Source organism: Eublepharis macularius, chromosome 11, assembly GCF_028583425.1.
Source record: "Eublepharis macularius isolate TG4126 chromosome 11, MPM_Emac_v1.0, whole genome shotgun sequence".
Taxonomy (NCBI): Eukaryota; Metazoa; Chordata; class Lepidosauria; order Squamata; family Eublepharidae; genus Eublepharis; species Eublepharis macularius.
Genome location: NC_072800.1, coordinates 95,719,948 through 95,782,889, shown reverse-complemented (window position 1 = coordinate 95,782,889; position 62,942 = coordinate 95,719,948). Strand labels below are relative to the sequence as shown.

The following is a 62,942-nucleotide window of genomic DNA, read 5'->3' as shown; positions in this document are numbered from 1 at the left end:
CCAAGAGGTAGCAAGGAGCCCCATATATTTCTCAACAGAAAAGATTAGAACTGACCCCAGATATCCACAAAACTGAAGGTAACCATTCTCGCTCTGTAGGTAGCTGGTCTCCAAAAGCAACACTTTGAGTCCATTCCATGAGAAATCATTTAAACCAGTGTGAGGCACATCACTTGATGCCTGTTCTGTCTCTAAATTCAACAACAACATTTAATTTATATACCGCCCTTCAGGACAACTTAATGCCTACTCAGAGCGGTTTACAAAGTATGTCATTATTATCCCCACAACAATCACCCTGTGAGGGGGTGGGGCTGAGAGAGCTCTGAGAGAGCTGTGACTAGCCCAAGGCCACCCAGCGGGCTTCAAGTGGAGGAGTGGGGAATCAAACCCGGTTCTCCAGATTGGAGTCCCACGCTCTTAACCACTACACCAAACTGGCTCTCAGGATACAATGATCTACTGTATCAAAAACTGTAAAGGTTCAGGAAGAGTAACAAAGGATCCTGGCCTTTGTCTGCATTCAGAGAGGTCATCCACTAAAGCCACCAGAGCCCTCTCTGTCCCAAAGCACAGCTTGAACTCAGCCTGAAAAGGGTCCAGAACACAAGAGTTATCCAAGAAAAGCTGCAGACCTGGTGCTGGTCTGCTGTGTGTGTTATGCGTCATCATGTTGGTTCTAAGTTTTAGTGATCCAAATTTTATTTATTTATAGTCTGCCTTTCTCACTGAGATCCATGGCAGATTACACAGTGCAAGTGAAAATACAATATAATTAATGGCTAGGACATTCACTGAGAAAATTACCCAACAGAAAGAGAGCATACGGTATGGAAGCAGAAAAATGGGGGGGGGGAGCACAAAGCCAACCACAGAGATGAAATCTTTCTGAAACAAAGCATAACTAAATTATGTGGCATATGAATGAACAACCTCCAAAACATCCTTTTGTTAACAGCCTGGAAGTTGTGGTTTGCAGGTGAGTGCTAAGTGGGGGAGTAGAGCGGGGATGTGGCACGGCGACAAAAACACACGGACACAGTGCTGGAGGTAAAGAAGGCCACAACTTTATTGAGATTACAGCTCAGGGAGTGAAGGCGTGCAATGGGTGCAGATCCGAGCATTGGCTGACCCGCCAGCCAAGCCAATGACACACATGCCCCCTTAGACCCCTGCTGAGGGGGGGGACCAGGGGATGACAGCCAATGGGATGCCACAGGGGTATATGCCCCTGTGTGAAACATCCCCTGCCTCCTGGGAGTGAGGCGACTGACAGCCCCTGACTGGCCATGCACCGGCCATTCCTCACGCCCCAGACCCCTTATGGGGATCCCCATAATAGGGAAACTGAGCCTGAGGGCCCTGCTTCCCCCCAAACGGATCGGTGCCCAATGCCAATCCACCACAAGAGCCACAAAATGGCTCACCGCCAACACTCCAGAGCTGCAAAACCAACCAAGCAGGGCCCTCAATGTCCTGAACATCTTCTCCACACATTGACACTGAAAGATCTCTGTCTTTCGGTGCTACACCTCTGAACATCACCAGATCCTGTCACCCTCCATCACTGCGAATGGGTCAAAACGATCCCTAAAAAGAGCAGATGGTGTATTGAGCATTCCTTCTGCCTGGAACCCAGATCAGAGCGTATTCCGGCAGCAAGGGACTTTGCGCAGCTAATTGTTCCTGAGACAGCAAAGGTCCTGATTTAGGAGTCAAGCAATGTTAAGATGTCCGGAGCAGTTGGGGTTGCTGATTCAATGGTTGCAAAGAAATAACATTTATTTGCCGCCAGCAGCACTGCTTCATGGGACTTCCAATGGTCAATGAACAAGCAGAAGGCATAATCTATCCTTAGCCCCCAACAAAAGAAGCATACCGTCAATGCCACCTACAGTTTGTACCAGGAGTCTGCAGAGCTTGAAGGACTCCGGGGGGATAACGACAGCACCCCCCCCCACCCACCCAGCCACCTGTGTGAGGCTGGTGGAGGACTGCATAACCAGGCAGAGTTAGTCGGGACAGACACACTACATCATTTTCTTCTACCCGAGTCTCTGTTATGCAAGCCAGACCAATTGCCTCTTTCTGTAGCATTCTGGAGAGTCATGCAGGGCTCATGTGCCCCACTGATCTGGTATAGAAAAAAGGTGAGGGAAAGAGGGGCCGTGCAGCCTCACCTCTCCGGATGCTACAGCAATTAGAGAGGCAGAGAGAATCCTTGCCAGATACTGGGCATCTTTGAAAAATCTCAACCCCCCCACCCCCGTCTCTCCCATGCGGGCTGCAATAGCCCATTCATCAAATGTCCTGCTGAGAGCCACAGGCCAGGAGCCCACAGCCCTTGTGTCCTTGCCCTTCATAGGCAGCAGTATTTGCAAATCTGAAGTCTTGTGCATGCTAAGCGGACACTAATGAATAAACAGCTACCCTGAAGAGAGTTTGAAAGAATTCTTAATCAGCCTGAGAACCAGAATAAATTATTGTATGAAGAAGAAGATTGGTTTACAAATTGAAATGGGGAAAGGATCTGTTAAATAATATCTCTGAGCAATAAAGGTATAACTTACATAGAGATATTAAGAGAGGCTCACGTAATACGAATGTGAAGGAAAATTTTGCAGAAAATCTTGTACAGGCTGAATCAGACACTAGAAAGGATTGCAAAGATTGGCAAGACAGACTCCGAAGGCTTTTGGAGATGCCAAAATAAATGAGGAGACTTCTTGCGTCTTTGATGGCTTTACCCATTAAGAATATCTTGGTTGTAGCATGTAAGGCTTAGCTGAGTATTGGAAAAATGCTAGTCTTCCTCACACTAGTGTGTGGTTATGTAAAGTATGGACTAGTATGATTATGCATAAAATAACAGTAATTGGGCAGTTGTAGGACAGGACAAAATGGTACAAGAAAATATTATTAAAATGTGGTGGTTAGTTAAGCTCCAGCTCTCCTGACTTTCCACAAACGATACAACAATGAATGATTCGAGAGGGCTTTTTTACTCATAGGAACATAAGAGAAGCCATGTTGGATCAGGCCAGTGGCCCCTACAGTCCAACACTCTGTGTCACACGGTGGCCAAAAAACCAGGTGTCCTCAGGAGGTCTGCCAGTGGGGAAGGGACACTAGAAGCCCTCCCACTAATTGCCCCCCAAACACCAAGAATACAAAGCATCACTGCCCTAGGCAGAGAGTTCCAGCTATACCTTGTATGGCTAATAGCCACTGATGGACCTCTGCTCTGTATGTTTATCCAATCCCCTCTTGAAGCTGTATATGCTTGAAGCTGCTACCACCTCCTGTGGCAGTGAATTCCATGTGTTAATCACTCTTTGGGTAAAGATGTACTTCCTTTTATCTGTTCTAACATGACTGCTCAGCAATTTCATTGAGTGCCCACGAGTTCTTGTATTGTGAGAAAGGGAGAAAAATACTTTCTCTACCTTCTCTATCCCATGCATAATCTTGTAAACCTCTCATGTCACCCCTCAGTCGTGTTTCTCCAAGCTAAAGAGCCCCAAGCACTTTAACCTTTCTTGGTAAGTTTAACCTTTCTTCTATACTCAGATAGGAGAGCGGTATATTAAAGAAGCCGTCTCAAAGAATTGCTTCAGCAGGCTCAGGGAGTGACTATAGACATTACTACTGCTACTTTAAGTACTTTAAGGCTTTGATCTTACAGGTTAGTGCCTATAAGGTTTAATCTGTCAGTCTTAGAATTGCTTGTGCTCTGCTTCAGTGTTTCTTGAACTCTGTATTGGATTTCTATTGGTTTAAATCTTTGCAAACTTGCATGTATATTTTTATTGAAATGTCTACTGGCCCACACTGTGTAATCTGCCTCAAGACTCAGCGAGAAAGGTGGACTATGACTGACTGACTGACTGACTGACTGACTGACTGACTGAGTGAATGAATGAATGAATGAATGAATGAATGAATGAATGAATGAATGAATGAATGAATGAATGGGCACCAGACAGGCAGCAGCAGGATGACACACAAATTTTACTATCTAAACTCTCAGGGGCATCTGGGCAGGGAGTTCAGAAAAACGATTGTCCTGTATACCCTTTTCCCTCCAATCCACTAGCTCAATGTACCAATGAGGAGGATACCCAATCTAGGACTTTGACATGGCAAGGCATAATTTGAAAAAAGAGTCACTACATAAGCTTTGGAATTGTTCAGTAATAAGCCGAAAGTGCTATGTGTACAAAAATGTCACACCTGCCATCACTGGTTCACCAAAACCAGATGCACTCCAAGACAACAGTTTTTAAAAAGAGGGCTTGTCTTAAGTACATAAGCCATAGTACCTCTACTTACAAAAAGTAAGACTTTTTAGAATTTCTCAGAACATGTCTGAAGTGCCTTTATTTTATTACTAAATAACCATATCCGATTTTCAGACAACAAGCTTAAAGGGCAGACAGAGAAGATTGGGGCACAGCATAGTTCCTATCAAGAGCAACACAGTTCCTCTCTCGGAGTTGTTAGTCTTGTGAAATAATGAAAAGTGCAGGGGGGGGGTCTCAGAGCATGAACAGAATACATTGACTTCATCCATTGTCACCTGCCGTGTTTGGGGGGAGGCATGTTTCCGTGGCAGAGGGGGGATTTTAGGAGTGTTGAGTTTCCCTTTATGACTATGGACTATGTTACAGAAGTCTCAAACTGAGATAAGGTTAGCTCAATGGAGAGGGACGTGAAAAGCAGCTAATTAATGAAAGCTAGTTTGGAGGTGGGGGAATGAAAGCCAAACATCTCGGCTCCAGGCCCCAGCTTAACCCTGGCCAGCCCGAAACAGCCCTGCTGAGGATCGGAGAAAGACGTCTGGCCTGGGCGGCCCTGGGGTCCGGCACGTTGGAATCTGCTCTAGCAGGGGGACTTGCTGGGCGGCCACAGGGCAGTTGCTCTTCCTCAGCCTCATCCACTTCGGCAGGGGGGCGGGGGTGGTGTTATTGAGAGGATAAAATGCTGGGTGCTTCTTTGGATCCCCACAGGGGAGAAAAGCAGAGTATAAAATATCTGAATAGATAAAATTCTTGACATGAATCAATGGCCAAATTTCCCTGAACAAGCTACAGGCTGCCCCTAATGAGGACCGGGCGCGGGGGGGGGGCAGAAGCCTGGACTCAGATCAGCAGGGTGTTAAGCAAAATCCGAGGCCCGCAACATTCTCTAAAGCGGTGGTTCCCCTCCTTCCACACCCTACCAACCACCCTATCAAGGCACTTGGGTCCCACCATCATACGAAGAAACAAAGAAATCCCCTTTTTCTGAGAGTGACATTTATACCTTTAGAGGCATTCTGTTATATTTATCATTTATGGTAAGTTTTAAGGAGATAAAAACTGCAGTGGTGTTGTTGGGAGTACCTTTTATTGCTATGGCTTTAAAACAATGCAACAAAAATAAATATTTCATTAGTAGCTGAAAATGGTAATAATGCCAACCCTTGAGTATACTTTTTGCTGTTAAAACTGTGCAATGCATAGGGGAAGGGCAGACGCACAAGTGATAATCTGTGGCAGGCAGGACCACCTGGAAGTGGAACATTAAAGACACTGCTGGTGGGCAAGAGACATGGGGTAGCAATTGGGATAAACAGTGTCCAAGGATACCACTAGCATTCTGGAAGGTCACAGATAGGAAGTCACCCATAGGAAGTAGGGTTGGCAGGATACGGCCATGTCATGCTTGCGGGTGGACGTGGGGATTGGGGGAGAGCGATTTTATAGTATATCAGCATTAATCTAGATAGGGCACAGAGGTCAAATAATTACTATAAAATCACTCTCCCCCAATCCCCACGTCCACCTCCAAGCATGACATGCCGTAGCCTGCCAACTCTACTTCCTATGGGTGACATACATACATATATATCACCAGTTGAGAACCCCTGAACGAAAGGAGAGGCTACTGGCATTCAATGGCTATCAAGTCTTGCTTCCTCTCAGCACTATCTTACAGCCTGAGATGATGCCGGGCCAGATTCTGCCCAGGGCCCCAGACGTGCAGCTGCTGTCATTGTGGTTCCCAGAGAGAGAGAGGAGGAGTAAAGGGTTTGTGTGACTGATTTAGAAAGTCTTTTGAGCTCAAAACCTTGCCACCCCTTTGGGTCCTAGCCCCTGATTTTGGGGCAGTGGCTGCTCTCTCATTACTGATGGGATTCAGGCGCTCGACTGCAATTCATCCCACAGACTAGGTGACTACTCCCACCAAGCCCCACCAAAACACGACTTCCTTGCCAAATGGCCAAGCAGGGAGGGGGGGATTGGGGGGAATCTATTGGTACACCTGTTGGTCCCTGCACACTTCCATGACAGCGAGGGCCTCCTGGACCGGCACCAGAAGGCATCTCCTTTATGGCGAGGCACCAAATCACATGAAGAGTGAAACAGACAGGATGGATCCTTCGAGTTTGGTGGTGAGTGCCCTCAGGTCATAGCTGGCTTATGGTGACCCCTGGTGGGGTTTTCATGGCAAGAGATTAACAGAGGTGATTTGCCATTGCCTGCCTCTGCCACGCTGGTCTTCCTTGGAGGTCTCCCATCCAATTACTAACCAAGGTCTTCTAGTTTAAGCCCCAATTAACATGCTGTTCCTCCAAACAATTCCCAGAGGGAATTCCCAGTCTACATGGTGGAGTGGTGCTAGTTCTCATTACTGAGTGCCAATTTGTCTGCCTTTAATACATTTTGTGCTATTTGTATATGAAGCAAAGAGTTCTAGCCCTCCGGGACCACCCTCAGCAGGAAATGACAGAATTGGGAAAAAGAGGCCAAAACCAGTCTTTGGAGGCATCCTCGCTAGATGTTGTTGGTTTTGAGGCTGTGGCGGTCATGGGCGCCACTCCTTGCGGTTGGCCAAGGTGAAGCCTGGCAGCAATTTTGCCAGTGGTCCAGTAGCCCAAAAAGGTGCAACGGATACAAAGGAACAAAGTATTTATTGTTTAAAAGCTTTCCTACAAATCACGCCGCACTGGACAACAAAGACATGGCCCTTGAGCCTCCCTCCCTTTCTTGCCTCCTGCCCCTTCCACACAGGCTCAAGAGAGGCTTGGCCCAGTGGCCTACAGAAGGACATGGGATAAAACGGACACACAAACCTGGAGACGACAGAGTCATTGCAAACGGAGAACAACTTCTAAGGGAATGACTCAGCCCCTCCCAAACTCCAGCCTGTTGCAGGGAGGCCATTTGCTGGAGAAACCTACCTGTGCCCTCACACAGAACTGGCAGCACATCTAGCGTACTGAAGACATTCACACATGTGGATGGATGCTTGCGTGGTTGACAGAGCTACTTGTTGATAGGGAGGCGAGAGGAAGGGACTAACGTTCCTCTCGTCACCCCTCCCAGCCACACTCCCGTCACCTTTGCCAGGCCTCTTGGCTGTCTGCCTCTGCAGCAGTCCTGGGGAAATCTCCTGCCGCAGCAGATCATAGAGCCTCTTTGTGTTTCTTGCCCATGCAAGGGGATGCTGGTGGTCTGCGTGCTGCTCTCTGTGCACCTTGGGGAAGAGCTGTGGCTCACCGGAAGAACACCCGCTTGGCACACAGAAGGCCCCCCGTTCCACCCCTGGCAGCCGCATCTCCAGCTAAAAGGATAAGGGAATCGGTGGCATGAAAGACCTCTGCCTCAGACGCCAGAGAGCTACTGCTAGTCGGAGAGGCAACTCTGACCCTGGTGGACCAAGGCTCTTCACGTCGTCGCCTTGCCTTCCAGGAAGACCAGAAGACTTGCTTTGGCAAGAGGGGGAGAAGGAAGACGGGGTGGCAGGCCACCGCTCCCCACTCAGCCTCAGGGCCAAGCTATGCGTAAATAAGCAGACCCTCACCTGAAGGAAGAACAGCTTTTAGTGGGCAGATGTTTGGAGAATAGGGAGCAGCCCAACTCCTTCCTAGCTTGCTACTTTCCCACTGCAGTTTCCCTTCCCAGCTAACTGACTCTCCACACATTCAAGACTCATGTTTGTCCCCAGCAATCTTTTGGGAGGCTACCACTGCACAACCAATCACAGCAGAGACACTTTGCTTGAGGGTGGAAGTCTCCTCCTCTCCTCCAAGCTTTGCAAAAAAGTGCAGATGTAGCAAAGATTAGTGTGCATGTATTAGCTACAACCTTTGTTTTCTTACATGTGCAGCTTCAGAAATACAGAGCCAAAACACACGTTAAGAAATACCTAGGTTCAGCACGTGCTCTCTTACCTCAAGGTTTGCCGGGATCTGTAGGCATCCTGGAAGCTTAAAGTTTAGCATTTACAGAGCAGCAGGGAGGGAAATACAGGCGCCTGTATTTCCCTTCCCCTTCCTGCTGCTCTGTAAATGCTAAACTTTAAGCTTCCAGGACGCCTACAGATCCCGGCAAACCTTGAGGTAAGAGAACACGTGCTGAACCTAGGTATTTCTTAACGTGTGTTTTGGCTCACAGTGGGGTCCCGTCTAGACTCCTGCTTGGTCTGCATATCTATTTATCTGCATCTACTAGATGACTGCATTATCCTGAGGCCACCATTCACAGGAGGAGCGCGTTAAGTGGGGCTTGCTGCAGCATAACCTCTCTGTGCTATTCATTGCCTCTAATGAACCCGTGTTGGCAAACTGGAGGAACTGCTGCAGAGAGATCTGGCACTGGGCATGATTTTGGACAGGCCAGTATCCAGGTACGTGCTCGGCCATTTTTCTGGGAATCTAAAGAGCACCCCACATTCTGCCATTTACGCTTTGCTACACTTACACACACACACACACACACAATGGGCTGTACTGCAGCCAACCAGCAACTCTGAGAGATAAGACTGCGCTACGAGAGCCAATAGCACTTCAAGGACCGACTGCTCCTCTACAGCCTTTAATTCCGCATTCTCTTTCATCGATGCCCTGTCCAGGGAACATATTGGCAGCCCTCAAACACCTTTTCAAACTCCAACTTTCATCACATGGTTGCTCCCTGGTGGTATTTTCTCTCCAACTGTTTACAGGCAGAACCGACGGGCTGGGCAATGGCACAGTGGAAGAGCATCCGCCTGGCATGCAGAAGATCCCAGGTTCGATGCACGGCATCTCCAGGTAAAAGGAGCAGCAAATTCTTAATCAACAACATGGTGAACGCAGACTGAATTTCCACACAAGCGCCATCCTCTGCTTTGGGGATGAGAGGTGACAAAATAAACTCAGACCTTGAGTTGGATCCCACAGAAAAATTCACAGAAGCCCACGAAGGGACGAAGGGTCTTTCCCTGATTCCTGCCCATTCTCGCAATACTCCACCCTGTGGTACTGTTTGCTCACAAGGCCCTCCTGATACTCAGACAGGAGCCTCAGGACGAAGGGCCCCCTGGCGAAAGATCCACTCGGCCAACTCCTTCTGTGGGGTCCTCCCCTGGGTCCCACCCACTGCGCTGCTATTATTCCAGCCCTTCCTCAGGCTGTGAAGAGGAAGGCCATTATTGCTTCCCCTGCATCCTTCAGGAAGGGGCAGCCCCTCTGCCAGCCTCAGCGTGCCCCTGCCGAGCCTGGACCAGTAGCAAGAGGCGTCTTCAGTGATGCGGCAGGGGGGCGGGTGGGTGGGGGGTGGATGTCCGAACGTATTCCCTCCACTGGGCCATTCCTCTCCCCTCTGCACCATCAGCATGGTCTTCTGCAGGGAGGCAACCTAACATCTATCCAGTCCTCCCTCCTTCTGTCATTATCCCCCCACCCCCCTATTGGCAAACCTTCAACGGGCCGCCTGCAGTCCTCGGATCATGGCCTGAGGAAGACAAAGAGGGGCTGGCCTGCTGAACGGCACGCTTGCCAATGACCGGGCACCCAATGGATGTGGAAGCAGAGGTCAGGCAGCCCATGCATGTTCCCTCCCTTCCATGCTGAAAGCAACACCCAAGCGCTGAGGAGTGAAAGGTGGCGGGGGGGGGGGGAGTACCGCATTCCAGGGAGGCTTTTCCTTAAGGGAGGGCTGGGCCAATGTTCTGCTCATGTCCAGGCTGCAAAACAGCCCCCATAACCACCAACAGGCCTGCATTTCTTACTCCCTCCCCCGCCCTCCTGGCCCACTACAAATGGCACTAGGGCAGAGGTGGGGCCCATAGCTAGTGCCAGGCCAGGCGCCTGCCCTTCGTTTTGCTACGACTTCGTCCCAGCTGCCGGGGGGGGGGGGGGGAGCTCCACCATGAGAAGCTCGGCATTTCCTCTCCTGATGCTCAAACCGCTCAAATCCCCTTTGGCTCAACTTAACTGCAAGGCAAGAGAGGAGCAGCCGTGCTCCACAGCATGGCTCAGCTCACAGCAGAGAGACTTGTGGTCGGGGGAGGCTGATTTGGCTGTCCTGTGAGCAGACCGCAAGGACCCGGAGCTTAGCATCCCAGAAGGCTCATCGGCAGACCCAATCGAGGGCTCCGTCAGCCCCAAGTCAGCCGGAATGGAGGGGCACAGCAGGAGAGAGGGGCAATGGGAAGTATTCCAAATGCCGCTCCGTTTTCAATCCTCTCTCCTGGCCTGGGCGGAAAGGCTGATCCTGCAGCACAGCAAGGAGCAGCTCAGGGGTACAGTCCAGCTGGGGGGCTTCTTGCTAAGCACGCAGGCTACACATTTTGGCAGCCAGAAAAACTCCCTGGCATTCTCAGCCCAAACTGGGTTCTCTGTGGCACCGGGCAGAGCACTGTGGTACTCAACAACTGTCCCTCAAAGCTCCTACCTCTTGCTGGCCAGGGGGTGAACGAGGGCTAGCCTCTTTCAACACAGCTTTGAGGGGGAAGGCACCGGAAGTCCTGCCTCCATGCCGGGCCGGGCCTTGGAAAGAGAAGCGGGCCGCACTGCGGCCGGGATGTGACCAAGGGGCAGCCCCGCCCAGAAGACTGGGAGACCAGGGCACACATTCCAAGCGCCACCCGTCCTGTCAGCTGTGCCACACTGAGCGTGCTACTGTATTCCCCCCACCCCCCCACCCCCAATTCCAGGTCTCTGCAGCCCTCACAGACCCAGTTGCCCGTGTCCTGGTCACGCGATTCCTAGTGCCCCACCGAGCATTCAGGGAAGGCAGAGTGGGACCCACCCACAGGAACCTGTCTTAGTACCATTCCCTTCCCCAGAATGACATGAAGACAAAAGGGGCGTTGTGTGTGCGTGCGTGTGCGTGTGCGTGTGCGTATGCACGCAGGCCTTGTTCTCCTAATGAAGTGAGTGAAATGCGAGTAGAAACCCCCGTTGCCTCCTGGCCTGGAATGGTCTGAGGAGAAGTACGCTCCGGAGAGGAAAACCACCCTAGAGCCGCTGAGACTCGAGCGGCCAGTGGCGCCCCCCTGGCCAGTCATGAAGCAGGTCCATTTTCTAGGCAACAGGGATCCAAGGAGCACTGATGTGTCCCCCAGGAGATCCTGCTCCAAGCGGCTTATGTGTTGCGCACCCCAAGCGACTGTTCCAGCTCTTGCCGTCGTTGCTGGATCTGAAAAATAGAGAGAGCAGCAGCCGTGCTTACTTGGAGATGGGTGGGGGGAGGCACGGCAGCCAGCTGGCCCACACTGCCCTGCCTCTGGCGCCTTACCTTACAATAGAAGTATCTGCTTACAGCCTCTTGGGACCAGGGCTCATGGTAGAAATCCGCTCGCCGCTCTTCCTCGGGATTCCCAACAACGTCCGTCATTACCTGCAATGCAGCGGGAAGTCAGCACATAGGCGACAAAGCCAGGAATCATAGAATCCCAAGGCTAGAAGGGACCTCCAGGGCCACCGAGTCCAACCCCCTGAAAAATTCAGGACATTCCCAAATACCCCCTCCCCCCCCCACACACACAGTGACCCTAACTCCATGCCCAGAAGATGGCAAAACGCCATCAGGATCCCTAGCCAAACTGGCCTGGGGAAAATTGCTACCTGACCCCAAGGTTGCGACTGGCCTTACCCTGGGCATTCAAGAAGGGGCCACATGAACTAGGCACTGATGCAACCCCCTTCCTGCCCTCTCTCTCATGATCTGCCCAGATTCACAAAGTCAGCATTGCTGTCAGATGGCCATTTAGCCTCTGCTTAAAAACCTTCAAAGAAGGAGAGCCCACCACCTCCCGAGGAAGCCTGTCCCACCGAGGGAATACTCTGTCAGGAAGCTGTTCCTAACGTTTAGCCAAAAACACTTTTGATTTAGTTTCAACCCGTTGGTTCTGGTCCGACCTTCTCGGGCAGCGGAAAACAACTCCACGCCATCCAGCCCTTCAAGTACTTGAAGATGGTTATCGTATCACCTCTCAGTCGTCTCCTCTCCAAGCTAAACATACTGAGCTACTTCAACCTTTCCTCACAGGACTTAGTCTCCAGACCCCTCACCATCTTCGTTGCCCTCCTCTGGACATGTTCCAGCTTTATATCCTTCTTAAATTGTGGTGCCCAAAACTGAACACAACACTCTAGGTGAGGTCTAACCAGAGCAGAGTAGAGCGATACCATCACTTCTCGTGATCTGGACACCATGCTTCTGTTGATGCAGCCCAAAACCGCATTGGCCTTTCTAGCTACTATATCACACTGCTGACTCACGGTCATAGATCCAGAGGAGTTAGCCGTGTTAGTCTGTGGTAGCAAAATCAAAAAGAGTCCAGTAGCACCTTTAAGATGAACCAATTTTATTGTAGCATAAGCTTTCGAGAATCACGTTCTCTTCGTCAGATGCATGGAGGGCAGAAGGAAACTGGTCATGGTCAGTGTATGGTCTACTAAGACCCCTAGATCCCACCTCATTCATGCCAGCAACAACTGTATTCTGGTCAATTACAAACCTGAATTTCCAGGGGCTACAATACCATTGTGTAGTGATTGGTTTTCAATAATATTAAACCATGAATGGATAGCAATGGTCACTTTTCCTATTTCTCCCCCTTCACACAGCAAGGCCACAATTCACAAAGTGTGTCTACGAAGGACGTGCACAGGCACTTGGGCGCCTAAGTCCCCACAGCTGCTACAAGTGGTGTCCAAAGCTGCCGCCTCTCTGCTCTGAGCACCCAAACCACAGACCAGAGGTAGTATGAGGGGGAAACCAGTCCTGACCGAGTGCCTGATGTCAGCTGGGATACGCTACCTGGTAACATGACTGCTGAGAATTTAGTTAACCATGCAGCCTTCTCCCTTACATTAGCCCTAAAAGCCAAAGAAAATGTTACCTTCAGGTCTCTACTCTGAGATCGGAGAAGATCTTGGATATATCCTTTCGGGTCTTTGGAGAAGCTCAACATGAAATCTCGCTGTATCTTTAGCTGGTTGATGGATTCGATTGTCTCATGAATCTGCCCAAGAAAACAGAATGTAAGTAATTTGTACCAAAGCCCCAAATTAACCTCTTTGATTGCTACATGACCCACTTGGCACAGAGCTGAGGTGCCACCAAGCCACCAGTAGTACCTTGTGGGAAAAGGAGAACCCAAAATACCAGGTCAGGCCCGAAGTGAATCCGGCACGGCTGCGGAGACTTGCTCGATCCCCCTAGAAGCAGACCCCTCAAAAGGGATGGCTGCTGGCTTAGACAGTTTCAAAAGCAGGTCAAGCAAGTTATGAGGATAGCTCTCTTCCTGGCCATTTGAACTTGAGGGGGAGGGGGAGGGCTGCTGCCAGTGGGCTCTGCTTGCAGATTTCCTGGTGGGATCTGATTGGCCACTGCTGGAAGGAAGGTGCTGGGCAAATGGACCAGCGGTCTGATCCAGCAGGGCAACAGGCTTATCCTTATGTCTCGGAGTCAATGGGGCCAGACCCTCTTTCGGGCCTACTTCACAGACACGGCTGCGCTTGCAGAGGCAACACCAAGAGCCCACGTCAGGCTCCCCGCCGCCCTGCCCCAGAGCACCTTGTTGTCCAGGGCTGTGATCTCCTGCTGATTTGCTGTTGAGAGAAGGAAGCTGCTCATCTGCCCTTTCAGGGGATCTTCAACCTCCACGTCAATGTCATAGCAAGCCGTCTTCTTCTGGTCACTGGGGTCTACGCTGTGTGAGGAGGGGGCGAGACACACAGCTTTCAAGCCACAAGCCACAGCAAGCACGTGGCTCTAAGAAGGGTGGTCCCAGATCTAAGTCGCAACCAGGAAACCACCTTTGGAGGGCTGGAACGAGAATGCCTCTTTCTGCCCCGTCCACCTTGGAGCTGCCTGGCCTGACTTAATCCCTCTTGGACAAAGGACCCGCTGGTGAGGGCCAGACCCACATTTTGTCATGGAAGCTAAGAGCCATGAATAGGGTGGCACTTTTCTGACTGGCAGCCTCTTGCGTCAAGACAGAGCTTTGTCTGGGACTAGACTGGTATGCTGGTTAGTCTACAGAGGAGGCTGAATTAGGTCAGAATCCTCATTCTGAACTTCCTTCTCCCCACTTTGGAACAGGATGATATCTGTAGACTCCAAGACCAGTCGGCAGGTATTAAGGATTTCTCCACTATCTTGGTACTGCAGGAACTTTGTACATGCTCTGAGGAACCTGCTACAATCTAGGTAAAGTGGAACTTAGCTTAGTTAGACCAACTCTGTTGCTTTTATTTGAGAGACGGTGTGCTGTGTGATGGTATGCTTTCTCTTTCATTATATTTTGCCTCCTTCCCTACTCTTTTTGAATCCAACTACCATTTCCCCCTTTTTCCTATAATAAATCTCCTCTTTAAAAAGACTTTTTTGGCTTCGATAGTACAATTACAATATATTTCTCTGAATCTCTTCCCTTCGTGCCAAACTGCACAGGCATCCTCCAGAGTTTTCACCGTGACTCTTCTGGCGCTGCACTAGAAGAGCTCCTTCTCAGCAGGTCTCAGGAGTGGTGGCAGTCAGTTGCCACCGTGCATGAAGACTCACTGTGAGTTTGGCATCTCTGAGAGCAAAAGGGCAGTCCTAGGGCCCCCAGAAGCGACAGACCATGGACCGATGAACCAGTCCGTGAACAGGAGCGGGTCTGTGAAAAGTTCACAGGGTTCAAGGGTTTCCAGGGAGCCCTTGGTGTAAGGGATGTTCCCAGCAAGGGAAGTCGCCCTCCTCCCCTTCTTAACTGTGACAGTTCGTTACCTGATGAAGGGAGCTTTGCCTGCAAAAAGCTTATAGCCGGCAAAATTATGTTGCTCTTTAAGGTGCCATTGGACTCATCTTTTGACCTACATCTGGTGGCTTTGGACTCAACATTGTTTGGCAAGATCAAGTGGAAAAAATCCAAAACCTCAGGACTCAACAGTGTTTCAGAACCTCCACTCCCTGGCCCCCAGATCAGAACATATTCAAAGAAACATGCAAAACAGTCACAATTCGAAGCCAAGTTACTAGTCGTTTGAATCTCCTCCCTTAATAAGAGTCCAAGCCACCCCCAATAATTCTGCTGGCCATGAGTCAGTTGACGCGGTGGTCCCATCGAAGCCAGACCCTTCACTGCTGTCACTGTGGCCTCTCAGGCCTTCCAAGGAGCTCGACAGCAGCAGCTCCATTGGATTCATCCAGAGAGGAGCACCACAGTCACTCTTGACCCCATCCCTCTCTGAGGTGGCCCAAGGGGCCGGGGCCTAAGCAGATGGCACTGACAACCAGCCAGCTTGGCTAGGGAGGCCTGCTGGAGCGGTCAGACGAGGCCACTCCTCTTTCTAGGCACTTCTGGCTAGACCTCTCTGCACACTGAACTGCTGTGGGCCTGCAGCCCTGAGCCTTCGGACTCCTGCATGACCCTCAAAGAACAGTGGGCCTCTTTGATGAGGGGTAAGAATGGGACACGCAGTTTGGCAGGGGGTGGGCCTCAGCTGAGAAAGGAGGGAAGCTGTATCTGGCGGAGGCCAAGGAGCAGCGGCGGGGGCCTCGTCCACTTCTTCTGGCTCCCAGCTGCTGCCAAGCTGGGAGCTACAGGAAGACGGAGGCTTCCCCCCCCCCCGGGGGTTATGGGGGGCGTCAGACAGGGGCACGCCTGAGAGAAGAGCTTGCCGGGGTCATTCTCAGAAGCCCCGACAGAGGCCGGAGCTGCAGAGTGGAGAGGCTTACCTGATGACGTGGTTGATGACAATGGGGTCTGGTGGCAGAAGTAGGTTAGTGAGTCTTTGTGGGATCTCAGAAAACTTGAGCCGTGGGCAGTCAAAGATCTGAAATGAGAAACAGCCCAGCATCAGGGGGCAGCAGACAGCGGGACGAAGATACCTGAAGCACTTGCTGCCTGTTGCTCGGCCCCCTGGCGGCCTCCAGTCTCCCTACCATCCTTTTTCTTGGAGACTAAAGACAAAAAAATCAGCAAGGAAAGCAAACCCCCACACTCCCCAGGGCTAGGAAAAGGGAGTGAGAGAGGAAGCAAGCAAATATTCCTTTGGGGAGAAACTGCATGTGACCTGTTTACTTTTGCATGTCCTTTGAATTCCCAGGGACCAAAGAGGCAGCTGACATTAGAAGGTAAGAAACAGAAGGCAAACAAGGTCTATGCGGTGATGCGGCTCCCAGTGCTGGATCAGGGGTTAGGACAATAGTGGCTGGAACTGGCTCTGAGATACAGCCCCTCCCACACGGGTGGGCTCTTCCACTGATGGCCCCGATTCCGACGAAGCGCCCAGGAGCACCCTGACCTTCACTGCCACCCACAGCTTGGCCTAAAGCCTCCAGAGACCCAAGCAAGGTTGCAGCCAGCGGTCAGTCCCAAGCACAGGGCAGCCGGAAATGCAGCAGCCGGCAGCCGGCCCTTTGGCAGGTCCACCATTACAGATCTGGGTGAAGGGGGAGCAGTTCACCTGCTGGAAATACTTGTCACAGTTGATGTATTCCTTGTCGTGGGAGTCCTGTAGCTTGTTTGTCTTGATGTACTGCCACAGTGCCTGGATAATGGCGGAGCGTGTCTGCGTGTGGATCCCCAGCAGGCGGGCCAAGCGGGGGTCAAGTTTGAATTGTGGGGGCTGGAGGAGAACAAGAAAGAGACCCGATGCTGTCAGGATTGGATCTAGCTTGTGCCAGCACACACACACACACACACACACCCAGGCGAGCAATCCAATTAGGCGCTTCCGCAATCAAGCCCAGCCTGATAAAACAGCAATTCTCCCCCCACCATTTCGCTTTAAGCGGGAGCCCAGCCGGGCGTGCCTTGCAGGGTTGCCACAAACTCCAAGCCTATCTGTGCTCCGCTTCATACTGAGACAACTCGCCCCCTGCATCCCGACCTGCCCCACTGGCCACAGCCTGGTACCTGCTCTAGCATACTTGGCTTCTCCCCAGTTTAATTTTCGGTGAGCTGGATTTTTGTGGAAGCATCTGTTCCACCAGAAAAAGAGCCCTTCACGTTGGAGGAAGCCTTTTAGGCTTGAGTGGAGTGATGCGCTTCCCTGGTGGGGGACGTGCAGGGCTTTTTCTCTGGGAAAAGAGGTTGTGGAACTCAGTGGGTTGCCAGCACAGGGGGCAACTTGTGGCGAGAGGTAGTGCCCCTGGTACCACATGTGCGCGCGCAAAGTGCACGCATGCTCCCAGGACCACACAATGACATCACTTTGGGTCAGCTGGAACAAAGGGGGAGTTTTTAAAAGTTTAAATCGCCCTCAGCGAAAATGGTCACATGGCTGGTGGCCCCGCCCCCTGATCTCCAGACAGAGGGGAGTTTAGATTGCCCAACGCGCCGCATGGCACGGAGGGCAATCTAAACTCCCCTCTGTCTGGAGATCAGGGGGCGGGGCCACCAGCCATGTGACCATTTTCAAGAGGTGCCAGAACTCCGTTCCACCGCGTTCCAGCTGAAAAAAAGCCCTGGGTACGTGTGTGTGTATTTAACAAGGGAACTCACAAAAATTGGCCTCAGGTAGCTTCAGGCTTATCACAAAAGAGGCTCTTGAGGTGCCCCCATGGCGTCTGGAGAAAGCTTCAGCAAGGCTGGCCCAGTTAACTTTCTATGGGCTGCAGAGGGGAGGGGCCAGCTCTGGAGTGGAATGTGATTGGAGGGAGAGAGAGCAGGGGTTTCGGTTTCTGTTTTATTATTCCTTCCGTTCACTGTATATTTGCCTGTGTATAGTTGGAAGTTAAATAAATGAGTTTTGGAATTTATGAAGGAAGAAAGATCTTCTGTTCCACATAGTCCCCCAACTGCTTGGGCCCACTAGCAGAGGGGTGGGTGGGTTAGGAGGCTGTCCCGCCTAACCAGGACCCCATACAGGGACAGTGGTGGCAGCAACTACCCGGAGACAGGGAAGGGAGACGGCCCCTCCAGGTGCCTGGCCAGAGGCGGAAAGGTTTAGGGGTGGGCAGAGCGGGGTCTACCCGTGGGAGGAAAGGCCCCGTTTCGCCACATCTTGGTGAGCAGCAGTGGGATAAGGACAGACAGAGGGAAAGGAAGGGAAACTGAGCCGGAAGTCTGACTGTGCAGGCCTTTAAAATTGGTGTACCCTCCAGACAGTGACGGAAGCTTTATTTTATTTTCTTGGGTTGGCCAAGCCAGGGAAAGTTTAAGTTAGTTGGGATGGAGCCTGCCACGATACGGGACATTATAAAGATGACAAAACCCCAGCTCCAGGAAGGATGCGCCAAGCGGAACCTGGAGTGTCAAAATGCGACTGTGGCAGATTTGCAAGCCCTCCTGATAGACCAAGAACCAGCAGGCAGGAGCATCTGCAGATGTGCGCCTAAACCAGCCAGAGGCAAACTTCCAGCTGCAACTGGAACTGGAACAGATGCGTATTCAGGCCGAGAGGGAGCGGAGAGAACATGAACGGGAACTCCATCAGAGGCAAGCAGAGATCCTCAGGCAGGAGCAAGAAAGAGAGGCAGACACCCGCAGGCAGGAGCAGGAGGAGCAACGGAAACACAAGCTCGAGATTCTGCAACTGAAAGCAGCCCAGAGCAAGAAAAATACAAGTCACCCCCAAGGACTTTGTGGCATACAAGGCGGGAGGAGACCCCTCCGAATACCTTTCCAACTTCGAGAAGGCAGCCAAGCAGTGGGGAGTTGCAGAGGAAGACTATACGTCTTACCTCTGTAGTATCCTGACTGGGAAACTCGCAACTATTTATCACAGCATGCCTATTGGGGGACGGCGGGATAACTTTTGCAGCATATAAAAGCCACTGTCTTTAAAAGATTTAAACTAGGGGCAGACCACTTTCGGAAGCAGTTTCGGGGCTTGGCCCCACAACAATGTAAATCGTATTATGAACTTGGGGTAAAGCTAAATGAGTTGGGAAGGAGATGGGCGGAGGAGGCAAAAGCCCGGGATTATGAGGCTTTGTTTCAGTTGTTGGTTTTAGACCAATTCTACTTTAAAATCCCCAAGGAGTTAAAATGCCTGGCAAAAGATAAGAAGCCAAAAACGGTTGCAGGAGCCTCAGAACTGATGGACGAGCTGGTGCTGAACGGGGAGGGGTTGGATTGGAGGACTTCCCATTTGGGAAGGGAAGAGAGGGGTTCCCAGAGGGGTGGGAAAGTACAACCTTCCCCAAAAAGGGAAGAGGCACCTGCCAAGGCAGAGGGTAGGAAGTCCCCTGATTTGACAAATTGGAAATGGCCCCAGGTTCGCAGGTGTTACAAATGTGGGGAGGCTGGGCGCCTGAAGTCAGCCTGCCCACAGTTGCAAGCCGAGACCTCCAAACCCCATTCAAACGTACCGGTTACGCAAAAGGGGAAAGAGGAGAAGGTGGCAGTGGTAAGCCACGAGTGCCTCTTTACCCGAATGAAGCCAGCAGAAAACTGGAGTGATTGAAAGACCGGTTGGTTTGGGGACTTGCTGAAACGGGCTCCTCGGTAACCTTGGAGAGGGCAGATCTGATGTCGGAAACTGATATTGTCCCTGATACGGCATACAGAATCCAGGGGGTTCTGGGACCGCCTGCCATGATTCCTGTGGCCCGGATACCAGTGGAATGGCGAGGGTCAGTAGGTCTCACAGAGGTGGGAGTAATGAAGGAACAGGTGGTTCCAGTGTTATTGGGCCGGGATTTGTTGGCTGGCTAGTATACCATTAATGCAGTAACACGCAGCCAAACCCTCCGAGGGAGGAGGGAGGAGGAAGGCAACTTCACAGAAGCCAAATCCGGGAGGAGGGGGTGACCCAGGTTACGGAGGTTGAGGAGAGGGTAGTCTCCCAGGAGGGGCAGAACCAGCCAGTCTCCAGCCCCGAGGGAGAGTGTTTCAAAGGGGAAGAAGGGTGCCACTCCACCCAAGAGCAGCTGGAAACTGTGGAGCCTTCCAGACTGGGAGGGGGTCAGTTGAGTAATGCTAAAAAAAAATCCAACTGAGGGAACTGAGGACACCAACCAAATCTTTGCCAAGGGTCCTGGAAACAGAGGGACTAGGGGTGGTCTAGAGGAACAGATGGTAGAAAGTCTGGGGGATCCAGAAATGTTTCTGTCAGAGGTTCAAGGAGATCCTAGTCTGGAACCACTGCTCAATGGGGCAAGGAACCTGGAAGTGGAGTTCTCAGATGCGCTTTCTGAGCAAGTAGTATGGAAGCAGGGTCAATTATATAGGCTCTGGTTACCACCTAATAGAAAAGGGTCTTGGGAAGCAGTTCGACAGCTTGTGGTTCCAGAGAAATACAGGCCCAGGCTCTTAGAGTTGGGTCATGACATACCCTGTGCAGGGCACTTAGGAGTTAACAAGACCAGGTGAAGACTCTTGCTAAACTTTTACTGGCCAAAGCTGGCTCAAGACGTGAGGGACTACTGCAAGTCACGTCCAACATGTCAAAAGGTGGGCAAGAGTGGGGGTAAAGTCCGGGCCCCTTTGCAGTCCCTTCCTATCATGGGAGAAGCATGCCAACGGGTGGGGATCGACATAGTGGGCCTGTTCCCAAAGCCGACTCAGGGGGGCAAACGGTTTATTCTGACTGTAGTGGACCATGCCATGAGGTACCCAGAAGCTGTGCCCCTAGCCTCCATCGAGGCTCCAGTGGTAGCTGAAGCCCTGATCAAGGTATTTTGTCAACTGGGATTTCCCGCAGGAATTCTGACAGATAGGGGGCACAACTTTTTGTATGAACTGATGGGAGTGTTTGTGAAAATGCTGTGGAGTGAAACACCTGAAAACTACAGCTTACCATCCTCAATCCAATGAACTGAGAGGTTTAATGGGACATTGAATGGAATGCTAAGAGCTTATGGGGACACTCACCCCCAAGACTGGGATGAAAAACTACCGCAATTGTTATTTGCATATAGGGAGGTACCCCAGGAATCTACAGGGTTTTCTCGGCAGAAAGGTCAGGGGACCTCTAGATCTGGTCAAGGAAAGATGGGAGGAGAAAATCCCAAAGGCAAAGCCATCAGTGGTGGACTATGTACTATCCTCCAGAGAACGATTGAAGGGGATGATGCAGGTTGTTAAAGAGAACTTGGCCAAAGCTCAAAGTAAGCAGAGCAGTTGGTATGACAAAACAGCGAGGTCTCGAACTTTTGAGATAGGGGACAGGGTGATGGTTTTTCTGCCCCTTCGCACAAATAAGTTGAAAGCTGCATGGGAGGGACCCCATGTAATTGTGGACAAACTGGACAATATTGCATATGCTGTGGCTATGGAGAGGTCTGGACACAAAACTAAAGTGGTGCGTGTGAATATTCTGAAACCATTCCTCGAGACGCCCATGGTGTTGCATGTAACTAGAAAGAAAGGAGAAAATGAGATGCTGGACGATGACCCCTTAGACATTCTGGCACACTTCTCAGAGCCTGCACAATGGGAAGAACTAGTGCGGTCTACGGGAATGTCCAGGCATGACAAGGAAAATATCCTTTCGGTGTTACATAAATTTGAGGACATGGACTCACACCTGGAACATTTAGCTAAAGTGTTGGAGGCCATACAACGAGCAGGCCTCACCATCAAGCTGAACAAATGCCAATTTGGAATGCCAGAGGTGGTGTACCTTGGACATAAGGTGGGGAGTGGGAGAATCACCCCAATGTGGTACAAGGTGGAGGCTATTCAAAAGTGGGAGTCCCTAAAGACTAAAAGGCAGGTCAGAACCTTCTCAGAACTGACTAACTACTACAGACGGTTTGTCCCAAACTTTGGAGCGACTGCAGACCCACTCACCTCTCTCACCAGGAAACCAGCACCAGACAAGGTGGCTTGGACTCCTAGCTGTCAGGTGGCTTTTGAGCAGCTGAAGGCAGCTCTGGTCTCTATGCTGGTACTCAGAGCCCCTGATTTTGAGAAAAGGTTCATTGTTGCCACAGATGCTTCAGACCATGGATTGGGGCTGTTCTAATTCAGAACTGGGACAGAACCAAACATCCCGTGGCCTACCTGAGTAGGAACTTATTCCCCGAGAGAAGAACCTGTCCTCAGTGCAGAAGGAATGTCTGGCAGTTGTATGGGCTCTGGACAAACTTCGGCCTTATTTGTGGGGACAAGAGTTCGCCCTCCTGACTGACCATTCCTCTTTGCAATGGTTGCAGACCATGAAAAACACCAATTCTAAGTTGCAGAGGTGGTCCTGGAGGATCCAGGAATACAACTTCAAAATTGAGCACATTGCTGGACGGCATAACGTGATTGCAGACTTTTTGTCCAGAACGAACGTGGGCACTTAGGGTGTCAGACCTTGTGGGTTGGGGGAACTTCCTGCTGGTTACACATGTTATGTTTTGTTAATGGGTTTCTCCCAGGCTGGTTGGATTCTGCTACGGGGTTCTCTCTGGATGAGGATACCCCTCCAGCTCAGAATCTAAGGAGGGGGAGGTGCGGAGAAACGCCATTCTGTTTGTGGAGTTAACTTTCTATGGGCTGCAGAGGGGAGGGGCCAGTTCTGGAGTGGAATGTGATTGGAGGGAAGGATGGCTCTGAGGGGAGAGGTAGATCTAGTGTAACCCCAGGTATGAAAGGATTGGGCCTGCCCTACACAACATCTAATTAGGGCATGAGGGAGAGAGAGCAGGGGTTTCGGTTTCTGTTTTATTATTCCTTCCGTTCACTGTATATTTGCCTGTGTATAGTTGGAAGTTAAATAAATGAGTTTTGGAATTTATGAAGGAAGAAAGATCTTCTGTTCCACATAGTCCCCCAACTGCTTGGGCCCACTAGCAGAGGGGTGGGTGGGTTAGGAGGCTGTCCCGCCTAACCAGGACCCCATACAGGGACAGTGGTGGCAGCAACTACCCGGAGACAGGGAAGGGAGACGGCCCCTTCAGGTGCCTGGCCAGAGGCGGAAAGGTTTAGGGGTGGGCAGAGTGGGGTCTACCCGTGGGAGGAAAGGCCCCGTTTCGCCACAAGAAGCAATGGCTTTGGTTGTAAAGAAGCCTCCTGCCCAATATACACAAGGAATAATAACTGATTTGTTTAAAGGAACCATTGCATTAGGAAGCGCCAGTAGCACTTTGCTAGTCTACTATGGGCAGGTAGGTGTCATGACCGTTATGTATTGCTGGAGTAGAACGAAGGCGCCCGAGGCCTACAAAGCTCTTGGTGTTTGGTGCCGGCACAGCCAATCAGAACTGTGGCTTTGTAGTCCAATCGCTGTGCTCCGAAGTAGATACTTGTATATAGTTCATGCAAACGAGGGAGTCTAGCTGCTTACGTCGTATTGGTTGTTGTAAAAGTGGGAGTGGTTCCTACAAGTATAAATTGGTTACTGTTGAGCCTGAGTTTTTAGTCTGTCTGCTTCCAGTCTCCAGTAAAGATGTGTATTATGATAAAAGAGCTGTTAATCTCAATATACAATAATGACCGTATTTTAAGCCGGGGGGGAAAAATCACACCTCAGATCTGAAAAAAGGCAAATGAATGCAACAGCAGTTGTGCTGGATCAGACCAAGGGTCCGTCTAGTGGTTATAGTCCAACATCCTGTTTGTGCAGTGAAACATACAATGACCCATGTGAAGGCGTACCAGCTGGGCACAGAGGCCACAGCATCCCCCGTGGTTGCCCCCCCCAGCACTCACTTTCAGAGAGCCCACTGGGCCTCTGTAGCTAAGAACTGTGGATCGGACCTCTCCTTCACTCCTGTGTCTAATCAGCCTTGCCCATTTTGGCTGTTAAAATCCACTAAGAACCACATAAGTGAACCACTGAGGTAAATCAATTGCTATCTCAGGGCACCTTCCCCAGGCCACTCAAAAAGGCGGTTATCCGTTCACTAATTAAAAAAACATCCCTAGACAAAAATGAGGTGGTCAATTATAGCCCAATCTCTAATCTGCCCTTTCTGGCCAAAGTGATTGTGAGAGCAATAGCTGACCAACTCCAGGTCTTGTTGGATAACTCTAGTGCCCTGGACCCTTTCCAGTCTGGATTCAGACCAGGGCGTGGGACAGAGACAGAACTAGTAGCGTTAGTGGATGATCTCCGTCTGAATATAGGCAAAGGCCATGCCTCCTTATTGCTCCTCCTGGATCGCTCTGCAGCCTCTGACACAGTAGATCATGCCATCCTGTTGAGGTGCTTGGAGACCGAAGTGGGCATCGAAGGGTGTGCGCCTTGGACTGGTTTAAACTAGCATGCCCCACCCACCCCAACCCAGCCCTAACCTGGTAATCCAGCATGAGCAGGAGCGTGCAGCGCACACTGACGTCCCCGGGCCTTTTCACCTGGAAGCCATCTGTCTCCTGGGTGGTCGGAGTCCGGTGCCACTGCAGGAGACAAGCAAAGGGAGTGGCTAAGCCCTGTGCCAGCTCAAGCCAAAGGCCACACGGCCAACAAGGGTTTCAGAAAGCCCGCTGAGATTCAGGCATCATGCTCAGACAGCCCCTCTCGTTCTCTGGGGCTTTCAGCCCCTGCCTAAGGACAGAGCATGTGAGGTGCCCAAAAGGGCTTGCTCTTTACTTATTTATAATACTTGTTCACTGCCCCTCCACACAAACAGCCACGGCACGCTGACAGCAAAAGCATACACACAAAAGCCATTCAAACACATAAAACTCTAAAATTTTCTCAGTAAAAACTATAAAGTAATTAAAAACAGAGCAGTAGTAACAATATTAATCAGGTGAAATAGACTCCACTCATTGATGGGATAGATAAAGTCTTCACCTGATAACAGGTTAGGATAGCAAGTAAGACACCAGGTGAATCTCTGTGGGGAGGGCATCTGACAGCCAACATGCCACTCCTAAGGATGCTCCACGTCTGGCTGCCACCAACTTTGTTTCAGAGAGTCAGTGGGAAGTAGTGCTCAGAGGGTTAGACTAGAATCTGGAAGGATCTGTTCAGATTGTTCCTCCGCCGTGAAGCTTTCCGGGTGGTCCTGAACCCAATGCACCCTTCAGCCGATCTTATCTCACAGGGCTGCTGTGAGGATAACATGGGGAAGGGGAAAGGGTGTTTGAGACCCTGAGCTATTTGGAGGGAGGAAAGCATAAAAATGAATGTACGGATGTAAGTTCATACGTCTTCAAACCAGAGCTTAACTGACAAGCAGCGTCTTGGTGGAGCTGCAGTCCTCAAAAGGACACTTCCCCTGGCCATTTAGGACAGCAAGGGCCAAATTCACCTCTGAACTGAGCCCAGAAACTGGTGGGCAGCAACTGTAGTTCTCTCACCGAAGTGACGCTTCGCACCCACAGAAGTTTTGAGACAGTCTCCAAAGGCAGCCCCAAATAAAGCTTGTAACAGTAATCTGACTGGTAACATAAACAGGACAGCTGCAGGCTAGCCCCATTTCCCAAGGAAGGCCAGACCTGATGGCCCAAGAGCAGCTGGTTAGCAGTCTTACGTGGCACAGAACCACAACAGCGCCTCTGTCGGTAACTCTCTCTCTCTCTCTCTCTCTCTCTCTCTCTCTCTCGCGCACACACACACACACACACACACACACACACACAAGCAAGCAACAAACTTCCTTCTTCAGAGGGAGACCCACCCCATCTCCAAGCGGAGGACTCCTTAATATTTCACCCCATCTTTGCCCCAAGCACCCTAGCCATGCCTGGACTGAACATCAGCTTGAAGCTTGGTACTAATCCAATCAAACTGAGCTTAGTACTAAACCAAGTTCACCCCCAGCACCCATTGGGCAAAATGATCCTATTGGAAAGAGCTGAGCATCCCTTTCAGACCCCCGAAGCCCCCCCCAAGCCATCTCGTGTGGGGGACAGACTTCAACCGAGGAAGGTTCCACTGCACAGACGGTGCGGCTGCCTGCACATGGCTTCGAACACCACCTTCTGGGACTGCTCAGCCAGGTGGGGGTGAAACCCCCCAACGCAGGGCTCCGGTCCCTATTCTGGCCAACCAGTCCTGAGGAGGGAGGCCACAGTGCATGGCGGTACCAAAATTTATGGTTTTAAATGGTATCTGATGTAATTTTAACTTTGCGAGCAAATTGTGATCCGCCCTGAGCCTGCTGGCGTGGGGGGGGGGCGGAATACAAATCTAATACATTAAATTAAATTGAATTGAATTAAAAGAAGCGCAGATGAACCCTCCATCCCCTCCTTTTCATCCTGGTGAAGGCCATCTATCGGAGGCAACAAGGCAGCTCCAGTCCCCAGAACAGGAAACCAGGTGGACACGGTAGACGAGCCATTCCCAGCCAGAACTAGCGTGAATTAGGGGGGGGGGGGAACACACACACACACTCACACTCACACGCTCCCTCCCTCCCTCCCTCCCAGCAGGGCAGGGCAACAGGCAAACAGGAGCCCCGGGACCGTCCCCTTGCCCACCCAGAGCCCCCGTGTGCGTGCTGCTGCTGACCTCCACCAGGTGGTTGTCGGGGCCGTACAGGTCCTTGTCCAGCTCAATGACCAAACTCTTGAAGAAGGAAGAGAACTTTCGCTTCTGCTTGCTGAGCTGTGGAACCAGAAGGGAGAAGCGGCAACATCTGTAACCTCTTGCAGGAAACGGGAGGCAGATGCAGCCCTCTTTAAAAAACAGGTCCCTGCTCTGGCACAGAGCGACTCGCAGGAGATGCTCCAATCCCACAGGGGCAGCTTCTGCTAATGCCCCCCGCCCTGCATGGCAGGTGCCCTCCAGAGTGTGCCAGAGCCGCTGTTCTGCCCAGACTGGGGGTAGGGGTGGTCCTTCCCGTCCAGCATGGCCAGGCGTCCCTTCAGCCTGCCTCCCCCGGGGCCCAAGTCGTGGGGAAAGAAGAGTGTGGCCTTGCCCGTACGTCATCTAAGAGCTTGCCCTCCACCCGCAACTCCCAGGAGGCGATGCTGCCGTCAGAGTCATCGGCATCCGATTTAGCAGGATTGAATGTGTTGGAAATATAAAGGCGCAACTTGCGTTTTTGCTGTTGGGGAAAAGACAAAAATTAGCATTGGGCAAAGACCTTCCACACAAACAACCCCGCAGACACGGAGCATAAGCCACCAGTTTGACAGAGCCCCATTCTACTGAGGGGAACCACCGCGCGCATCCTCCTTTGGTCTCTCCGTATGCTCACAGGGGAGGGGAGGGCTGCCTTGAGCCACGATCCAGCAGTGGGGGCAGCAGGAACCACACCAGCAGGTTCCAGGCTGGTCGCACCCTACCTTGATGGGAGTCCACCTGGAAGGGCGAGCGCGGTCACTGTGCTATTAACCCTGACTACAGCAATCAGAAAAGGGGAAGGAAGCCGGCTGAGCAGCTTTTCTGGCCAAACCCAGAAATTAAGCACCCAGAACACGCGAGCAGAGAGCACTGCTTGACAGTGCTCCAACTAGTTCAGCCTCACCAGTCCCTATTGGTCAGAGCAATAATTCCACTTCCCAGTTGTGCCTTACACCTTTCCGCCCCGGATGCCTTCCATACTAGGAAAGACTTTGCATTAAGAGCTTGCAGTCTCTCTCTCTCTCTCTGTGTGGGGGGGCGGGGGGCTCCCCAGCAGTGTCTAATTTTTTCACCATCTGGTGTGGCAGATTCAATTCCTTCTGAAAGGCACCCGAAGGTGGAACGACACAGGTTCTGTGTAGCCTGTGCATTTCCATTCAGTCTCCTCTGCTATGTAACGTCTACATGAACCGTGGGGTCCGTCCTCCAGTGCAGCCAGACTTCTCAGTCTGGCCTTGCTCCAGAGCACCCAGGGGGTAGCCCTGGCAAGGAGGCCAGCGTGGCGGCTTCAGTCTCTTCTTGAGAAATCTGGTCAGAGGTGGGGGGATGGCCATGTCATCTCCATGAGGTTGCCTCAGAAATGAGTGGTTTTAAATGTGGCTGCCTAACTGCTGATGGAAAACTACGGTGATGATGAATTACAGCAGTGTCCAGTGCAGCCAACAAGCCCTAATTCAGCAGCATTTAGGATAAGTCCTGGGTGCAGGGAACGGGGACTGTGCGTTCTCCCCTCTCCTTTGTTCCCATGCCCAGCCGGAAGGCCTGAACAGGCCATGCAGTAGACCAGAAATATCTCTCTATAAAGTCAACGAATAATGCTTTGACTCATTTATTAAACATTGTTATTCTTGAATGCCCTAAGCCTGATCCCTGGGAAGCCACCATGCCAACTGGTCCTTGCTGCCTGAAGTGTGGCCATGGGCAGGAGTGGTGGGTAAGCGTGCCATTCCTGAAGCACCAGCACTCAGGACTGTGTAGTTGCAAGAGATCACTCCCACGCTGGCTTACAGGGGCCTAGCAGGAGGCAATGCAAGGCCTGGGACTCCATTCAGCAGGAGATGCTCTCTGAGCTGTTGGGGGCCGCAGCTGTTACTTCTGTTTGGTTTTGGCACCACTGGGGAGCCAGGGGGAGGGATGGCCGTGGGGATTTTTCAACCAGCCGGGGGCCAACCAGAAGGAAAAGGAGGAATTCATGAATCCATTTCTTCACAGCTTTTAAAAGGCTTCTTAAACATTAAGAATGTTTAATAGAGTATTGTGTTCAGTTTTGGGCACCACAATTTAAGAGAGATACAGACATGGTCCAGAGGAGGGCAACAAAGATGGCAAGCTCAGTATGTTTAGCCTGGAGAGGAGACGAATGAGAGGGGACACGATAACCATCTCCAAGTACTTGAAGGGCTGTCATATATAGAGGATGGCATGGGGTTGTTTTCCGCTGCCCCAGAAGGTCAGACCAGAACCAACGGCTTGAAATTAAATCAAAAGAGCTTTTGGCTAAACATGAAAGTTAGAGCGGTCCCTCAGTGGGACAGGCTTCCTCGGGAGGAGGTGGGCTCTCCTTCTTTGGAGGTTTTTAAGCAGAGGCTAGAGGGCCATCTGACAGCAATGCTGGTTCTGGGAACCTGGGCAGATCATGAGAGGGAGGGCAGGCAGGGTTACCTCAGTCCTTTGTTCTCGTGGCCCCTCCTTACATGCCCAGGGTAAGGCCAATCGCCACCTTGGGGTCAGGTAGCAATTTTCCCCAGGCCAGTTTGGCTAAGGATCCTAATGGTGTTTTGCCATCTTCTGGGCATGGAGCAGGGGGCACTGTGTGTGTGTGTGAGGGGGGGACACACATGTGGTTGTTAATTTCTTGCATTGTGCAGGGGGCTGGACTAGATGACCTTGGAGGTGCCATCCAACTCTAAGTTTCTAAGATTAAAAGGGCAGACAAACACCCCTCCCTGGCCTGAGACTGGGTGGGAGGGGCTGGGAAGATGCAGAGCGTGCCCAGCCCTCCCACTGGAGCAGCCAGGAGGACGGAGGACCACTCAGGGAGGGTGGGTGGAGATTGGGAGGATCCTCAGGGAGGGAGAAAACTAAACTAAATCTTGTAGGGGAGGGAGACAAAACCTTAGAGACAAGAGCGCTAATGGCGAGCGAGGAGGGGCACGTATGCAGGGACCCACTGATTTGCAGGAAGGGACAAAAGTGAAGCAGCCAGGGGGGCTTAAACCATGGACGTTGATGTCTCTACACTAATGTGCAGAGCATGAGAAACAAACAGGAGGAGCCTCTCTGCTGGGGCCCTGGTCCGCTGTTTACCTGAAACATCTATGAACTACCTTCCCGACCCCCCCCCCCCCCGATTGCTGAAGAGTTGTACAGAGTTGTTGATATCTTTGCTGCTTTTGGATATGGCTCTATGGTTTTAATTGTGTTTGTATTGTATTATTAATTTTATACTGTAGTTATTGTCATCGTAATCTAACAATGTTAGTAAAATTTGTGGTAGGGTATGAGCTTTCATGAGCCCCAGCTCACAGCCACAGTATCTGAAGAAGTGAGCTGTGGCTCACAAAAGCTCCTACCCTACCACAAATTTTGTTAATCTTTTGTTAGTGCTACTGGACTCTTGCTCTTTTCTATTGCTACAGACAGACTAACATGGCTACTCATCTTGATCTAACCATGTTGTTACCCGTCCTGAGCCCGTTCATGGGGAGGGTGTGTTAGAAATTAAATTAAATTAAATTAGCTTGAAGTCTTAATACAGTAAGGGAACTATGACCTAACAGGCATTACTGAAACTTGTGGGGGGGGGGGTTTGAGACACACAATTGGAATATTAGAATTGAGGAGTACAACTTGTTTAAAAGGAATAGACCAATAAGGAGGGGTGAAGGAGTAATACCACATGCTAAGTATATATATTCTTGTGAGGAAACACCTGGACCTGAGCTTAGAAGGTCAGCTGAGATCCTCTGGGCAAAAATAAGAGGAGAAAGAAATAATAGTGATATTATGGTGGGGAGTCTGCTATAGACCACCAAGCCAAGCACCAGACTCAGAGGATACATTCCTAGACCAGATTACAGAATTTTCAAAGGGACCGGACAGAGAGGGGTCCTGATAAATTCCTGACTTGCCTTACTTACAATTATATACTCCAGCAGACAGAGGAGGAAACAAGGGGGTCTGCCATGCTGGATCTGATTATCACCCACAGGGAAGAACTGGTTGAAAAGGTGATGATAACGGGAACCCTGAGTAGTGGTGACCACGTCATTTTGGAATTCAAGGTCTTGAGGAAAGGGAAGGCAGAATGCAGTCAGACATGCAGGTTAATCTTCAGAAAAGCTCACTTCAGCAAGCTCAAAGAGGTGCCCGGTAGAATCCCGTGGTCAAAAATACTCAAAGAGAAGTGAGTTCAAGATGAGTACGGGTTTCTTAGACGAGAGATATCAAAGGCGCAATTGCAAACTATTCCAAAGAGAAGAAAAAATGGGAGGAACCTAAGGAAGCCAGGATGGCTCCATAAACAGCTTTCCAAAGAGCTAAGAATTAACAAGTATATGTTTAGGACATGGAAGGAGGGGCATACAACGAAGGATGAATATAAACAAAGAGCCCGTGCTTTTAGGGAGGGTGTTAGAAAGACTAAAGCTCATTATGAGCTGAGGCTAGTGGAAGATGCTAACAAAACAAAAATGGGTTCTTGGGTTATGTTCGGAGCAGGAAAAAGAACAAACGAAACCCAGTGGCGACAGCCCACACACGATGCAGCACTCGATGGAAAGCCAGACAAGAGCCGAGCATCTCTGATCCCTGAAACCAAACGCAGAGAGGACAGCCTTGAACCCGCAGTAGGAGGCAAGATTCAGAAGCTCTTGGAACTGCAGGTAAGCAATAAAGGCCCCTTTAAATGAGTCCTTCATACTGAGGGAAAGGTCAGCTCTCGTGGAGTCATGGCCAGCCCGACACAATACTGGCTGGGACAACGTTAGCTCGGCAGGGGACACAAAGGCCTTTCTGCAGCAACAAGGAGGAACAACGATGACGCACGGCCCCCGCTGCTGGCCGGGGAGCCCCTACCTTCATGGGTCTCTTCAGGGCCTCTTGGATGTCCACGCGCTTCCGCATGATGGTTTGGTCCAGTTTACGCTCAAAGGCCAGGAGATCCATGTACGCCTGGGACTCAGGGACCAGCTCCCGGATCTGGGAAGAAAGCATAGCATTACTGGCCTCCCTAAAAAGGGCCCATAGTAGCAGTATAGGTGGCGGCAGCAGCAGGATCTGGGCGGCCCAGGTTCAAATCACTCTGCCATGGAAGCTCAAAGAGTGACCTTGGGCCAGTCACACCCTTTCTAACCTTCCTCACAGGCTTGTTGTGAAGATAAATGGAGAAGTGGGGAATATCTTTTTAATTTTTATTTATTAGTGCAAAACAAACAAACGAAAGAAACGAAAAATTTAAAAAAATACTGGCACACTGTTAGCAAATCTATATGTATGCTTCTATAAAAAGTTTCCAAATATCTAAAAATAAGTCCATATACAATTACTGTCTATAGGCAATATGTTCAAATGTTGGTAAGTTTATAAGGTTCTCAGTCCAATGAGTTATGGGAAGTGGGCTTTTGTCTTCCGAGTGTTTTAGGGTAAGTCTTTTAGTGACTGGAAGGACACAGAGGGTCTGCGTTGATCATTGGTTTGGTACCAAGAGACAAGCAAATGGCTTAAAAGTACATTAATATCCTCAAAAATAAATGAGTATTCTAATACAATATTAATATGGGTAATGACTTCCTCCAAAACGGCTGAGTGACCAAAGCATCGGTTTAAGAGAAGCATCTTGTAAATTACAGGGCCAACGAGTAGGTGCTACATATTCAGGAGTCTTCTTACTCTCTTGTTTCACCTCAAGCTAGGCAATTTAAGTTGTCACAGACTATTTCCCTCTTTTCTCATACCCTATGCCTCTGTCTCCTATTTCCCCCTTCAGTCTGCAGTTTGGATAATTTAGGCGTCACCATTGCACTTAGAAGAGCAGAGAGTTGGAGGTGCAGTCTGGGAGGGAGGGGCAGTCCTCCAGGAGGGGCTCTTTAAACGGGGTGACTGGGCAACGACATGGCAAATGGAGCTCAGTGTCGTTTGTACGGTGATGCACAGTGGAACAAACAGTCCCACCCCTGAGCACGCGTTGATGCCCTCTGACCTAGCTGAAACTGAGAGGGAAAGAGACTCTGGATAGCTCAATGAAACTATCGACTCGGCGTGTGATGGTGGAAAAGACAAACTCTGTGCTGGGCATAATTAGGAGAGGGACTGAAAATTAAATGGCCAATATTGCAATCATAGAATCCCAGAGTTGGAAGGGGCCATACAGACCATCTAGTCCAACCCCCGCCCAGTGCAGAATCAGCCTAAAGCATCTCTGACAAGTATTCATCCAGCCTCTTCTTGAAAACTGCCAGTGAGGGGGAGCTCACCACCTCCCTAGGCAGCTGATTCCACCTTTGAACTACTCTGACTGTGAAAAAGTTTTTCCTAATATCCAGCCAGTACCTTTCTGCATGTAATTTAAGCCTATTGCTTCGTGTCCTACCCTCTGCTGCCAACTGGAACAGCTCCTTGCCCTCCTCCAAATGAAAGCCTTTCAAATATTTAAAGAGAGCAATCATGTCCCCCCTCCACCTCCTCTTCTCCAAACTAAACATTCCCAAGGCCCTCAGCCTTTCCTCGTAGGGCTCAGTCTCCAGACCCCTGATCATCCTCGTCGCTCTCCTCTGCACCCTCTCGATTTTGACCACATCCTTTTTGAAGTGAGGCCTCCAGAACTGCGCACAATACTCCAGGTGTGACCTGACCAAGGCAGTATAGAAAGGGGCTGTGACCTCCTGCAATTTTGACGCGATGGCCCCTTTGATACAACCCAAGATTGAATTAGCCTTTTTTGCCACCGCATCACACTGACTGCTCATATTTAATTTACAGTCCACTCTTACCCCAAGATCCTTTTCACATATACTACTGCCCAGAAGTGTATCCCCCATCCAGTATTTGTGCTTCCCATTTTTGTGGCCCAGATGTAATATTGTGCACTTGTCTTTGTTGAATTGCATCCTATTCACAGCTGCCCACTTCTCCAGAGTATTCAGGTCTTGCTGAATTTTAATTCTATCTTCTTGGGTGTTTGCTACTCCTCCCACTTTGGTATCATGCCCGGGCTGCTTTGCTCTGGTGTATCAACTAACATTCAACTTGTTGAATGTTAATTCTATCTACTTGGATGTTTGCCACTCCTCCCAATTTGGTATCATCAGCAAATTTAATAAGTAGCCCATTTACCCCTTCATCCAGATCATTAATAAAAAATATTGAAAAGTACCGGGCCCAAAACTGAGCCCTGTGGCACCCCACTGGACACCTCCCTCCAATCTGATGATACGCCGCTGACCACCACTCTTTGGGTGCGGTCCTCCAACCAGCTCCCTATCCACCCAACTGTCCTATAGTCCAGTCCGCAGTCTTCCAGTTTGCCCATCAGAATGTCATGGGGGACCTTATCAAAAGCTTTACTGAAATCCAGGTAAATCCAGACAAATCATGTCAACAGAGTCCCCCTGATCCAGTAAGCAATGTTCCTGTATAGCTCTCTGGTGAGGCCTCATTTGGAATACTGCATGCAGTTCTTGTCGCTGTGCTCAAAACATACATTGCAGAGCTGAGAAAAAGTACTGGGGGTGGGGAGGCAAGATGATCAAGAAACCCCTTTCCTATGAGTTTGCAACTTCTCAATCTAGAAGTTGGCCAACAGAGGATATGGGATTATGCATGGGGTAGATAAAGTAGGTAAAGAGAGCTTTTTCTCTTTCTCCCATAATACCAGAACTCAAGGACATACAATGAAGTTGGTGGGTAACAGATTCAAGATGAACAAAAGGAAGCACTTCTTTTCTCAAGGAGATAGATCAAGATGATTAGCCCTGTTAGCGGGGCTTTTTTTCTGGGAAAAGAGCCGGTGGAACTCAGTGGGTTGCCAGCACAGAGCTCAACTCTTGGCGGGAGGTGGTGCCCCTGGTACCACATGCGTGTGCGCAAAGTGCATGCACACTCCCTGGACCACACAATGGCATCACTTTGGGTCAGCAGGAACAAAGGGGGAGTTTTTTAAAGTTTAAATTGTCCTCAGAGAAAATAGTCACATGGCTGGTGGCCCTGCCCCCTGATCTCCAGACAGAGGGGAGTTTAGATTGCCCTCCGTATTGAAGTGGCAATCTAAACTCCTGGCTGGAGATCAGGGGGTGGGGCCACCAGCCATGTGACCATTTTCAAGAGGTGCCGGAACTCTGTTCCACCGTGTTCCAGCTGAAAAAAAGCCCTGCCTGTTAGTCTGTCTATAGCAGTGGAAAGAGCAAGAGTACAGTAGCACCTATAAGGCTAACAAAATTTGTGGCAGGGTGTGAGCTTTCATGAGTCACAGCTCACTTCTTCAGATACCTTTTCTTCAAGGAGTATTATTATTATTATTATTATTATTATTATTATTATTATTATTATTATTATTACATTTCTAACCCACCCTTCCCACAAGCGGGCTCAGGGCGAGGTACAGCAGTTACAAAAATATAATACAAATATTTAAACAATTCATAAAACAACAGTTCATGAAATCAACAACAGATACTAACTGTCCCGAGATGGGGTCAATTCCAGATTCCTGCCCATCAGCAGATAGGGGGAGGGAAGCGGACAGATAATGTACTGCAACCCATAGGTGGGTCAGCAAATGAATGGGCACTACATAGCCCCATGCTGTACCCATATGTTGGGCAGCCGGCCGGTGGACATTGTATAACCCCACACAGTGGGGATCAGTGAGGATCTCATGCTGGCCTCAACCACGCGCCTGGTGGAACATCTCCATCTTACAGGCCCACCGAAATGACAGAAGTTCCTGACGGGCCCGGGTGTCCTCAGACAGAGAGTTCCACCAGCTTGGGGCCAGGACCGAAAAGGCCCTGGCCCTGGTTGAGGCCAACCAAGCCTCCCTGTGGCCAGGGACCACCAGCAGATGTCTTCCAGCTGATCGGAGCATTCTCTGGGGCACATATGGGGAGAGGCGGTCCCTTAGGTATGCTGTTCCCAGTCCGTTTAGGGCTTTATAGGTCAAAACCAGCACCTTGAACCGAATCTGGAATTCCACAGGGAGCCAGGGGAGCTGCTGCAGAATTGGTGTAATGTGTGTCCCTGTAAGGAACACCCGTCAAAACACGTGCAGCAGCATTCTGGACCCGCTGCAGTCTCCGGATCATACCCAAGGACAGCCCTGCGTAGAGCGAGTTACAGTAGTCCAGCCTGGAGGTGACAGTTGCATGGATCACTGTCGTTAGGTCCTGGGCTGAGAGATACGGGGGCTAGCCGCCTGGCCTGCCAAAGATGGAAAAAAGCATCCCGGACAACTGTTGCCATCTGGGCCTCCATAGATAAGGAGGAATCCAGGATCACGACCAAACTCCTGACCGATGGTACGGGCACAAGTGGTGCCCCCCCCCAAAGGCTGGGAGATGGATCCCCTCCTCTGACAGCCCACGGCCCAAGTACAGGACCTCCGTCTTCGCGGGATTCAGCTTCAGCCTGCTCTGTGCCACCCATCCAGACACGGCCTCCAAAGCTCTCAACAGGGCATCAGGGGCAGAGCCAGGCCGATCGTCCATCAGCAGATACAACTGGGTGTCATCCGCATATTGATGACAACCCAGTCCAAACCTGTGGAACTTACTGCTAGCAAATATAGTGATGGCCACGGGCACAGATGGTTTTCAAAGGGGGCCTGGGGCGGGGAGGGGCAAGAGCTGAAGAAGTCTTCCTCCTCCTTGCCCCCAGACTGATTAGGATTTCTCTTTGATCTTCTCCACCTGAGGCAGCTGCCAGGAGCGGCAAACACAAGGCCAGCCTCAGCCCCAGAAATGCAACCCCCCCGGCGCTTCCTGTGTAGCGGAAGGCAGAGGGTTGTCAAGTGCATTCCAGGAGTTCAGCGCTTCAGTGCTGGCGCAGCCAGATCAGCTGACTTGCCATGGGGCCACATGTTCAAAGCGCTCCAGGCAAGACCCTACAATGGCCCCTGCCTGGCCAGACCCCACAGAAGGCAGCAGGAGCACCTTGCAGGAAAGGCCAGCCTGGCCACCCCCTCTCCCCCCCCGCCCCAGTCTGCACGCGCTGCCTCACCTGCCCGCACGGGGCTCCACGGCAGCCGTGCTTCTCCAGGCCTTTTATCAGCCACAATGCATCAGGGAAGCTTTGCCACCTGGTTGTGTTCAGGGTTTTAAAAAAAAAATTGGTTGTATTCTTGTGGGGCCCCTCAACTGTAGTGATTTTTTAAAATTTTAATGTGTAATATTTATTGTTGTTTTTAATATTATATTCCACTTAGGGAGGGGCAAGGGAGGGGCAGTATAAAAGTTTTAAAAATAAATATAAATAAATAAATAAAATGCTGTGGTTCCAGAGCGAAAGTCTTCTTCAGAACACTCCTGATCAAGCAAGGAAAGCCAAATCAAGAAAGAAATGGAAAGCCGCTCACCCTCTGAGGGAGGATTTTGTCCGCCATTTTCCTCCTCTTGGCACTGTATAGTTTTTAAAGAAAAAAGACAGGTTACCATGGAGATGGACGTAGAAGTAACAAGGCCCCCCGCTAAATTATCCTAGCCTTTTTGTTGTGTACTTGCGGATGCGCCTCAGAAAAGGCCCGTGCTTCAAGATGGGGGTGGGGGGCACCGAAGCCGTCTCCGGGCAGCCTGAACTCGAACCCTGGAGGGAGTTTGCACGCCACGGGAACACGCACCAGGGCATGGCATGTGCCGTGGCCGCCACCTGTCTCTGGCTCACACAGCGAACACACACACACACACACACTCTCACACACACTCCTCCTGCTTCCCCCCCCCCCAGCTGCCGGCAGGATGGCGGGGGGGGGCGGGGGCCTTGGCCTGGCCCTTGCAGCTGCTTCAGGACGGACCCAGGCCCCTGAGCGTTGTCTCCCAGGCCTGCAGAAAGGAGGGTGGGCTGGGCCAGCCAGTGGACAGGACGAAGCAAGTGTTCCCCAGGCACCCCACAGGCGGGCGTGGCTCCACACTGGCCAAGACCGGTTTTGCTTCTCATTGCAAATCAGGACATTTGGGGACGGAAGGGAAGCCCCACCCTGTTCGCCCCTATCCGCCCCAACCAGATGGACTTGTGAGGGTGGCTCTCCTTCAGCGAGTGGAGCGGCGACCTTCCTCGAGCTGCTGAGGTGGCCTCAGCACCTGTTTCTCTGTCTATCACGCTTCTTAGCTGTGCCCTCTCCCTCCAAAGGGGGGACGCGACATTCATCTACCATAAGCCATCTACCAGGCACCTAAAAGTACAATTTAAAAACAGTAATGTGAAATGGTTGTTGTGGGTTTTCCGGGCTGTATTGCCGTGGTCTTGGCATTGTAGTTCCTGACGTTTCGCCAGCAGCTGTGGCTGGCATCTTCAGAGGTGCAGCACCAAAAGACAGAGATCTCTCAGTGTCACAGTGTGGAAAAGATGTAGGTCATTTGTATCTACTCAGGAGGGGTGGGGTTGAGCTGAGTCATCCTGTAAGGGTTTCCCAGGGTGTGGAATGCTAATGGCGGGAGGCTTCACTGTATCCTGAGGAGGTTCTTTTGCATATGGATTGGTGCTTGATGTGCTAATCTTCTCTGCAGGGCTATTGTCAGGGATAATGTGAAATGTGAAAACCCAAACAGGAAGCAACAGCCAGAACAGCTACCAGACGTATCCCTGGCAAAAGCATCCCAACACAGAAACACTTCCCCCAGCAGGCAGCAGGCAGGGAGGAGGGGGCCCCCAGGAGGCCTGACTCCAAGGCGCCTTTTGTACGGGGGGGGGGCTGCCTCGTAATTCTGCAGAGCAAAGTGGGAGGGAGGCTGAAAATGCCTCAAGAGCTGGGCTGGCACGGGAAGAAGAGCCGGGCGTTACCTGCAGGCCCACTGCCTCAGGAGACACCCTGTGCCACGCGACACAGCCTCCCTGGCACTGCTGTTGTATATGCAGATTAACGGCTCTTTTACCATAATGCACATCTTTACTGGAGACTGGAAGCAGACAGACTGAAAACTCAGGCTCAACAGTAACCAATTTATACTTGTAGGAACCACTCCCACTTTTACAACAACCAATACGACGTAAGCAGCTAGACTCCCTCGTTTGCATGAACTATATACAAGTATCTACTTCGGAGCACAGCGATTGGACTACAAAGCCACAGTTCTGATTGGCCGTGCCGGCACCAAACACCAAGAGCTTTGTAGGCCTCGGGTGCCTTCGTTCTACTCCAACAACACATATCACCGCAGCAACTGTAAACACTGACTAACGCAGTCCCGTGTGGCTGCGTCAGGATCCCATCCCGTCAAGGCAGGGGGTTCTTGGCAGGGGCTCAACTAGGGTTGCCAGCTCCAAGTTGGGAAATTCCTGGAGATCTGGGGAGTGAAACCTGGAGAAAGTGGGGTTGGGGGAGGGAAAGGACCTTGGCATGGCATAATTCCATAGATTCCACCCCCTCCCCCAAAGTAGCCGTTTTCTCCAGGTGAACTGATCTCTGTGGCCTGGAGGCCAGTTGTAATTCCGGGAGATCTCCAGCCACTACCTGGAGACTGGCAACCCTAGGCTCAACAGACTGATTTACTGATTGTGTTTTGATCCTGCCCTTCCTTTGAGCAGCTCAGACTGGTGTGGCTGTCTCTTCGTTTTTTCCTCACCACAATCCCATCCGGTAGAGCACTGACCGGCCCAGCATCACCCACCAAGCTTCCGCGGCAGAGGGTGAATTCGAATGCCGCTTCCGCATTCCTGGTCAGGGTACCTGACCACTACACCCCGCTGGCTCTTTGGGACATGCAGGTAGCGATCATTTCACTCTCTCTGATGACTGAATGTCAACGGTGCTCAGTCGGTTTGACAGCTCCACCCTGCTGGCTTCCTGACGGTCCTCCCTCCCTTGCCTGCTTTTTGTTCAGGCCAACTTGTCCAGGAGTGCTAAGAGAGCGGCTAAGCTGCCCGCCTGTCTCCTCTGTTTGACATACCACAGAAGCCTGCCAGGGCTGCCTCAGGCAGAGCCAACAGAGCCCCCTTGGGTCTACTCAGCCTACCGGCCGCAGGCCTCTTCTTGGCACAGCGCATGCCAGCTCCAGTGCCCACCTCGAGGCTCATGGGTCTGTCTGTGCAGCTGACAGAGAAGAGCTAAAGCTTCATGGAGCCAAGGATGCAGCCCCCCTCCCCCCCCCCACAGAGCTTACAGTGCCCCAGTCCTGACAAGCACGTCTTTCTGGCAAGGGAAGGAGGCCCACAGCTTCTTTCCCCAGCCACACTGATGAAGGTGGATGTGTTCCTGCTCTTCTCAAGGCCCGGGAGTCCTGCTTAGCACTGTGTGGCATTCAGGGTGAAGCACTGCATGCAGTGTGAGGCACCCCCGCCCCCCCCCCCATGAGAGGGCCTGGGTGCTCTTCTTGACACCTCCTTCGGGATGCAGAGCACACCATGGGCATCTGTGCAAAGGGAGCAATATTGTGCTGATGTTTCTAGCAAGGGATGGGAATTTTGGGGTGCTTCTCTGCCAGTTGTTTGAAACCAGGGATCACCTTCTAGTGCCCTCCTGTTGCAGGTATATAAGCCTTAGCACAGCTACAGCCTGCGGCATGAATGGCTCTTGGCCCATGTCATTAGGGGAACCAGCCCAGTGGACTTAGGGGGTGCTGTACTTGTGCACTGAAACTGCATCTTGTTGTATTTAGGGTGGTGGGCTGCCTGGGAACCGTGTCTGAGAAAAAAGCCAGGCAACCAGGCCTAAGCACATAATTTTCATAGCAGAAATCCTGAAACATTCAACACAACTATAAACAGCTGCACCCCTGCTCCCCGCCCCCCCCCCCCCACACACACACACACTGGAGGGATATGATGCAAAGCCCAAACCAAGGCATGAGGAAGAACCACTCGTCCAAAGGAAGGAACAGTTTCTTCAAGGCCAAGTGTTTGCCACCCCCACCTCACATCTCCATGGGATGGAGGGAAGGAAGGCGGCTTGAAGCCAGGACGCTCCCCGCCCCCCGCTCCACGCACTCACCTCCTGGGCCGATTCTGAGTTGCCTGCTGCGCCTGCTGCGCCGCCTGCTGAGCTGCTTGCTGTGCCGCCTGCTGCACTTGCTGCTGCTGCGCCTGCTGTGGGGCCACCCGCTTGCGTGCTGGTTCCATCACAGCCTGGGGCATCCCAGGCCGCACAGAAGGGCTCCCCACGTAGGGTGGGCCTGGGGGACCCATGGGAGCCCCCTGGTGGGGCATTCGAGCACCAGATGGCATCCCAGGACGCTGGAAGGGAAAGTGAGAGAGAGAGGGGGGGAAATCAACGCCTCTTCCAGCTGGCACTGTGAGCAGTCACAACTGTATGGCCACCTCCCAAGGGGCGGCTGAGCCCTACGGGCAGGGCCAGCGCATCCATGGAGGCGGGTCCGGCAGCCACCTCAAGCGCTGAGGTGCTGCAAGGGGCACCGGGGGTGGGGGCGTGCGCCGTGGAGCTGGTGGTAGCAGCGGGCTGGGAAGCCGCACGCACGCTGCCCCGGCCGCCTGCTGCGCCTGGCCTACAGCTGCTGCGCCTGGGCGGGAGTGCATGCTGGCGGCAGTAGTGTGGGGCAGTCTGAGCAGGCAGTCTCCCAGCCCTCCCGCTCTGTTGCCCTGTGCTGCCACCGCCTGCACACAGCTGAGGCCGGCTCGCAGCGGCATGCTGCGTGATGACGTCACAAGTAGTGACATCATCACGCAGTCTGGGCGTGCGCGCGTGGGGGTGGCAACAGCCCTGAAGCTGCCCCCGGCCTCAGGCGCCAGAAACTCTGGCACCGGCCCTGCCTATGGACAGTGGAAGCACCCAGGGAGACTCCAGGCAATGCAGCTTGGCTGCAGAGATCATGACCTGGAGGAAAAAGGGATTCCCAAGCTGGACAAAGCCTCCAGGCAGTGGCAACCGAGCAGCTGCCCCTGCTGGGATCCAGCTGGGGCACCAAAACTGACCCACAGCTCACAATTTTGGGCCCCAGCCCCAACTCAAAGGGAGCCTACCAAAAGGAAATGGCATATTTCCAGATCTAATAAGATCCAGGGAGCCTCACCCCAGCTGCAAACAGCCTTGAGAAGTCAAGAAAGAAGACCAGGCAAAACACAGGGCGGGAACCTCGTCTGCTATGTCCACCCAGAGACCTGGAGCTACTTTTTGCCATGTCAGACTGGCTGCATTTATTTATTGGAAAGCACGATGTCCCACCATTTCCCCCTTGCAAATCTTCAAGTCAGCTTAAAACAAAAATAAATCCTGGACTTCCAAAAATCCAGCAAAAAAACCACAACACAGTGATTCTCCCCAAGCCTTGGACGCCAAAGAGCAGCCCCGTCTCTCTCCAAGCTGCCCCACTTCCTTGTTTTCTATTTGTAGTCTCTCCCTAGTTCCTTCGCCATTTCTCAAACTGCATCAAAGATGCACGGAGTAATGACAACACAGGAATGCAACAATGGAAAGCGAGCAATGGTTGTGGTGGGTTCTCCGGCCGTGAAAGCCTCCGACAATACATCGAAAGCGAGGAAGCTCAGAGGAAAAACAAACTGCAGCAAAACTTCCATGAGAAATGACTAGGTAAGAAACCTACTCACAGGCTCCCCTGATTTGTAGGCAGCTGACCTGGCCATGCTGACCCATGCTGCAACAACCTCCGGGCTCAACTACTGCGGCAACCACTACATGGGGCTGCCCTTGAAGAACGCCCAGGAACTTGGTTTGGAACTTAATGCACCTGGGCAAGCCGCTGTGAGCTGATGACATCCATTCTGCAAACTCTCCACGGCTTGCCAATCTGTTTTCAGGTGCAATTCAAGGTATTCAAATTTATTTTTAAAGCCCTTTGTAGCCTGGGACCCACAGACTTGAAGGACTGAGTAGGCAATCCTATGCAGAGTAACTGCTGTCCAAGTCCACTGAAGACTGTGGGCTTAGACTGCAGTAGGACTGCCCTGTGGCTCTCTTGGTATCAAGCTACAAGACAATTCTGCTCAGCACAGCTCCCTGCCCCCCCCCCCGGGGCAATCTGCCATGGCCCACTCAGGTGCGTTTTCAGCAGCTTCCCCAATCTTGTGGAAAGGCCTTGTGGCTGAAGGGAGGAAGGTTATTAGCATAGGCTGCAACACTTAGCCGCTTAGAAGGGATTTTGGAGTTGTGGGATAGGCCCAGCATAAAGAGGGCACAGGCAGATTTGGTGTCTTATGGGGTAGCTATCTTTCGGAGGTAGGACAAGTTGCATCTTTGGTGTTTCATGAGCTGTCCTCATAATATCATTAAATATCATTTTAAGATGTTTTTACAGATTGCCTGAATTATTTTCTTACTTTCCTTGAGTTGCAGTTTTCTGGGTATATACATTTTTAAACAAACAAATAGATAAATAAATGACAGACCACCACAGCTGCCTAACCAAAATACATTTAATGAAAGCCTAGTGAGACAAAACAGTTTTCATGACTGGCATTAGTGATTAGGACATGTGAGTTTTCTACTACTTTGGTGCTACCACTGAAAAGGCCAAGCAAAAAGAGCAGCTGTTTCACAAGTACACGCATATGATCCAAACCATTTGCCCCCGTTAATAACCGGCCAGCCACATTCTGGACCAGCTGCTGTTTCCAAACACTCTCCATACGCAGCTGCAGACAGAGCACGCTGCAGCAATCTCGTCAGGAAGGGGTCACGAGCACATTTCTTAGGTGTGACTGGCAGGCCAGCCTTCACTCATAAAAGCACTCCCAGTCACGGCCGGGTGACTGGACAGCCAGCTGCAGCGCTGGGACATGGACCACTCTCAGGCTGTGGTCCAGGCCACTCCAAGACTGCACCCCCTTTCAAACCAGGGGGGACCCCATTCACTCTTTGATCAGCCACTTCTCTGGCCACGAAGACCGTTTCTGGTGGGTAGCCATGTTGATCTGCAGGAGAAGAGCAGGATTTGGGTCCAGCAGCACCGACCAGGGCCGATTCCAGATGGCCAGAAATTGTGGTTTTTCTGCGGAAATAATCGCTTACCGGCCACGCGTTCACTTTCGTCTCCATCCGCTTTGTCTCGCAGCGTGCCGTGCCGTCCCGCTTCAGGATGCTCACACGGCCAACTGAGGTACCCGGAATTGGTTGTTTCCTCCCCGTCACAGTTGACGTTGGGGGCCTTCATTGGTTCGCATTTCGTTTTGTTTTTTTTAAATGTTTTACGTGTTTTGCGCAAATGCGCAAATGTGCAGGTATGCGAATACGCAGCATTGACGTTTGTGCGCTTTTGTGCATTTGTGCACATTTGTGCAGTTTGATGTGCGCAAATGTGCGACTGCGCAAATGGCACCCGTTTTTTTAAAAAAAATTAAGGGAATATTGTTGCCGTCCCGGCCGGCAAAGAAAGAAGGGAAAGGGGAGGGCCTCTCCGCGGCGACGAAGCATCCAGAAGTGTGCAAACCCGCAATACCGTGTTCATACTGTCCGCTTATAGAGCACAACCGAGTGCCATGGACCGCAGGTAAGCCGGGACGGGAAATTGCGGGTTTTTATGAGTGAGGTCGCTGAAAAAGCGAAAGCACTCGCTCTATTTATGCCCATCTGGAATCGGCCCTGATTTCCAGGGTGTGAGCTTTTGAGATTCAGACACAAAGCCAGCTTTGACTCTGGAAAGCTCCCTTCCTTGGAAATCTATTCAGCTTCTAAGGTGCTACTGGACCCGAATCTTGCTCTTCCCTGACCAACAATACCTCTTTCTTGGCCGGATTACATTTCAGCTGGTTTATTTCCACCAAGTTCAACTCAGACACAGAATCAACACTTCAAATGCGCCTCCAGACTCGGATGCAGAGAGAGCGCAAACCCACCTGATTTCCTCCTCATGCTAACGACTTCCAGACAACCTCTCCCAGGGGTTAAGGAGCATTGGAAACAGGATGGAACCCAAGAACCAAAGACCGCATGGGAGAGCCGAATGCCTCCTTCTATCCTTCGGAAAGGATCAAAAGCCCTCTAAACCACTCCCCCCAGTGGACACAAAGGAGCTTCTGCCTCGGACTGGCTCAGACTGAACCTGTCCATCAAGGCCTGCGCTGTCTACTCAGACCGGCAGTGGCTCTCTGGAGTCTGAGGAGGAGGTTTTCCACATCCCCTGCCCACCACCTGGTCCTTTTAGCCGGAGACCGAATCAGGGACCTCCTGCGAGCCGAGCAAGTGCTCTACCACTGAGCAACAGCCACCCCAACTAGGTGATCCAGCCGGACACCAGAGAGGCCCAGGAGACGCATTCTACAATCATTCCCTGCAGTAGAGCGGTCACAGAAGTTTCAATTCCACACTCAGAAGCCAGACTGAAAAGAACTTAGGTGACCCCCCCTCACCCAAGAATTTCTGCAGCCGGCTCACCATCCTTGGGGGCAGCCTCACCTTGGCCCCCCTCAGTGCTGCAGGGATGGCTTTCTTCCTCTCTCAGTGAGGAAGACTAAGAGAGGACATCCAGCAGCCCCGTTCACCTGGTAGATTTTAAGAGTCAGAAAAGGCAAGGGTCGAACGCAAACGTGGTCAGCCACTCTCCAAGGCTCTCCTTTACGTTCTTAGGCTGGGCAAGCAGAACGGCCGCTCTCCAAATAGCCCAAGATGCCCAGTACCCGACTGGCACGATGGGTGGCGGCTGAGCTAGAGCAGAGGCGAACCTTTTCTGCAAACTGCCTGGCTGTGAGATTTCCTGTGACTTAGTACAGGGGCCAGGCCAAGACTGACCCACTGCGGAACCCACACACAGCTCCTGCATGGCTGCAGAGCTTCCACCATGAAGGCCGTTTGGTACACTTATACCTCACTTCTCTCCCCAGCAGGGGTCCGAGTCAGCTCACATCATTCTCCTAACCTCCATTTCATCCTCGTGCCCCTGTGAAGTGGTCTGGGCCGATGGTGTTCAGCATGCCCAAGGACACCCAGAGAACTTACCTAGCAGAGCGGGGTTCAACCCAGGGGCTCCACTACACTCAAGGACAGAAGAACACAAGTTGTGCCCCACTGGGTCGGAGCAGCGAGGGTCCCTCTAGTCCAGCCTCCTGCCTCGCACAGTGGCCCACCAGTTACTCCGGAGGGCCAGGAACCAGGCCTAGGGGCCCAGGCCTTCCCCGAGGCTGCCTCCTGGCACTCGGTTTCAGAAGTCACCATGGCTAGTAGCCATCGATAGACCCATCCTCCTGGAATTCCTGCTGCAACATTGCAGTTAAGTGGTTGGGTTGAAAAACAGCACTCTGCTGGTTCAAATCCCACTACTGCCAAGAGCTCAGTAAGTGGTGTTGGGTAAACCCAGGGGTTTTTTTTTCAGTGGGAACGCGGTGGAACGGAGTTCTGGAACCTCTTGAAAATGGTCACATGGCTGGTGGCCACGCCCCCTGATCTCCAGACAGAGGGGAGTTTAGATTGCTCAGTGGGGCAACGCACTGAGTTCCACCACCTCTTTTCCCGGAAAAAAAGCCCTGGGTAAACCACTCCTGCCAGCTCCAGTTCCTTGGCTGATGTGTGGAGTAATAACCACCCTGACTTTGTTCACTGCTCCGAGTGGGGCATCTGTGCACGTGGCCATCGCTCTATTTGTTTGGCAGTGAATTCCAAATTTCAATTGATAATTGCGCAAAGAAATATTTCCTTTTGTTTGTCCTGAATTTACTGCCCATCAGCCTCATTGAATCCCCTCAAGTTCTGGTGTTTGGGGAGAGGGAGAAAATCTGCCCCTTCACCCTTTCTACCCTGTGCATCATTTTATAAACCCTCCTCTTAGTCTTCTCTGAAGACTGAAGAGCCCCAGCCTCTTCATTCTTACCTCCAACCCCCAATCATCTCAGTTGCCCTCCTCTGTCCTTTTTCCCGCGTTGCAATGTCGTTTTTAAGACATGGTGGCCAGAAGTGCACACAGTATTCCAAATGAGGCCGCACCGTAGGTCTATACAGGGGCATTACAATGTCGGCTGATTAATATTCAATCCTTTCCTAATAAACACCACCACAGAGTTTGTTTTTTTTCAATAAGGGAAGTAAGGGAGGAGACTAAAGCAGATGCCAGGATACTTCAAGCCCCATCACTCTGACTGGGTGAACGTGCTGGAGTCATGCTGAAGAAATGAGATTCCTAGACCTCGTCAACAGCTGCGCACTGGAACAGTTGGTCAGAGAGTCAACCAGAGGGCTTGTAATCTTGGCCTTGGTTCTGAGCAAGTTAAACCTATCTGCCTGCACATTATCTCTATGTTCTATTATTGTTGTTGTTGTTTCTATTACTATTATTATTATTATTATAAAATAACAAAATAACTAAATCCATATAATCATCATACAACATCATTAAAATTCCTTATACCCAACCCTAACCAATAAACTTAATTTACTGGGTTAATACAGATTTTAAAATTCAAAACATACCATTGAATGGCCTCATTTCCAAAGTATGTCAACGATTGACTATTAATAGCATAAATATTAGTATTATTCTGCAATTTAACATAAACATGTACCATAATCCAAATAGAGCTTATGGATGTACGTTATCATGGAATTTCTCGGTCCAGTACATGTCAAAGACTGCTTCTCTACAAACTGGTCAGCAGAGTTTGGTCTCCAGTAATAAACCAGTTTTGCTATAACTGCAAAATCTCATACCCATCAGTGGTGGCAAATCTACTTCTTCCCGTGAGCTGTTGTTGGAATTCAAACAGAGATTAACAACCATATGAGTTCCAAATCAACATTCATAACTCAGTGTTTCAGAAATCCCAATAGAATTCCTTTTGCTGTGGGGTACCAATATATGTTAGATTTTAGTAGGGCAAACTTTAATAAACTTTAGAGATACGACGAGAACTATTCCATGGACAAGAATGCTGGAAGGGAAAGGAGCAAGTGAAGGGCGGGCTCTCCTGAAAGAACAGCTCCTGCAGGCTCAAGCTGTCACCATCCCAGCAAGACAGAAATGTGGTAGAGGATCTAAGAAGCCAGTGTGGATGAACAGAGAGCTCTGTGATAAACTAAGGAGGAAAAAGGAGACATTCAAGAAATGGAGGGGAGGAAATGCGTCCAAAGTAGAACATCTAGGGGTAGCTAGGCACGGTACGGTAGCTGTGAGAGGCCAAAGCTCAGAATGATCTGAGACTGGCCAGGGGGGCTCGCCACAAAAAAAGAGATGTTCTTCAGATACATGAGGAGCAAACGGAAGGTAAAGGGGGCAATACCTCCATTGCTGGGTGAAAATGGAGAAACTCTGACAGAAGACAGAGAGACGGCAGAAAGGCTCACGGCCTACTTTGCCTCAGTTCTCTCCCTGAAGGAGGGGACAGGCCCACCCAGAGATGGTAGTAGGCAAGGCATGGCTCCAGGGCTGCTGGTTGACATGGGCAGAGAAGTTACGGCTCATCTCCCAGGCCTCTTGGAGGACAGGTGATGTGCTGGAAGACTGGAGGAGGGCAAACGTCACCCCATTCTGCAAGAAAAAGGCAATCCAGGGAACAACAGGCCAGTCAGCCTGACCTCTGTCCCTATGTTATTTGCATAACATCCAAATCACAGGACGTCATTGTCCCAATATACCACATTGGTCAGGCCCCATCTGGAGTACTGTGTGCAGTTCTGGAGGCCTCATTTCAAAAACCATGTGGACAAATTGGAACAAGTGCAGAGGAGAGCAGCCAGGATGATCAGGGGCCTGGCGACCAAGCCCTATAGCAAAAGATTGAGGGACCTGTGAATGTTACGTTTGGAGAAGAAGAGGTTAGGGTTAGGAACTGGTGTGCGGTTGTTAGCGTCAGGAGACCAATCGCCATCCTCCAAGGTGGTACCGTAAGCCAGACGCTCCTTCCCAGCACAAGCACCAATGGTTCACCTGCCTGTTCCCCAACAAAGAGGCTGGTCGGCTGGCCAAGGATTGCGTGAGGCTGCTCCGCAGAGAGGCAGAGGCAAAGCCATTCACGCTCTAATCAGAGGCAGGTCCAGGGTTAGGGTTAGGGTTAGGATGCTGGGCAGAGGCTGGCCAGGTGTGCCTGTCCACCTTCAGGCTCTCTCTGCATGTGACTCACACACACACACACACACCAGCACAAAGGCTCCTGCTCCTTCACATGACTCTCAGTTGATACAAATTTCAGGTAAGGTATCAATCGCAACTTGGACGGCATATAAAATTATACCATTTGGCATATAAGTATACATTTATAAGTATAAATATCTTTGTTTTCTGTAAGAAAATTACAAGTATACCAAATACTTGGGAGTTACGAACTGCTGCCCCCTCTGCATCCACGACAGAGACATCTGAGAGGTAGGAAAAAGGAAACGTTGAAGGAAGAAAACAAATTTTGTAGTAAATAAAAGGAAGTGTATTATTCAAACAAACTCTCTCATGAATTCACAATAGGCAGGACTACCAATGTTTGGATATTAAGCTAACCTTTCTAATACTGAAAACACTGTTTAATAATGTACATTTAAACACAAAAAACATTGTATATGTCTCTAGTATAAGAGTTTTTTTTAAATGTACCCCAGAATTTCCCCATCTGTCCCCTGGAAAAATTGAGAGAGACCTCATTTTTCATGCAGTTCTAACATTAAAATCTAGTGGGGAATTGACAGGAAACAGAAACACATAAACCATCTTGAGGAGCTGGCACTACAGCCATGTAGACGAAGAAACGTCGCTTGAGCTTCCAGGGAGGACGTCCACTGCTACTATCGTTGGCTGCTGCTGCTCTTTCAAAACCTCTCCTCTCCTCTCCCTCTGCCACATCTCCCCCCCCCCCACCCCAAAACACTCTGCACGTTCTTCCCGAAGATCCCCTGCCGGTCATGATGTGCACAGATGTTAAATTAGACGCTGTGATGTATGTATGGAATGTATACAATTTTATTACTGGACTGTGTGTGACAAAATAGATAAATAAAATTAAAGTGTTGTGTTTGGGTTACACTTGGGACACCCAGACACACAACTCAGACTGAGTTACACAACACAGGCAAATCCCAAATTAACCGTCATTCTCAAAGGATGACCGCAGCTTGGGGGAGGGTGGGGAGGCAGACAACTGAAAATCCGAAGGGCCCAGTAGGGCAAGGACACACACAGGAAACACAGCCAGTCACACATCGAACACACACAATGAAGAACTAAGAACTAAATGAAACAAATAAGAGGGGATTAAATGAAAAATTGGCCTCCCAAAAGCCAGAAGGGTCAAGAGAAAGTCTGAGAGAAGGCAAGCCAAACGGTAAGCAAGGAAGGGGGAAAGCGGGGAGCAAACCCCAAGCAAAAACATTAAAATGCTTTAGAGAGAATTAGAGAACACAAGACATGCAGAACAGAAACTATATTCAAGAAAGCTAAAAATGTAAGAAAGGAATAACAGTATGAAATAACTACACTGTAATTTGACACAAGAAAACTCTCAAACTATCTCTGTCCCTCTGATCTGGTCCTCTATAAACAGGTAAGCTGCAGTATGTGAAACCAGCTTTACCTGATTCAATAAGTCCTACCCCATATGCTTAAGGACTGGGCTGCCTCACACATATATGTAATCTTAGTAGCTATAGTCTGCAATCAATCAAGAAAGTTCAAAGCTCTCCCCAGCCTCACCCAAGAACACAGATTTACACGCTTTGGAGGCTGTGACTGGCTGGTTAAAACACAGCCGACTAAACCGAATCCCACAAAGACAGAGGTCCTTCACCTGACCATGGACTGACAGGTTCTGGGATCCAACTCCCAACCCTTGATGGGATGCCGCTGGTACCTGTGCCAGTGGAGAGGAGTTTGGGCGTGTCCTGGATGTCAACGGAGGCCCAGGTTACAGCAGTTGCCAGATCTGTGTTCTTTCCATCTTCGTCAGATTAGGCAACTTGCTCCTTACCTCTCAGCCCACAACCTAGCCATGGTGACCCATGCAATGGTCACCTCCAGGTTAGACTACTGCAACTTGCTCTATGCTGGGCTGCTCCGGAAGCTACAACTGGTCCAGAATGCAGCAGTGTGTATTTTGTCCAGGACTCTGTTCTAGTCACATATAACTCCGGTTTTGCACCAGCTGTATTGGCTCCCAGTGGAATTCCAGATCAGGTTCAAGGTTTTGGTCTTAACTTTTAAAGCCCTCAGTGGACTGTGATCCACATACCCGCAGGACTGCCTCTCACCACACGTTCCCTGGAGACTGCTCCGTTCTGCTGGTGGTCCTTGGCCCTAAGGAGGCTCACCTTGCCTCAACCAGGGCCAGGGCTTTTTCGGCCACGGCACCAACCTGGTAGAACTCTCTGTCTGTGGAAACTCAGGCCCAGTCAGATTTGTTATCTTTCCACCAGGCCTGCAAGACAGGGGTGTTCTGCCAGGCATATGGCGGTTGAGATGGGCAGGTCACCAAACCTGCCTCCTGCTTTTGGGGGCGGGGGGGGCGTTGTTCCCCCAGATTGTGTTTTCATCTGGTTGCTGGGCCGCCTTGCCCCATGGATCTGTTAATGCTTGATGGATTATGCAATATGTGCACGACTGTTTCAATGGATTATTTTATTGACTGATGTTTCAATTTATACTACCATGTTTTTATTGTATTTATTGTATTTTGTGATTCACTCTGAACCCGCTTGCGGGGAAGAGTAGAATATACATTTAATAAAATAAAATGTTCATATTAATTATTCTACCTACAAAACAACCCAATTTTGTAATTACTGTAATTTATAATCTAGGAAATACACAACTCTAAAAAACATTTTATAGGATGGATTTTTTCACTGCTCCCCCACCTCCCCAGTTTTTCTGCATGAAAAATTAGGGGAAAGTACCTGGAAAAACCAGGGGGACAGATTATCTCTCCAGGCCTCCAAAGCTCACCTCTCCCACAGATCCTTTGGCTTTAACCCCTGAGTCTACATCCTCAGCGAACCCCCCCCCCAGGCACATTACTGCAGAGGCACGGGCTGGCTGTTCCCTTGCCACCCCCTCCCTCCCCTCTTGCCTCTAGCACTGAATGTCAACTCCTTGGAGACCGGGTCTCTTCCACTTTGCTGACATTGCTCTGTAGAGCACCATGTACATTCCGTGGCACTAAATAAACCAGTGAGCCAGGACCAAGGAGGCACCTTAAAAGAAAGCAAAAAAGGAAGCTTTCGGCAGGCGCCCCTTGCAGCCACAAGCCCAGCAGCGGCAGACCCTGCCAATGCCCACCCCCCACCCCCAGCACCAACTGATATTAAAACCATGGGCCATATTTAGAGCAGCAGCCTGCCGCTGTCAATCTGTGGGGGCTGCTGCCTGTTCATCATGCCACACCACCAGCCAACCACTCACGGGGGAGCGCATTCCAAGCATACAACAGACATGATGGTTGCAGCCGCCAACTTCGCTCTGAGAACAAACTTTACAGCATCAACAGGAAATTTCCCCACAAGACTTACAGTTTCAAGAATCCATTACACACCAGGACCAAGGATCACAAGAGATACTCTCTAATGATGAGGGCCAGAAACTCTCCAAAGGGCCAATAACCAATGCCTTTTCCAACTGTTCTACCCAACCAATTCCAAAAGGACGAGTGGTCTCAGAGCCCCATGCTCTGTCCTGAACATGTTGAGATGGAAGCCGTGCTACAGCAGGAAAGGATCCAGAGGCGAGAACTAGGGAGCTGGGAAATTTCTCTCTGGCCATAAGGTATCTCAATGCTGCTCAGCAGAGTGATCCGGACATGTTCTAGTTGTGCGGATTGATGGAAAAGGACTGAGTAACGGAGGGAGTCAGGAGAGCAAGCTCAGAGGAAGTTGGGAATGTAACAGCTAAAATCGAAGATACGCAAAACGGGCCTTCTATCTCCATCGATGTGACCCTCCCAGAAATACTAGAGGCCAAAGCCCATGGAACGCCAGAGCACAGGCTACTCCCTGGTTTCCCACTGAGAAAGACCCGAGAAATAACTGTCCACGAGGTGTGAATTGTCCAGTGGTTAAAAACTCAGCAATTGAGGAAGAGCAGCACAGGACCGGTGAGACAGAAAGGTATTCTGCCCTTACTCCAGGCAGACCAGGGCAGGCCTTTGGGATCAGGGCTAAGCCCAGTAAGCAAGAACCTTGTAGCTCAAATGCTTGGGTTACTTCCACGCCTTCTGGGGGAAACATGTTGATGCAGTCTCCTAACTTTGGGGTGGTGGGGAACTCCAGGCCCCGCTCGCTGTCTAAACAAGGGGAGAACATCTAAGAACATCTCCTCCCCCTGTTTAGACAGCGAGCGGGACCTGGAGTTCCCTTACAGCTGGCCCCTTACAGAGCTGGATTAGGTGTCAGACCAGGGGAGATGTCAGGAGGACTCGCGTTTGCAAGCAAGTTTTGAGCAGCTGACCCTACGGACGTCACTCTGCCACGCAGCCGGCAGGATGCCAAGTGCCTGGCCAAAAGGCTTCCCAGAGCCACACCTGCCTCTGCCTTACCAGGCCGAAAGGGCCCACCTTTTGAGGACGTCCAGGTAGGACTTGTCCCTGGCTGGCCTGCTGCTCTTGAACACCTTCACCTCCCCACCCACACCACATACTCCCTAAAACCGAGTCTGACTCCCTGTTTGGACGAAGGGTTGGGCCTGCAGTCTAGGAAGCCCTTCCAAACATCTGGTTTTATTCTGAGATTTCGGACTCCTGGGCATGGCCAATTATCTACCCAGTCCATCACTCAGAGTATAGGAGGCTCAGTTCCAGTTTCCCAAGATCTGGGGCTCAGATTCCGAAGATCAATGATTTCTGCTTTTTAAATGTCCAGATTTCACGAATTTGCCAAATCCTGCAGCGAACTGAACTCGACAATTGTCCACTCCTTTCATACTTAAAAAATTAGCCATTTCTATCCCAGCTTTCTAGGCAGCTTTCACAGATGGCCCCATTACAGGGGTAAGAGCAAACATTTTGACGGGCCTCTGCTGATTGCTTTGCTGGATCAGACCCAGACAGGCTAGCCTCTGGTTCCATCACCCCTGGGATGCACCAAAGCAGCACCTGAATGGAACCGCAACTCTTGCATTGCCCCAGTTCAGTATTCCCTCCCCCCCCTCTACTTCGCTTGCCTCCTTGCCAAAGTAGCTTCGCCCCCCCCCCCCGTTCTGCCCACTTTCCTTCTGCACTCTTGACCAGGATGGGCGTCCAAGGCTCTTTACTGGTCCGGTCACCAACTTCTGATAGTGACTGATAAGGGGCAAAGCAGCGTGGCTTTATCACGTGCACCCTCCTTAATATTCAGGGGCACCGTGCTTCTGGGAAGAGAGGGTGTTCTATGGAAGCAGCGAGGGAACAACGCTGCAGTCGGGAGAAGGCCTGACTAAGGTGCCACAAGGCATTCAGTCAAAGTTGCTTGTTTTGTGCAAACAGAAATCTTGACTCTTGAGCACAGCGGAGGAACAGACATTGCGAGATCCTCCAGTTGCACTTCCTAGCACTTATTTTCTCACCCTCAAAGAAGCACACAGACCATATTTGGTGGAAGACCAAGATGCGAACAGCAGAGAGAGGGCAGGTGCCAGGGTCCAACACCCTCCGCAGACCTCTCTCTTCCCCCCGCCCTGACTAATGCCTGTGCCCTCTGCCATGCCCTACGCACACAGCCTCCTTGCCAAGGTATTAGCCGACGGCTGAACGCCTCCATCGTGGAAGCAGATTCTGAAGCAAGATAGACACATGCCATTTCCAGCACTTCTTCCTTGGTACAGTTTTTGTAAGGACAACAGACACAGCCCCATTTTATACAAAGCATATTAAGCAAAACAAGAATTGTGTGACCTGGAGGAAAGAATTACTCAAATGCACATAACAAAATTCAGAGGCCATTTGCCAAGGGTCAAGATGGAGAAACCCAAGGCAGATTGTGAAAAGCTCCAGGAGAATTTCGCTAAGTGGGGTGACTGGGGGAAACGTGGCCAATGGCATTGAGCATAAGGTGATGCACAGTGGAGTGAGAGAACCCTGACTTAGAAACTGTGGTGCTGGGTCTGAACTAGCCGCGACTGCCAGGGAAAATGATCTTGGGGCTGCAACTGACAGCTTGATGAAAATGTCAACTTGGAACCCACCTTTATGCTTAAACGTCCTCTCAGGGATTATTAGGAAAGGGTCAGTATTGTTATGCTCTTGCTTGGAGCCAAGGCCTCGTCTGAAATGCAATCAACTGCAGTGGTGGGGGGAAAGCAGGAGGCGGCCACGAAAATGAACCGGAGGGCAGGGGCCCCTCTCCCAGGAGGAATGGCGGGGGAGGGGGGGCTGTGCCTTTTCAGTTTAGAAAAAAGTCGGCTAAGAGGGACACCACAGACAGGATTAGACTGACGCAGGGGTGGCGGAAACGGATTCCCCCCTCTCCCTCCCTCCCTCCCTCCCTCCCATAACACTAGAGCTCAGAAGCACCCAATAAAGCTGAAGAGCAAGAGACACAACTAACTCTGGCCAGTCATACACACTCGGCTAACTTACCTCACAGGGTTGCTGTGAGGATAAAGGGGGGGGAAGGAGATGGATGTCAGCCGCCTTGGGTCCCCACTGGAGACAACAGTGGGCTATCAATGTAGTAAAATAAAAATAAAGAGATAAAAAAATGTAGGACAGAGAAAAGCAAATACTTCTTGACTCAATTGAGAAATTAAACTGTGGAATTCATTGCCAAAGGTTATCGTGATGGAGATTGCAGGCAACTTTAAAGGGGGCCAGACAGGAAAGGCCCATCTCCGGCTACAAGCAACAGTGAGTCAAAGGAACCTCCGCCTCAGAGGCAGCGAACCTCGGAAGCCAGGGCCAGCAGGCAGCCTCGGGGGAAGCCCAGGCCTTGTGCCTGTTCTGCGGTCTGCCAGGGCAACTGGTTGGCAGCTGCATGAAGGGCCTGGACTAGATGGTCTGTCCCAGCAGGGCTCTTCTTACAGTCAAAGCAGTTCAGGGGGGGGGGGGAGGGAATCTGAGGGGAAGTGCTGTGGGAAAGGGGGCAGCCCGTGCTCTCTATCACTTCATAGAGCCTTTGTATGCCGCCTCTCCAGAGACCCCACTCAAAGTGTCTCACAAAGTAAAAACCAGTGTTACAAAATCATAACGGAAGAAACATAAAAATTATTATTGTTAAAAACTGCCAGAAAACAAGCCGGGGATATAAAACAACACCCAGCAGCCTAAAATGATATTCATGAAACAGTCCTCAGGCTAGAAACAGATCATAAGAAGAGCTTAGAAAGATGAAACCCTGGCCCAGGCAAAAACCAACGTTTCAGCCTGGCACCTACAGCAAGGCAAGCTCCAGGCAGCCTCCCGAAGGCAAAGTGCGCCCGCTGAAGAAGTCCTGTTTCTGATTGCCTCCCACTGCCCCTCTGCAGGTGCGAGCACAGAGAGCAGGGCAGGCTGGCGAACAGGCTGGGGACGAAGCAGTCCTTCAAGCATCCCATCTAGGGCCTGGTAGGGACAAGCCATTGCGCCCAGAGACTGACAAGCAACCAGTGCGGCTCCACCCAAACAACAGTCTGGCTGCCGCACACTGGACAGAGCGAAGCTTCTTGACAGTTCTCACAGTCAGTCCCAGCGAGCGCATTGCAGTGACTGGATGTGATCAGGGAGTGGACCGCAGTGGCTAAACCCTGCTCTGAGGCAGGGCTGTAGCCACTGCATCTGTGGAGGCTGACTAAAGGGGCTCTCTCCGCTCATAAGCCGGGACGCAGAAGCACCCCAAGTTGCAGTTTCTCCCCCACGATGCACACACCCCCTTCCCATGGTTCAAAGTACAATTTTACAAAATGACACGGGCCTGGAATGCCACATGCTGCACTAAATGTGGAAATCTCCATCCTCTGAAAAACTTTTCATGTTGCAAAGCGTGGTTCCAAGTCCACTGATATGGGTGGCATAAGTGACGAGCTCTCGGAGGACTGGGCCAGCAGCAAAAGGAAAGCAATCCCGGCTAGTCTTTTAAATCACACCAAAAAAAAACTCAACTCAACAGGAACTAAGGATCCTGAACTGGTTGTGTATCCCTTTACCATTCAGTGATGGTAAGCAGATGCCAGGATTGCTACTGTCAGGGAAGCTCTCTTTTCCGAGACTGCCGTCGGGCAGCTTACCTGGGATTGGGTGTGAGGCTAGAAAGGGCTGCAGAGCAGCAATCACAGGATATTGACATCTGGAAGGCCTATAAGCACCAAGCAGTGGGGCTGGAAGGAGGGAACGTAAAAGCAAGAGGACCCCTGAGGGCCCAGGCAGCACTGTGAGAGCCACAGGAGCCTCAAGGCCCTGTGTCAGTGGCCCCGGAGCCTCTCCAAGAGCATGGACCGGGGGGGCCCTCAGATGCCCTCTAGTAGGAGGAAGGAGCAGCAGGGCTGAGCAGCACCCTTGCCCTTCCGCAGGCCATCTGCAACCGTACAACACCTGCTTGTTCCCCCAGTCCATCGCGAATGGCGGATGCCAGCCAGCCAGCCAGCCAGCCGAGATCCGTTCTCCTGATGGGCGTTCGCTGCTCTGACTTTGGAGGAAGACTTCTTCATCCAAAGCATTTCCAGGAGCGACAGGTGCAGCTGGGGTGTGACCACCCAGGAACTCTGTGGGGCCTGACGGGTTCCCGTTCTCCCTACGTCTGCCAACTGACCAGAGTGACCGTGATGGATCAGAGAACCAATAAGAGAAGAAGCCCCCTTGGCCATCCTGCCGCTTCTTCCTCAGAGAGTCACACACACGCACCACTGAATCCACCAGAGGCCCACACTTCCCACCTGCTCCCAAAGAACAGGCCCTCTGCGGTGGGTGGTGGGAGCGCACCGGGTCAGGGCTGAGGTGCAATGTGCAAAGAACAGGCAGCACGAAGAACGCCCAAATCCAGCCGGGGAGGCAACTCGCCCTCCGCCCTCTGCCCACTCAAGTCCACCCTGGTGAGAGTGAGGAGGGGGCACCAAAGGCTCGCCCAGGCCCCCCCCTTCCCGCAGCCCCCCCGGCTCTCCCACGAGGCTGGAGGGGGCCGGCAGGTGGGCCCCGCAAAGCACCCGCCCCGTCGGATCGCCTGGGGAAGAAGGCCGCGGGGCTGGACCCCCGAAGCAGCTCGCAGGCGCCAGGGGAAGGAGCAGCAGGAGAGAAGGCCGGCGAGCAGGAGGCCGGCCACGGCACCTGTTTGGAGACCGGGTTCGCCAGCCCCGTCGGAAGACCGGCGCGGGACAGCTGCTGCGTCGCCTCCCACCGCGGCGCGGGTCTGGCGGGCAGCGGCGGAGCTTCGCCAACCCACGTGTCGGGCGGGGGGGGCGGCGGGCGGCGGCGCGCGACCGGCCCCCGCCTCGCGGCCCCCGGCAGGGACGCCCCCTCCCCGCCCGCCGAGCGCGCCCACCGCCCGCCGAGCGCGCCCACTCACCACCCCGTGGACCAGAAACTCAAAAAGTTTGCTTTTCGTCGCCTTGCGCGCCCCTCCAGTGACTTCCTCGGCGGCCATGGGGCTCCGCTCGCCGCCTCCCTCCGGCCGCCGTCCTCGCGGGCGGGCTCGCCGGCTGCCTCTTCCTTCCTTCCTTCCTTCCTCCTCCTCCTCTCCCTCCTTCTTCCCTCCAACTCTCCCTCCGAGCCCCGCGGGGCTCTCGCACTTCTAAGCGCGCCGCCGGCCGAGCGGGGAGGGGCCCTCGCAGGGCTCCCGCGACGGCCCACCGCAGCCGCCAAATTCCTCCGCCGAGAAGCCGCCAGCAGCCCGGCCGGACAGCAGAGGGCAGGGCCGGGCCGAGCCAGGGAGGAGGAGGAGGAGGCCGGGCCGGGCCGGGCCGCGCGCGGTAGCCGATTTTCCAGCCTGTCCGGCGGACGCCCAGCGCCGCCTGCCTCCACTTCGCCTGTCCTCGGGCGACGGGTGGGGGGGGCGCCTCCCCGCGCAGCGCAGCGCAGCGCAGGCCGGCGAGTTCCGGTGCTCGGAGCCTCCGCCGCCGCCGGCCACGCACCGCCTTCCCGTCGCGCCCCTCCCTCGCCTTTGCCAGGCCTCGTCCCCCGGGACCCTTCCGCCAGGCAGCCCTGCCGACGGGAGGCGCCCCCGCCCGCCTTCCCAGAAGGGCGCCGGAAAGCTCCCCCCAACGACGCCCCCCCCACGCTCGCAGCGCGGGACCGGCGCCCCCCTCCCCCGACAGACACGCAGAGGACGGGCTCGCCGCCCACCGCGGCACGGCGGCCTCTGCCACGGGCCGGGCGGGGGGCGAACGGCAGCATCCCGGGCGCGCATCTCCCTGGCAACGGAGGGAGGGTTGCCAGGTAACGGGGCGGGGCGTGGTACCCAGGACAGGGGGGGCGGCTCCGGCGCGCTTCGCTTTCGCGGGGACAGAGCCGCCCTGCCGCCTCACCCAGCGCGGAGCGGGCGAGGGGAATCCGGGCAGCCGCCAGGCCGCCGGAATCCCCCCTGGCCGCCCCCCACGCGAAACCCCGCGGGCGGCTGTGGCGGCCAATCGGACCCCTCGAGGGGCGGGCGGGCGAGGGGCACAGCTGCCCCCCCCCGCGCTCCACAGGCATCGATCGGCCCCTTCCAAGCCCCCCCCCCCGTGTAAGTTACCGGCTTCCTCGGAGGGGGAAGAGCAGCGCATGCGTGGTGCTGCCCCCTTCTCCGGCGAAGGTCAGCCGGACGGCCGCGGGGAAGGGGCCGGCGGGGACTGCCCCGGCGCCGCCTGGACGCATAAGGCTGCCCCACCGGCCCTTCCCGGGCGCTGGGCCCGCGTCCACACGTGCAAGCGCCCCCCCCCCCCCGCGCAGCCCATCCTTAGAGCGGGCCCCCTCCCAAAGAAGGAGGGCCTGGCCGGGCGAGAGAGCCCAGCCCAGCCCCGCCGCCGGGAGAGAAGCCGCCCCGCCAGGCGCCGCAGAACGACCGGGGCGGCCCTCGTGCCCCGCACGGCTCTGCCCTGCCCCGTTGCAGGGAAGAGCGGCTCCGCAGGCCGAGCCGAGCCGAGCGGTGCTTCTGTGCCTCCCGCCCCGCAGGTGAGCCCCGTCCCTTGCAGAGGCGCCCGGCAGCGGAGCCGCTTCGCTCTCCGGGGCGCCTGGGCTCACTCACCCTGCCGGCAGAGTCCTCCTTCCCGCGGCGGCGCCTCCGGACAGCCGGGCGTCTGGCGGGGTGCTGCGCGGCAGGGCTGGGGGCTGCTCCCGCCGGCTCTCCCGGGCTCTGCCCAGGGCCGCCCCGCTGCTGTTGTAGCGAAGGAGAACTCGGCGCGTTTATTCCAGCTGCTCCCGGAAGAGATGCGGTCGGTCTGGAAGGGCTCTGGGCCGGCCTGCTCCCCCGACCAGGGAGGCCTCTGGCGGGCTCCACTGGGCAGCCCGGGCCTGCTTAAGGGCAACTGCTTCCAGAGGCCCCCCCCGCTGCATCCGAAACCCTACACGGGGACTGAAATCCCTCCCCCCCCCCCCCGCAGCTGTGGCCAGGTGGGCTGCCTCCCAAGGGGGCCGGGGGGAGGGGGCTCCTTCCTGGGCTGGCAGCAGGTGGGTCTGTCCCTCTTTCCAAGGGGGTCCGGGCAGTTTGGCGCAGAAGCCCTGCCTCCCTCTCCACGGCCTGCCATCCATCTAGAGCAGGCAAACCTCCCTCACCCCTCTCTCTTTCTGGCCCCTGGTGCGTGACACTCGCGCTGCAGGTCTCCCAGCCACAACCCGCCTTTTGTGGGCAGCAGAAGTGCAGCAGAGACCGAGGGACGAAACAATACTCGAGTGATGGCTGCGGGGGAACCCTCCTAGCCCAGCAGAGGAGCCCCAGGGTGCACCAGCCCAGCAAACACGCCTCCCCTCTCCGCCGTTGCCTGGAGAATGTCCCTAGTGGAAGGAGATCAGACCACGCAGGGGAGAGGAGCCACTCTGCCTTCCGCATTCACCCCGGGCTCCTTGCCTCTGGCCTGTTGAGCTTGCAGAGCTGGCACCCGTGAAAATAATGACAAATGCGGCCAACACAGACTCCGGTGACGGCTCCCCCCATCCACCACGTCAGAGGATGGAATTCCAACTACCATGGACCAAGCACAGCTGAACTTGAGAAGAACATCAGCCCCAGCACGAGTGCACGGATCACTTATGCTGCTGTAAAGCAAGATTTGGCTCCAGTAGCACCTTAAAGACCAACTAGATTTCCAGGCTAAGAGCTCTGCCTGTCGACAGGACCCGGATCTTGCTCTTCTACTGCAGACCAACACAACTACCCACCTGAACATGCTGTTGTGTCTCTGACAGCAGATCACCCCAGCCCACACGCAGAGAGGGAGGCAGCCGCATCCAAACACACCAGTGACTCGCAGAAAAAGGTGTCTACCAGTGCGGAACACAAGCGTCAGGGCACTTTGTGCCAACCAAGAACAGCTACAGGAAAGGCAGCTGGACAGCTCTTGTGTCCTCAGACCCCTTACAGCACGGGCCCCCAGACCCTAACCCCCAGCCTGTGGGCACCGCTGGAATTCTGAGACGGGGTGTGCACACCACCACAAAAAGCCTGCAGCGGGAGGCTGAGCCGGACATAAAATGTCAGTGAGTGAAGTTAAGCATTACTTCAAACTTTCAGGCAGAGGCTCTGTTTAACAGGATGCCTTTTAAGATAAATGTATTGTTTAAAAATATTTCCCTGCATACACACAGCTTACCTTCCGCAGTGGAGCGCCGTGGCAGCTGCCGCCAAGCAACTTAAAACAATCTGGCTCAGCCAATCAGATCTGCAGTGGCCAATCAGGACCTCTGATCGGGGCAACTGCCCCACCTGGCCCCGCCCACTTTTCCGAAACACTTGGTGGGCCCCAAGAAAGGTGTCAATGGGCACCATGGAGCCCATGGGCACTGTGCTGGCAGGAATTCCACCCCCCCCCCCAACTGCCAGAGGCAAAGAGGAAGCAAGAAGGACCACAAACCTAGCCCGGGCCATAGAATGGTCCCAAATTCAGCCCCTGTTATCACCAGCAATAAGGCTCAGACAGGTCTCTCTGCCTTCGCCCTTGGGAGGCTGCTGTCCGTCAGGCTAGATGGCACTAAGGTAGAAATCCGCTCCGGAGACTGTGGCCACATGTCTCCAAGCTTGGCTGCACTGCTGCACGTAGGGCCGGACTGCCAAAGCCCCACATCTCTGCTGCATGATGTGATCTTTGTGATAAGGTGGACCCAGCTGGCTCCCCCCAAAATCTGGATGATGCAAGCAGCCCAAGTCTGGCCTGATTGGCTCCGCCTGGGTATTTGCTCCAGCATCGTATTTAACTGGTGGGTGGTGCTTACTGTCTTCGGCCTGTATCACAATATTCACTTGATAGGTATGGCTCAGTGCTTTATGGCTGCCATGGCAACTCCGGGAGCTGCCCCTGGTTGTGCTGGTCCCAGATCTAGGAGTCTGCCTTGGGCAAGAAACTGGCACTCAGGTGGGCAGCCTGGAAGTTATGCCACTGGCGTCATGTCAGGAGGACATGGCTTGGCCAACTCCCTCTGCATGGGTTGGGATGGCCCCCCTCCGAAACGCCTGCCTCTGGCCGCCTTCCAGAAAGCTCAGGGGGACTGCCTGGGCCACTGCATGGATGGCTCTGCCCTTGGCCTGGGGTGGAGTGAGGGAGCTGATTAGACAGCTCCTGGTTGGCCTCTTCCCCCACACTGCAGACTGCCAAGCTCCTTGCTACAGACCAAGGAGCAGTGAAATGTGGAGCAGGTGAGGTGGCACCAGGAGTAGAGGCGGCCGAAGACTCTTGCCAGCTCAGACCAAACAGGCCAGAGAGCTAATCTGGTGGCCTCTGAGGCTGCAGTGAAGAAGTCTTTGTTCTCTTCAGCCAGTTCCTTATCAGTATCCGATATAAGGGAATCTTCCAAAGGGCACAAGGCTCACTAAAAATTCTAAACCTGAACCAAGAGGTGAACAGTCTTTTTCTGATTGTGATACTTCTGCTTGATTATGAGCAACACATAACAACAACATTCAATTTATATACCGCCCTTCAGGACAACTTAACACTCACTCAGAGTGGTTTACAACGTGTGCTATTATTATCCCCACAAAAATCACCCTGTGAGGTGGGTGGGGCTGAGAGAGCTCTGAGAGAGCTGTGACTGATCCAAGGTCACCCAGCTGGCTTCAAGCGGAGAAGGGGGGAATCAAACCTGGTTCTCCAGCGTCCTGCTGCTCTTAACCACGACACCAAACTGGCATCAAGTGACTCATATGTGGTCTGACTTGGGCTCCACGTTTCTACTGAGAATATCTGATGCACCCTCTTACTGCAGCTGCTGAGATTATTTTTCCTTTCTCACCCCAGCTGAAGTGGACTGGGTGCTTGGAGCTGTGAGAGCCACCACGTGTGGCCTGGATTCCAGCTCCTCGTGGTGAGTTGAACCTAACTGGCAGGAGTTGGGGGTTGGGGGAACCAGTTCTCTTAACACAGCCCTGAGTGAGGAGGAGTTTCCGTCAGTGCTGAGATAAATTTACTGATGAAACCAGCATTAGAAAAGGGAAAGT

The 62,942-nt window shown here is 52.3% G+C and overlaps 1 protein-coding gene across 1 annotated transcript; it reads right to left on the bottom strand.

The window, feature by feature from the left end:
- Window positions 1-8,415: 8,415 nt before the first annotated feature.
- Window positions 8,416-58,008, bottom strand: SMARCD3 (SWI/SNF related, matrix associated, actin dependent regulator of chromatin, subfamily d, member 3). Its single transcript, XM_054991931.1, has 13 exons — window positions 57,885-58,008; window positions 40,563-40,804; window positions 36,996-37,038; window positions 31,505-31,627; window positions 27,006-27,128; window positions 26,591-26,686; window positions 24,424-24,525; window positions 16,715-16,876; window positions 15,984-16,081; window positions 13,836-13,971; window positions 13,159-13,281; window positions 11,550-11,651; window positions 8,416-11,450 (listed from the first exon to the last, which is right to left on the bottom strand). Exons 1-13 carry the CDS (start codon window positions 57,960-57,962, stop codon window positions 11,397-11,399), a joined length of 1,482 nt encoding a protein of 493 aa, XP_054847906.1. The 5' UTR covers window positions 57,963-58,008; the 3' UTR covers window positions 8,416-11,396.
- Between the last annotated feature and the right edge of the window lie 4,934 nt (window positions 58,009-62,942).

Excerpts from the sequence above, each read along its gene's own strand:
- SMARCD3 (XM_054991931.1), bottom strand. The coding sequence starts at position 57,962 with ATGGCCGCCGAGGAAGTCACTGGAGGGGCGCGCAAGGCGACGAAAAGC. Across the intron at positions 27,129-31,504 it reads CCCTGAAGAGACCCATGAAG|CAAAAACGCAAGTTGCGCCT; the intron begins GTAGGGGCTCCC and ends TTTCCCCAACAG. Across the intron at positions 26,687-27,005 it reads AGGGCAAGCTCTTAGATGAC|CTCAGCAAGCAGAAGCGAAA; the intron begins GTACGGGCAAGG and ends CTGGTTCCACAG.